Below are 72089 nucleotides of genomic sequence, written 5' to 3'. Positions count from 1 at the left end.
CCCTTCCACGCCCCTCGCCAGGAAAACCAAAAGTCTATACCCCTGTAATGAGCATATTCCACTTGCACACATTTGCGCGCGCACACACACATCCGAAATCTGTGAGGAAAAAAGTTAAAAACGTTTAGTCTACACATGTTGAGCATGCCAGACTCCACACACCAACGCTCAACAGCTGACCCAGCCCACTATAGAGGACGATAGAGATGCAGCTGGCATAGTGTGCTGCCCCTCTGGCCCCCTGTTTATTTTCCGCTTCCACTCCTAGGAGGGGAGAACGGAAAGGGCGGTCTCTCCAGGCCAACTGAAACCAACTTTTGGCCTGGGGGAAGAGGGGCTTTAAATGTCCCAGCCATGTCAGAGAGGGTATCTTCTTTGGCGGGCGGGACGTGACAACCAACCAGCCAACCACCCACCCCATGAAGTAGGCTGAAGTTTGGATGAGTTTGTGCATGTTCTGTATTAATGTTTCTCTTTGAATGTGGTATGTTTGTTACCTATTTTATATTAATGGTTTCCCTTTTTTGTTTTGTTTAAAGGAATTTAATTTATTTAGTACAGAAGTAAACAATTACAGTCTGAGTCTATATGAACTCTCAATTGTGTAACATAGCCTTAAGCTCATAGAATACATTTCATATATACAATTAAAAGAATACTAAAGCATAAATATAACATGAGATTCATTAACTTTGAAGACATCTTAACATTTTGTAGCTAAAATATACAACAGTATGAAAGTTTGTAGCATATGAGCTAGTTGCTCAGAACTGAGTAGTGAAGCCAAGGGTGGCGGGGGATATGGTAATATGAAAAGGGGAGAAAAAAACTGAAAAAAAATCCAGAAAGAAAAACCAGTCAGATTATTCAAACAGGATAATGGGAAATATCAATACAGTCGCAATGAGGACTAAACACTACATCAGTCAGATAAGTTAAGCACTTGTGTTATTTAAGTAATCAACGAACAGATGCCATCTTCTATCATGTTTGAGCGACATTGAGGGTGAATTAGCTATACATGTTTCCATTCTATGAACATCGCATTTATTATTCCACCAACCTTTTAAAGAGATTTTGTTGAAATCCTTCCAATTAGATGTAATTAAGCGTATTGCTAGAAGTATAAACAAGTCATATATTACCAGCAATGACTTAGTTCTGCCGTCATTAAGGGCTAAACTCCCCAGTAGGATATTGGTTAAATTCAAGGGAATAGATATCTTAAAGATCTGTTGAAGGGAAGTCCAAACATGGTTCCAAAACTTATTTCCCATAGGACAGTCTAGGAACACATGGCTAAAGGTTCCAGAAACTTGTTGACATGACCAACATAGGTTGTTTTCTGCCAATTTCGATAGGAATAGTTTCTTGGGAGTAATAAATACCATGCATAAAGAAGTAGAGGGTTTGGGTCACATTCGCTGAGGAATATATACTTTTAGTTTTGGACCAAGTTTTTTACCATAATTCATCGCCAAAATATGCTCCACAATCTTCTTCCCATTGCAATTAAGATTACCATAAATTATTAGCAGATCTAAGAGACCTTATGACTTTGTAGATATTGGATGCTTTGGTTTCTTCAGGGGAATCAATGATATGCATTCTAGGAATATCGACAAGTATTTGCTGGGAATCATTCCTACTGCTGGCGTCTAGGCATACATTCATTAAATTAAGGTAATGCCGGTAATGAGAATTTATTTTAAACTCTTGTGTGGAGAGGATGTTGCCTTCTGTAATTATCTGATCCATACATTTTACTCCTTTGTTAATCCAAACTTTTTGGAAAATATGCCTATCATTTATGGTTATATGTTTGTTACACCAGATAAAGGGGGAGAAGGCACTAGCAGGTTTAATAATATGCTGAAATAGAAAATCCTTCAAATAGGAACTAGTAAGACATATAGTTTTGGAGAAGCCCGACGTGGATCCATTGAAAAGATATATTGTGTCTTTAATGTCAAATGGTAAAACAAGAAATCTTTCGATAGTTAGCCAAATGGGTGGGTTAATGTTGTTATTATCGGCAAACCAATTTCTGGCTAGTTTGAGAACAAAGGCTCTATGATAATTTTTTTAATTAGGGAAACAAACACCACTGTTTAAATAAGGATATTTCAATTTTCTGGCAGCAATTCTTTTCTTTTTCTTAGAACCCCATAGAAAGTTGATAAGTATTTGTCGATAGACTTGAAAAAAGAGGATGGCAAAGGAAAGTGAAGCATTTGTAAATAATACAGAATGGCAAGTGTAAACATCATTTTGAAGGCCTCTAATCTTCCATACCAGGACAGGTATAAGGGAGACCATGTAGTTACGAAATCATTTAGTTTTTATTGTAATTTTTGTAGGTTGATTTTAACCATACCAATATAATCAATAGAAACAGGATTCCAACTAAAACCAAAGAGGGCAAAGTCTTCTTTAATACAGTAGATGTCAAGGGGAAGCATTTCTGATTTGTTCTTGCTCAACTTGTATCTCGAGAACTGAGAGAAAACATCAATTTTATCTAGTAAGTGTGGAGGTGCTGTGACTGGATTGTCAAGCGAGATCAGTCCGTCACCCGCATAGGCAGCTCATTTAAATTCAGAGCTCTCACATTTAATCCCAGTAATCTCTCTATTTGTATGTATCAATTCCAAAAGTGGTTCAAGGGCAAGTACAAAGAAAATAGGTGATAGGGGGAATCCTTGTCTGGTACCCCTATAGAGGGAGAATCTAGGAGACACTTGATTGTTGATAAAAAATTATGTTTTTGGCTCTGAGTATAATAGCTTAACTAATTTAATATAGCCATCCCCAAGGCCATGTCATTTAAGGGCTTGAAATAAAAAGTCCCATTCAACTCGGTCAAAGGTTTTTTCCGCATCTAGTGCAATTGCCATAAAGGGTTTTTGGGATGATTGTCCTTATGCATATAATATAAGAGGCTCATGAAAAGTTTAGAGTTGGCTGATATAATTCTACCTTTGACATATCCAACTTGATCTGGATTCATTAATTTGTACATATAAGATTGTATTCTATTGGCTAAGATCTTTGCAAAATGTGTACAGTCTGAGTTAATTAATGGTATTGGTCTGTAATTCTTGGGTAGTTTGTTATCTTTATTTTGTTTTGGAAATAAGATCAACAGAGCCTCTGTAAAGGTGCCTTGTGATTTGTCAACTTTGGAAAAGAAATTGTAGAGTGACTCAAGCTTAGGGGAGAGGGTAGAAGAAAAATGTGCAAACAAATCCATGGAAAACCTGTCCGGTCACAGGCGTCTCCTTTTTTAAGATATTTGATAACCCTATTGATTTCATTAAAATGAATAGGATTAGCTAGGCTACTAAAGTCAATATTAGTAGGGTGGTTACGTTTCAAGCGATCGAAAAACTCCTTGAAGTTAAGGCTAGTGTCAGTATGATCAGAAGACTATAGGTTTTCATAACATTTTGTAAAAACATCTAGAATATCCGCATCAGAAGTTACTGTTTTACCTACATCATTTTTGTTAGCATGTATCTTAGTTCTTTCTTTTAAGATATGAGGCTAGGGCTTTACCTGCTTTATTGGGTGACTGATAGATTTTGGATTTGAATTTCAGAAGCACCCCACATGCATGTTCCATGTATTTTTTGTTAATAGAGAACCAGAGAGTTAGGATTTGTTTTAGCAAGGCCTTGTTTGCTACAACATTATTCCCTTTCTCCAGAACTCGTAGCTCGCTATATAAGGCATCTAAGTCTTTGCTGGCCTCTTTCTTTCTTTGGGCTACATATGACATGATATGTCCCTTTAATGCTGCTTTCTAGGCATCCCAATTATTGGCGGTGGAGTTGTACTCATCTTTATTAATATGGAAAAAGGAGTGATGGAATTCAAGAAAGGATTTCTGGAAATGGTCATCCTGAAGGAGTGAGTTATTGAATCTCCATCTACTTATGTGATTGTTAGTACATCCCAATTCTATTTTAGTGATTACCAGAGAGTGATCATATATTAGTGAGCATTCAATAGAGGAATCAAATTATTTCACATACTAGGGATTTGGTTACACAAATATAATCAATACGTGATACCGAGTTGTGAGGAAAGGTGTGAAAGGTGAGGTTTAGGACAATTGGATGAACAAGCCTCCTTGAGTCAACAACACCAATTTCTGCCAAACATTTTATAAATTCAGTATGTGATTTACTGCATTTGAAGTGACATGGGTATTTCCTATCTAGCAAAGGGTCAATAACATTATTAAAATCTCCACAGATTATCAAATTCGGGAGATCTGCTTGCAGGATCACCTGCTTCATTTCGCTCCAAAACTTAGGATCGGGATTCGTGCAAAAAAACTTGAGAGTTGATTAATAATTTAGCTTAAACCCATCTACCCCATTTATCTGCGTCTTTAATGTAGAATCTGGTATTTGTTACCCTTCTTGATTAGGATAGCAACTCCATTATGTTAACCATCAGCCTGGCTAGCTAATACCTCGCCCACCCAAAACCTCTTCAATTTCATGGATTCTTGTAATGATAAATGGGTCTCCTGCAAGCATGCAATAGTTGGTTTGAATCTGTTGATATGAGCCTGTACCCTTTGCCTCTTAATTGGGCTATTGAGACCATTAACATTCCATGTCATGCATCTCAATGCCATAGTCTATGGGAGAGTAATAATAGTAACATTAATAAAAGATACACATTTGCAACCTGTCCATAATCTAAATGTTCCCTGTTTATCCAGAAATGTACAGATTCCAGAGGAAAGATAGGTTGCTATAAAATGGCAAAAATGGATATAAAAACAAAAAAGAGAATTAAAAATGTTTTAAAAAAACAACATTGCAATGTCTGATAATAGGGTGTTATCAAGTAGGAGTTTGTGGGTTGATGGTTTTTGAGATTCCCTCCCAATACGAATGACGAAATGAAATAGAGCAAAAATGAAAAGCTCAAAGATCACAGTCCCAATGGAAAGCGCCATAAGGGGGTGTAAGCGCATCCCATATAGGGCAAAACAGCAAGCAAAAGTCAGAGAAAAAGTCTGCTCCGAAAAGCCCTTAAATTGACAGTTCCAGAGGGATAGTTATTTCAAGAAACTTCCTTTTGAAGCGAAGCATAAGGTAGAAGCCGACGGGGGAGGGGGGTAAATCAAGTGTGACTGGCGTTGCCTGTATCAATCGCTTCCATCTTTTGGATACTTATGTAGTTCTTTAAATCTGCTGGGTCCTCCAATGAAGATGTTTTACCATTAATGGTGACTTTGAAAGTGCAAGGGTGGATCAGACCATATGTAGAATTGAATTGCTTAATCGCAGGACGATAAGAGAATAGGCCTTTCCTCCATAGAGCTGTCATTTTGGACACATCTTGTGAGATGAAAATCATGTGGGCATTCCATAGAAGGTGCTCCATTCCTTTAGCTTTCTGTAGAATCAATTGGAGTTGAGTATATTCATGGAGCAGAAACATTATTGTTCTTTGTGCAGTTTCTTATATGACTCTGCCCTTTTAGGTACAATTATATGTGCCCTTTGAATATTCAGGGCAATTGGAGGCTGTAGATTCAAAATGTTTGGAAGGGTTTTCTTAAGAAAGAGAGCTACATCATCCCCTTCCACTCCTTCTGGAAAGCCAAAGACGTGCAGATTGTTTCTGTGATTTCTATTTTCCAAGTCTTCATTTTGTTTCTGAAGGCTAAGTATGGATTGTTCCATGTGAGAAACTTTTGTGGCAACATCTTCAGCCACACTAACCCTCTTCTTGACCTCTTCAATTCTGTTCTCGAAGCTTATCCATCTTTTGTCTAATTGTTGAAGCTTGGTATTTGGGGTTTCCATAAAGGGCTTGAGTGCTCTTATTTCCATGAGAATAGTCTCCCTGTTTGATTCCAAAATGGTTTGATTAGGAGGAGTGGAGTCACTTTTTGGCCTTTTTAAGGTGGCCGTTGATGTTTCCTTATTTGTAGAGCCCTTTTCTTGATTTATTTGTGAGGCCATCTTGGGAAGTGGATAAGGGCTCCGCAAGAATGTGGTAGTGCATCAAAAATGAATAAGATTGTTTGTCTCAAGTTATATCCCAGTACTAAAGTTATTGCTTATGATTCATAACATTCAATAGGATACTAGTTATTTGTAAAAGACAGCTGTTGATGAGATGACAGCGGTGGTCACAAGTACAGCTCAGCCAAAGAAATAAACTGTTGCTTCTCTTATAAGAGTTTACTGGCAGAGATTTCATGTATTATTTATCTGATCATGTAACAATTGTGAGAGGGCACATATAGTTGGCACCAGCTTAAAAAAAAGATGCTGAAAGATGTTTATTAATTTTACTTCACTTAATGCCAGCTTTGAGGAGATCCTTACCTTAACTGAAGCACAAAAGGTTCACAGTACCTTAATGGCTGAGTTTATAGTGGAGGAGGGTGTTATTGGTGTATGCAGTCATTAATATAAATGAACATCTTCATGAAAGGGCTTCTAATACAGTGGAAGACGTCAGCATTCTCTAAGAAATCATATTTGCGCCCTGTGTTGTGGTAGAACGTCGTACCTCGGTGGAGAAACGGGCCGCGTCAAACTTTCAACCCGACCCGACGTGTCTGACAGGAAGCTCGGGGTTCCTCTTCCTCCTACTTGACGCTGCTGCATTGCCGCCTCCTGCCACTTCAGGTAAAATATCAGCCGGAATGCAGAAGAAAACTCATAGCGCTTAGCGTATTAGGTAAGTGAGGTTGTTTTTGGGGGAACAAATGTGAAGTAAGTGCCCCTCTGGTGACAAAGAATGATAGCGAAGCAGGAGCTCTGGATCAAGCCGCCATTTTGCAGTGCACGTAGCCACCCCCCCCCAATGGTTTCTCTTTTATTGTCACAGGTGCAGAGTTAAAGGGTGATCCTAGCTGAGGAGGAATGATGCTTCGGATGCTAGCCGCAAGCATTACCTGTTGGCTGCAGGAGCCAAGGAGGGTTCAATGGGTGCTTTCCCCTTACGGACAGTGGACTTCTCAAAAACTGCAGTTTCCTGGGTTTTTTCGCTCCAGGCAGGTGTGTGGGTGTAGTGATTCCTTGTAGAAAGGCTGCCAGAGGTGGATTTGACCCGGACACCGGAAGTGAAAGAGTTCACCCTGAAGGATAATAAACCGAAGTGAGGTTTTATCTGTTTGGTTGAAGCCCAGCAAAATGGCAAAGGGTCACCTGGAGAATGTGCTTAGGACCAGGTGATCGGTTTTCTTCCAAAATAGTCAAATTGTCTGTGAGAAAATTATTGAACAAATTGAATGAAATGTGTAGGGGGCCATATCGGGGATTAGCCACGCTGTGCCCGAATGCACCAATTCCCTAATGCAAAGTCGATCGCACCCAAAATGTAACCTTAACTCGTCCTATTCTGGTGTTGGTATTTATACTTCACACTGCTGCCCTTTGCATGACATCCAGGACTCTACCAGTAGTTTTCAACACTCACTTTAAATATGATGTGGCCCACATCAATGCTATAGTAAAAGGAGTCTTTTGAAGTTTTGGTGTACTGAGTTCTATGTTGTGACTTCGACTTCAATTTAAGTTTACATTTTGGTCGACTTGATTTAGTCAACCTATTCTGGGCCATTTTTTGTCTTTATTGTGGCATGTCGCCCCCATCGCCACAGAACCTCCCCTTAAACGCCACATCTCTTTACTCTCCTGCCCCATGAATACACATGTACATATATATATATATATATATATATATATATATGGGGTCGCCTCGATCAAAATGAGCCTACCAAATTGTAGACTTTTAAAAACAAGTTGATGTATTGTAGTTTGATGAATTTTGTTTGAATGAAGGAATTAGTTCATGTTGTCAACCTTTCGTTTATATGGATTTGTATTTGGAAAAAGGTTTTCTACCATTGATATGTATACTTCTTAATACACAAAACAACACAGAGTATTTACCCAGATAAAAGTGATCCAATCGACTTTCATCCGTTTTCGATTGAATCTTCTCAATACTAAAGAAATAATGTCAAAACATAGAAGTATCTCTGCAGACCCGGCTATTTGGAGGTTTCAACAATGGCTATAGTCTTACAGAACCTGCAAACACTGGGTGACAAACTGTTCGGAGCTTAACACCCTAATTAAACTTTATCTGGGTAAATGGACTACTTGCGAGGCTGACTTTAGTATGTGTGAACTATGGAACAGATGTGTGGTGGGTAGAACCACGTCAATTGGAATAACCTCTTTTATCAAGGCTGTGAATTTGAATCTAGATGAGTTTTGATAGAATGGAAAAAGTTCTAAATTCCTGAAGTTTGAATTTGAATGGATTCTTCTGATTCTTTTAATAATATAATCAATGTTTTTAATATTGTATAATGCTTGTTTTAACTTGTCCTTTTTCATATGCACTGATATTAATGACTTTTTAAAAAACATTTTACTGTGTGTTAATAATGTATGTATTATTAAAGGTTGAGTTTTTTCATAACCATATAAAAAACAATAAAACAAAAAAAAACAACACCAAGCCCAGAACTCTTAAAACTGAGGCAGTACCATTTGGCTATGCCGCTGGAGCTGTACGCTACACACTTCCCGCAGCACTTCACAGGCTGCAGCACTTCACAGTCAATCTGCTCCCAGAAAATCGGTCACTGCAAGCACCGAAAAAGTGACACAAGTGTTCACTCTCAATTTCAAATGGATTTATTTTTGGCTAAAAGAAATGAGTGCTTATGTAGTTCTTGAGTCTATCCTTGATCTCTTGGGATGCTGGGAAAGCTTGTTGCCTAGTAATGATCAGCGCTGAAGTACTTGCCAGTAGCACAATTGGCCCAGCATCTTACCTGGATCCAGATGCCACCTGCTGGACACCTAGTCCACCCCCATTCCTGCTTATTAATGTGTATGTTGCTCCAGGGGATATAAAATGGTTGTAGCGTTGTGATCTAAATATGTTTTATTTTTATTTTGTTGGGTTCATAAAGCAGCTTTAGTGGCTGCAAAAGTACATACCTCTCCACTACTGAAGTACAGGGTCATCGGCTCGACAGGGATGATTCAGAAATAAAAAATGGGAACCCATGAAAGTGCGCGACTGGCGCGGGCGAACAAGTATTCATTGCAATGAACTTCTTTACAGTCATGAATGGTCCCTGCCTGGTGCTGGAGGCGGAGCCTCAATGTGTGGTATCGAACACCTCTGCCTTATGGCATAGTGATTTCCATTACTGTAGAGAGGCCTGGGCGTTGGGGCGGATCCCTTCAGTGCAGTAGGGAGGCTCACGATTGGTTGTGGCGACCATGCCTGGCTGTCCTCTGTATATTATAGTTATAGTCATGGCGAGAGGACTGTGGGTCTCCTCAGCGTGAAAGGTCTTTGTAGGTTGTCCATGATGATATTTCTCCAACACTACAGAGGTCTGCACTTTGGTGCCTGTAATGTTTTATTTCACTTCTGAAAAAGCAAACATTTAGAATGATTACATATGGGGCTATGTTTTCTTTTCCAGAATCTGTTACTCTCTCCCCCTTTCTTCATTGTTTGAGTTTCCCCTCCTATTGGTTTCTCCATCATCACTACACCTATGCAGGCCAGCTCTTTGGCTTCAATTTCCTCCACAGCCCTTCTCCAACATCGCTAATCAGCCTGCCTAACCTCCATTAGCGATGCCTCAAGTTTTCGTTTGCTTGCAGCCTTACTAAATAGTTTTTGGGGAAACTACTTTGGCTAGGATCTTGAACTGAGCTGTGATGTTTGTTTCCCCCAAAGGCAGGTGGCTCAGGGGTGACACTCAGTCCTTCCCCACTACCATTCATGTTCTCCTTTACATCTGGGGGGGCTTGAGGAGCACGGAGACCAGGTGGGTGAGGTTTATTGGCCCAACCCTATCAGCAAATGCGGTAAACAATGCCCATTGTGAGCTCCGGCTACCCCTTCAAAAATGCCCTTGTAGTTGTAACGACTGGAATGTCCTGCCGCCATGGTGGGACTTAAGGTTGAGAATCCTCTCATGTCTAAATTGAGGGTTAAGGGTGCACTGCGAACCACATGTGGCCCTGGAAATGTTTTCCAAAGGGGCCCCAAATTGCATCATGTGAACAAACCCAACCCTCCTAAGTAGGCTTTGGGGTTGGTCCCACAAGAATATTTGGAAAAAAAGAGTACATTTGAAAGCAAAGTGTTTAAGAAGCAATTAAACATAACAAAAACGGACATATAGGAATGATATACCTTGTACAAAATTATTAACTTCAAAGGGATTTTGGAGATGAGGCGAGATGGAAGCATGGGGGGCAAGGGGCACAAGAGAAGAGGGTAAGCGGAGCAGAAAACAAGGTTACTGATTGGTACGTACAGGCCCATGGTACAGAGGTCCAACAGTAAATCTCCAGAGTTGCCTGTAGGCAGGTCCACCCCTGAGTGACAGGAACTGAGGACTGTGCAAAAAGAGCAAATTAATGAACACCTTGGGCCTCATTAAATGTTTGGTGGTTAATGCACCAAATTACTGCCCAAGTCTATTATCGTTACCTCCACTTTGTCCAATGGATTTACCATATGATTATGAGTGGTGCATGGGTGCGTGGCCAGCAGCCATCTGTGAGGTTGTAGCTACAACAAGCTCCCCCTGGATCCTACAATGATTAGCCTTTTATGGCAGCCAGACCGACACCAAAACCTTCAATTCGGTGGGCAAAACAGTGTGGAAGCAGGGGGAAGGACTGGCAGATGACACACTCAAGGGACAGCGTAGTATGGATTCTTTACCACTGGGTGAGGAGTATCAACAAAATGGCGGCTGCTCGTACCTTGGAAAAGGAGAGAGGGAGAACATCTGTGACCAAGACCAGAGCAGATGGTAGGCGAGGCAAAGCAGTCTGGTGAACGGACAACAGCACTCTGCTTAGCGGTGGTTCGTCCTGCCCCCTGGGACGCTGGTGAAGCAGGGGCAGTGCCTGTGGATGTGAGCACAGTAGACACGTGGCATTGGCCTTGCTGATTGGGAGGCGAAGCTGCCTGAAGCGGGTGCAGCTTTGAAACTGCTGAGAAAGCACCAGGAGTTGCCAGTAAGACACTGGATGGGAAAGAAATTGCCTATAGTGAGGGAGCACGGGCGGCTGCTGACCATAATTGCAGAGGTGCAGAGAGAAACGGCATGCACTTTGATGACCGGGGCAGCGTCATGCTGGGTGACTCGGCGCATGGTCTGAGACCCCACTCACAAGAGTAAAAATTACCTGCGAGACTGGCAGACTGATCACAGTGGTGATGAGGCCACAGCGCAGATATGCAGGAGCTAGGGGATCCCCTAGAGGAACACAACATGGGGTGCCCAGGCGAGCGGACAGTGCACATGTCGAGTAGGGGCAACAAAAATAAGTGCATGGAAACCAGGATGTATGCCTATACTTGCAAGAGGGACCACAAGCCTGAGCCTGCGATGGAAGAAGGGGCGGCGCAAGCACACACCACCGCGGAGAACAGGAAGGAGGAAGGTCAGGTACTGGCGGCCTCAGCCTCACTACAAGCATCCCTAGAGAGAAAGATTAATGATGTCAGATTGGATGTTGACCTCCTCAGACAGGACGTGCAAGCACTAGCCGACAGGATGGGCACAGTGGAGCAGCAGGTAGAAGAAAACAGGACAAACATCAAGACTGCACAGATAGACATACGGGAACTACTGACGAGGGTAAGGGTTCTGGAAAGGCAGGTGGAGGACGCATAGGGCAGAGCCAGAAGGAATAACATAAGAACACTGGGCCTGCCAGAAGGAGAGGAAGGAAGCAACCGTACAACCTATGTTGAAAACATGCTGTTGCAAGAAGTGGGCGCAGGCCCACTGACGCAGGGCTTCACGGTCGAACAAGCACATAAATCCTTGGTCAAGAAACCTCTGCCTGGGGCCACACAGAGACCAATTATTGCCAAGATTATGAGAGGGCAGTGCCTTCCAGAGATTGTCAGGAGGATTGGTTGGTGTATCCTGATTACACTTTGCAGGTTCAATTACAAAGAGCTCGGTTTGGACCCACTAAAAAGAGGCTAAGACAAGTGCTTATTTACCTGGTGCTGTACAAAGGTAAGGCGCACTCTTTTGATGGCATGGAAGAAGCTCAGAGACAAGCATGATAACAGAACGCAGAAGACATGAGAAATGGTTATTCGGAAGATATTTTATGGGTTATACTTTAAGAGGTGACAATGGAACACTCAAATGCGAGAGGATGCGACCTGGCTGTGAACAGGTGCCTTAACTCGAGTCTTGGTGACTGGCCGCACGTAGGGCTCTGGCACCCCTGTCAGAGCTACATTCAGGACACCGTTTTTTTTTTTTTTTTTTCTTTTCAGCGTCCAGCTGCTGCACACTACACAGGCGGACTGGGTGTTAGGGTGGGCGGGAGAAGCAGCAACACCTGAAAATGTTATGCACTATTGGGCTGTTATGTGTTTTTGATGTAATGTTTGGGTTATGGGGTTTGTTATGCTGTTTCACTGATATATTTTGGACTTCAATGGTAAGCGCGTTGTGGTTCATGAAAGATATACAGGAGATGACATAGATGGGTAGGAAAATGATGTGGATGGTTATTTTATGGAAGATTGTGATACATGGACGAATGGGACGTCTAACAGTGTGGCGGGTTCTAGAAGAGTATGGAGATGGCAGGGAACATGAGAATTGTATCCTGGAATGTCAGGGGGTTTAACAGTTTTATAAAAACTCAACAGGGTGCACATTTATCTGCGCAGAAAGGGGTTGAGGTAGCTTTGCTGCAGGAAACGCACCTCACATCAGACAGACAGAGCTTGATGGTAAAATAATGTGGTGGAATGGGATATGGCTCTACGTATTCACAATGTGCCAGAAGGGGGTGCACACATGGATTGCCCCAACAGTACCTTTCAACTTAATGGAAACAAAATGCGATGACGAAGGAAGGATGGTTATTGTTCATGGCTTTTTATAAAACAGAGAGGTGTGCATCATAAATGTATACACACCCAACCACGATACCACTGCCTTCTTTAAATCGTTATACCCTAGTCTGGTGCCATACAGGGGGAGCCATGTGGCTATGGGGTGCAGACTTGAATTGCACGATTGACCTAAAAATAGGTAGGTCCGATGCTAAACATAAGAAACCGGCTCTGATAAGATTCTGGGATCCTTACTTCTGAACCTCAGACTCAGGGATGTGTGGAGAACGATACATCGTGGCAACAGAGGTTACTCGCATTATCCGCATCCACTCGGTGTACACACACGTGTTGATTACATATTCATGGGGAGGAAAGGAGAATTCACTGATGCAGACTATGGGACGAAAATCCTCTTGGATCATGCCCTGCTGAGGATAGTGTGGCACAGGGAGATGCACAGACAGCCGATTCCTACCTGAAGGTTAAGAGCTGAAGCGCTTTTAGACGGGCCATTCAGGAACTACATGGGAGTGAAACTAGATACATTCTTTGAGCTAAACATGGGTAGCGTGAGCATAGTCAGAAGCATATGGGAGGCCTTTAAGGTGGTCATACGGGGGAGTCAATCAGCAAGATGGGAGGAATCAGGAAGGATCTGTTGGACAGCGTCAGAAATACAGAGGCGAAGATCCTACAGAATGAGAGAGCACAAGCGCAGAAAGGGAAAGGGGCAAGAGGCCCATGATATTGAGACAAGAATGTATTGCAGATTGGGTAGGCACCGTAAATGTTACTATGCCAAATATACAGGGACATTGCACGAGGAAGGGGACAAACCTGGCAGTATGTTGACATGGCTGTGCAGAGGAGACCCAAGAAGGGCAATGATCAATGCTATTATTGATGAATGCAGTGAAACTGAAAGGGCACAGAGTGCTATAAATGATGTATTTAGCAGATATTGTAAATTATTGTTTGGAACAGAAACGGAGGGAGATGTGCGGGATATAGAGGAGGCCCTGTCCCAGATTGCACTGCCCCAATTAGGGAGGGAGCAAGCAGAAACGCTGATGCCCGGAGAATGAGCTGAAGGCAACAGTTAAAACACTGGTGACGGATGGACTCCGGGCACAGTTTTACAAAGAATAATTTGCAGAACTGACACCCAGATTACTGGAGATGCAGGCAGATGCTTTTGAGTTGGGTAAGCTGCCCGATAGCATTAAGGGAATCCCTTAGTCTACCAACTATAAAACCAAACAAACCCCCACTAGACTGCGGCTCGTATAGGCCGCTCTCTATGGTGAATCGGGACTGTAAGATCCTGACTGCGGCACTCGCAAACATACTGAGAAATGTGGTGAGTACTCTGGTGCACACAGATCAAATTGGGTTTGTCCCAGGCAGAAATACATCATGAAACTAGCAGAGGCTAAATCACATAATAGACAGGACCAGAGCGAACAATTAGCAATAAGTGGTGGCCTCCCTGGATGCCATCAAGGCATTTGACTGAGTCCGATGGGATTGGCTATATGCGCCTTTGCGGCACTTTGGTATTGGGGAAGGTTTTTTGAGGTGGTTAGGTTAATATACACAGGGCCGGCAGCTAGGGTGAAGACTGCCAAACAAGTGTCAGAAGGATGGGAATTGAAAAAGGGGACTAAAAATGGATGCCCGCTCTCTCCCATCTTCATACTGGCTCTGGAGCCACTGAGAACAGAATATGCCGATGCAGGCATAACAGTGGATGGGAAGGCGCATCTAATCTCGCTACATGCGGACGGCATGCTGCTTTACGTGCAGAACCCAAAGGTAAACTCGCCATAGATACATGAGATCTTAGATAACTTTGCGAAGCTTTCGGGCATAACCATTAGCTGAGAAAAATCGTGCTTATTCCCATTGGCTGGGTTAGCGGCACTGGACCTTACACTTCTACCTAATAGGGAGTCATGATGGGTTACTGATATGTCCCGCTACCTCAGAGTGGATGTGTGGCACGACTTTAGAATTTCACATAAGAAGAACACATTGGAAGCATACAAATGGGTCGTAAAGTCAATGACTTCTGGTCAAGATTGCCTTTGTCAGTAACGGGGAGGGTGACTCTACTTAAAATTATGGTGCACCGTTGCCTGTTTTGTTACTTTACAAATATACCCTTTGAGGTACCTGGGAGGTTTTATCGCAAGTTGGATTCGTGTGGGTTGGTAAGAGAAACAGGACAGCGTTGCAAAGATTATAAAAACAGAGGTATTAAACTACCACATTTCTAATCCTATTACCTGGCAGGGTAACTGCAGTTCATAATACAATGGCTAGCGGATGAAGCATCGTTAGATACCATTCTCATGCAGACATCAGCTTGACCATATTACTTGAAAGAAATATTGTGGGTAAAGGAAGTTAGGACCAATCAGACATCTCACTTGCTAGTGCTGGGTAGAAGGCTTTGGAACAGACAATTGAACTCACTGGGCGTTGAGGAGCCCTATTCCACAGATATATCGCTAGCCACAGTATGCAGGCAACACCACAAGGATGTAAGCATGATCTGAAAGTTCCGGGAGAGTACAGTGATGATTACGCTGTGTGATGTACTCACAGAGGGCACAATGGAGGAATTATCGGTACTGGTGACTGAACATGATATACACAGATGCCAATTCTTGAAATACAGGCACATAGTTAAGGCAATCGAAGCGAGGTGGCCGGGATGTCACGAGGGCGTAGAAACAGACCCCTGGCTGGAACTAATGTACTGCGTGACTGAAGGGGAACACGTGGTATCCAGGCTATATACTCAATGTTTCTGCGCAATGTTTATACCCTCAGATATAATGCCCCCCCGGAAATGGGCATTGGAGTGGGGCATCATTGGGAGGAGCCCGCAGTGTGGAATGAGTTGAGGAAAATGGACTACAGAGATGCAGGGGAGTTACGCGGTTCAGTAGAAGCAACAAGAAACAGCATAAGTGCTGTTATGAAGGTTTAATTTATTTGTGTTATTGTAAAGACACCTGATGCAAATATGTCTAATAAGCATACATAAAGATTGTTTTGTTTTGTAATGTGGCCTAACTTTGTTGTAATGAAATGGAAATAACAATGGTTAAAAGATTAGGAGTGGTGGCAAGACGGTGCTAATTCTATGTTTGGGGTCCATAGAACTCCATATGGATTTTGGTGGAATTACCTCCACTTTAAGATCAAACTCTGAATTTGTCATTGCGGTAAAAATGTTAAATTCTGCTGCCGCCAAAAGAAGTGGTGGTAATGGAACTACCGCCACTTTTTAATTTCACCACCTAACTTGCAATAAGGCCTCTTTGCTGCTGTCATTTTAGGCCATCTGCTATTTCCTCCGACTAGTGATCTAGGTGGTGCCAGAGATGGTCAGAGAGACAATGTTACTCTGTTTCCACATGGTGGTCTTTTCTTTTACACTTATTAAATGTTAAATGTTAAAGGTATTTGTACCGCACACCGTCACCAACGGAGTTAAGGTGGGATGGGTTAGTAAGGTGAAGAGGGAGTAGGATAGTGAGCGGATTGGTGTTCTGTTGGCAGCTTCAACTCGGTATACACCGGGTGCTGAGCTTTGGTGCGGGTATTGGATCGGTGTCAGTCCGCGTGTGCTGTTGGTGTGGCTTATGTGTTGTTGCAGTGTTGTGAAGTGCGTGCGGCTTGTTGTGCGAGAGATGGTTGAGTTTTTTGAGTGAGATAAGTATTGTCTGGTAGCTTCTCTGGTTGGTGGACTGCACGTTTAAAGGGAAGGCAGATGGGGAGCAGGTGCAAGTGGATCTAGGTCCCCTGGCCTAAGCCCCGCCCACCTGGTGCCTTCCTGCTTGCTGCCCTGTTTCCCTACTTAAGGAGACCTTCAGCCTCTTTTCCTTTGCAGATGGGGAGCAGGTCCAAGTGGATCTAGGTCACCTGCTTTGAGCACCACCCTCCTTCTTAGCCCTGCCTCTTCTTTCCTGATCTTAACTATTAGATCAAGGGCGTCTCTCGCCCAGGCATCTGCATTGAAGGGCAGACGAAGAAAAGGGCAATTCCTGTTTGGACCTGTGCGGACCAGGAGGACCCAGGGCCCGACCCCCCTGCTCAGACAGCAGGAAAGCATGCACCAACATGTGCTACCCCCTCTGTCCCCACAGGCCATCCCCACCCCCTCTGATCCCCCTCTGATGTTCCCTTGTGCCCCTCCTCCCTTCTTGCACACAGGTGTTGCATGTTTTGCTTGATTCTTCTACCCTGCTCCCCCTCAACCTCCTCCAACCTATTTCTGCAGGAGTCTGTCCTGATACGTTCTGGTTTCACCATCACCGTCTTGTGGCCAATGCTGGATTTGACTTTTATGGACTTCATTCACAGTGTATCACTCTTTCTCAACTCTCATGCTGGACTTCCTTTGCATCTTGTACTCATGGTGGCCCTGAATTATGCTGTTCCCATCTTCATCTTGTATCCTGGCTTGCAACATTATGTGTTACTGCTGACTTCTGCAATTGTATTCGCTCTCCACTCTTGCTTCTCTACTCTTTTTGACTACTTACTCTCTGTTCTCTCCTCCTTTCCCTTCTCCTTTTTCCTATCTCCTCCCCTTACTTTCTTCTATGCACTTACTTTATCAGAATTGTCCCTGGACCTAATATGATAGCAATCTCGTCTGTTTCCTCCACCCTCCCATTACTGTTTTTTTCCTCCCCCCCCCCCCCCCAAGACTATCTGAAATGTTGTCAGGCCAGTGTCTAGTCAAAGGATCAAATCAAAAGGGTCGACAGGACAAAGGATGAACACCAAAGGGTCGACAGGACAAAGGATCGAATTTTTTTTTTAATTATATCTTTTTTTTTTAGGTTTTCGTTTTGGAAAAAAAAGTTTTTTAGCAAAAAAACGGGGTTTTGTGAAAAAAAAAACCCAAAAAATTCGATCCTTTGGTATCGATCCTTTGACCTGTCGACCCTTTCACTGTCGATCCTTTGACTGGCAACCCGTCAGGCCTAGTATGATAGTCGCTTGTTTTGTTCCTCCCCTCCATTTCTGCACCCCTCTCCCCCACATTTTGTTTTTCTCCGGCTCTACCAGAAATGTCGTCAGGCCTAGTATGGAAGTCGCCTGTCCGTTTCCATTTCCTTCCCACTCTCCCCCTCCCTTCCTTATCTATGTCTTAGCTCTTGCACTATCTGAAATGTCGTCAGGCCGAGTACGATAGTTAATTTCACATCCTTACTGTTCTTGGCCTGTAAGAATGTCATTGTATTTTTCCTTGTTCCCTCCCTTGCCTTGAAGCGCTTTGAAACACATTGTGTATAGGCGCTATATAAATAAACTATCATAAACTGTCATATCATATCATATTAAGGGGGCTTATTGACTAAAGCCATTGTGATGAGTCCCTTGCATGGAAGCCGTGTAGGCTCCTTTAAGAGAGAGCACACCTTTCAGGGCTTTGACCTGCAGGGAGGGGGGCTGCAGTGGTACAAAATGGCAGCAGCCTCTGGGGAATGCCTTGGGGGTGGAGCCTGTCCCTTCGAATAGTCTGTATGCCTTTAAATGTGGAGGATCTTCGTTGCTGGAAGTGTTCAGGGCGTGAGTAATCTGTTTTGCAGGATTAATCGCAAGGAGGTTTAAAATAAGCCCCTTTGAGCAAGTCTTCCATCCGTCGTGCTGACCGCACAGGAGAACCCTCTGTGAAGGGCGACTGTATTATATACGCCCTCAGCAGCTGTGCCCACGCCGAATGCCCATGCCAGTAGATGTCACCAGAGCCCCCCTGCATCCTGTAATTTCCATGGGCAGATCTTTGGGTCTTGCACAGGGAGAATCCCTCGCAGGCCTGCACTCCCAGGCACGCCCCTGGCAGAGATGTTACTATGATGCTCCCCTCTCTGTAACTAAAGACATCTCCCCAAAAGCAGTACCCACAGAGGTTGCCCGTGCCTGGGGCAGTTTGTTTCAGGTAGCCCCTTAGTGGGCCTCGAACCCAGGAGTCAAGATGCTGGTGACTCTTCTCTCGTTCCTCACCCTGGCCAGCGTGCTAGCCGACGAGGAATATACAGGTGAGTGTGGAGGCTGCGTGGGCAACCACTAAGGGAAGGGGGGCAGCGGAGGCTGCAAAACCTGCAGTCTGCTCCAAAGCGCTTTGAAGCCCAGAGACGTTCGGGGCTGATTGCTATTGGCGCGTGAGATTAATGGGAGGTTTGAGTTCATGGCGTGCCTGGTGGTGGGGGCTGTGCTGATAACATCTACGATTATTATTACGGTATTTATTTAGTGTGGACCTGGCTTCAAGTAGCCACGGAGCGCTTTCCAGAGTTATCCAACAGTACAGATGCATAACGGAGCACTTTACAGAGGTATCCAACAGTACAGATGCATAACAGAGCGCTTTACAGAGGTATCCAACAGTACAGATGCATAACAGAGCGCTTTACAGAGGTATACAGAACGCTTTACAGAGGTATCTAACAGTACAGGTGCATAACAAAGCGCTTTACAGAGGTATCCAACAGTACAGATGCATAACAGAGCGCTTTACAGAGGTATCCAACAGTACAGATGCATAACAGAGCGCTTTACAGAGGTATCCAACAGTACAGATGCATAACAGAGCGCTTTACAGAGGTATACAGAACGCTTTACAGAGGTATCTAACAGTACAGGTGCATAACAGAGCGCTTTACAGAGGTATCCAACAGTACAGATGCATAACAGACAGCTTTACAGAAGTATACAGAACGCTTTACAGAGGTATCCAACCGTACAGGTGCATAACAGCGCGCTTTACAGAGGTATCCAACAGTACAGATGCATAACAGAGCGCTTTACAGAAGTATACAGAACGCTTTACAGAGGTATCCAACAGTACAGGTGCATAACAGAGCGCTTTACAGAGGTATCCAACAGTACAGATGCATAACAGAGCGCTTTACAGAAGAATACAGAACCCTTTACAGAGGTATCCAACAGTACAGGTGCATAACAGAGCGCTTTACAGAGTTATCCAACAGTACAGATGCATATCAGAGCGCTTTACAGAAGTATACAGAACGCTTTACATAGGTATCTTACAGTACAGGTGCATAACAGAGCGCTTTACAGAGGTATCCAACAGTACAGATGCATAACCGAGCGCTTTACAGAAGTATACAGAATGCTTTACAGAGGTATCCAACAGTACAGATGCATAACAGAGCGCTTTACAGAGGTATCCAACAGTACAGATGCATAACAGAGTGCTTTACAGAGGTATACAGAACGCTTTACAGAGGTATCTAACAGTACAGATGCATAACAGAGCGCTTTACAGAGGTATCCAAAAGTACAGATGCATAACAGAACACTTTCCAGAGCTATCCAACAGTACAGATGCATAGCAGAGTGCTTTACAGAGGTATACAGAATGCTTTCCAGAGGTATCAAACAGTACAGATGCATAACAGAGTTCTTTACGGTGGTATACACAGCGCTTTCCAGAGGTATCCAACAGTACAGATGCATAACAGAGCGCTTTACAGAGGTATACAGAACGCTTTCCAGGGGTATCAAACAGTAAATATGCATAACAGAGCACTTTACAGAGGTATAGAGAACGCTTTTCAGAGGTATCCAACTGTACAGATGCATAACAGGGCTCTTTACAGAGCTATCCAACAGTACAGATGCATAACAGAGCACTTTACGGAGCTATCCAACAGTACAGATGCATAACAGAGTGCTTTACAGAGGTATACAGAATGCTTTCCAGAGGTATCCAACAGTAAAGATGCATAACAGAGCTCTTTACGGTGGTATACACAGCGCTTTCCAGAGGTATCCAACAGTACAGATGCATATCAGAGCACTTTCCAGGGGTATCCAACAGTACATATGCATAACAGAGCGCTTTACAGAGGTATACAGAACGCTTTTCAGAGGTATCCAACAGTACGGATGCATAACAGAGCGCTTTACAGAGCTATCCAACAGTACAGATGCATAACAGAGCGCTTTGCGGAGGTAGACAGAACGCTTTCCAGAGGTATCCAACAGTACAGATGCATAACAGAGCTCTTTACGGTGGTATACACAGTGCTTTCCAGAGGTATCCAACAATACAGATGCATAACAGAGCGCTTTAACGAGGTCTACAGAGCACTTTCCAGGGGTATCCAACAGTACAGATGCATAACAGAGCACTTTACAGAGGTATACAGAGTGCTTTACAGAGGCATCCAACAGTGCAGATGCATAACAGAGCGCTTTACAGAATGAAGTATACAGAGCGCTTTACAGAGGTATCCAACAGTACAGATGCATAACAACGCTTTACAGAGGTATACAGAGTGCTTTACAGAGGTATCCAACAGTACAGATGCATAACAGAGCGATTTACAGAGGTATACAGAATGCTTTACAGAGGTATCCAACAGTACAGATGTATAACAGAGCGCTTTACAGAAGTATACAGAGCACTTTACAGCGGTATCTAACAGTACTGATGCATAACAAAGTTCTTTACAGAGGTATACAGAACGCTTTCCAGATGTATCCAACATTACAGATGCATAACAGAGCTCTTTATGGTGGTATACACAGCGCTTTCCAGAGGTATCCAACAGTACAGATGCATAACAGAGCACTTTACAGAGGTATACCGAGCACTTTCCAGGGGTATCCAACAGTATACATGCATAACAGAGCTCTTTACAGAGGTATACAGAGCGCTTTACAGAGGTATCCAACAGTACAGATGCATAACAGAGCGCTTTACAGAGGTATACAGAGTGCTTTACAGAGGCATCCAACAGTGCAGATGCATGACAGAGCACTTTACAGAAGTATACAGAGCGCTGTACAGAGGTACCCAACAGTACAGATGCATAACAGAGCAATTTACAGAGGTATACAGAATGCTTTACAGAGGTATCCAACAGTACAGATGCATAACAGAGCGCTTTACAGAAGAATACAGTGCTTTACAGCGGTACCAACAGTACTGATGCATAACAAAGTGCTTTACAGAGGTATAACAAACGCTTTACAGAGGTATCCAACAGTACAGATGCATAACAGAGCTCTTTACGGTGGTATACACAGCGCTTTCCAGAGGTATCCAACAGTACAGATGCATAACAGAGCGCTTTACAGAGGTATACAGAGCGCTTTCCAGGGGTATCCAACAGTACACATGCATAACAGAGCACTTTACAGAGGTATACAGAGCGCTTTCCAGGGGTATCCAACAGTACAGATGCATAACAGAGCGCTTTACAGAGGTATACAGAGTGCTTTACAGAGGTACCCAACAGTACAGATGCATAAACAGAGTGCTTTACGGTGGTATACACAGCGCTTTCCAGAGGTATCCAACAGTACAGATGCATAACAGAGCGCTTTCCAGGGGTATCCAACAGTATAGATGCATAACAGAGCGCTTTACAGAGGCATACAGAGCGCTTTCCAGGGGTATCCAACAGTACAGATGCATAACAGAGCGCTTTACAGAGGTACCCAACAGTACAGATGCATAACAGAGAGCTTTTCAGAAGTATACAGAGCGCTTTATAGAGGTACCCAACAGTACAGATACATAACATAGCACTTTACAGAGGTATACAGAGTGCTTTTCAGAGGCATCCAACAGTGCAGATGCATAACAGAGCGTTTTACAGAAGTATACAGAACGCTTTACAGAGCTACCCAACAGTACAGATGCATAACAGAGTTCTTTACGGTGGTATACACAGCGCTTTCCAGAGGTATCCAACAGTACAGATGCATAACAAAGCGCTTTACAGAGGTATACAGAACGCTTTCCAGGGGTATCCAACAGTACATATGCATAACAGAGCGCTTTACAGAGCTATCCAACAGTACAGATGCATAACAGAGCACTTTACGGAGCTATCCAATAGTACAGATGCATAACAGAGTGCTTTACAGAGGTATACAGAACGCTTTCCAGAGGTATCCAACAGTAAAGATGCATAACAGAGCTCTTTACAGTGGTATACACAGCGCTTTGCAGAGGTATCCAACAGTACAGATGCATATCAGAGCGCTTTCCAGGGATATCCAACAGTACATATGCATAACAGAGCGCTTTACAGAGGTATACAGAACGCTTTTCTGAGGTATCCAACAGTACGGATGCATAACAGAGCGCTTTACAGAGCTATCCAACAGTACAGATGCACAACAGAGCGCTTTGCAGAGGTAGACAGAACGCTTTCCAGAGGTATCCAACAGTACAGATGCATAACAGAGCTCTTTACGGTGGTATACACAGTGCTTTCTAGAGGTATCCAACAATACAGATGCATAACAGAGCGCTTTAAAGAGGTCTACAGAGCACTTTCCAGGGGTATCCAACAGTACAGATGCATAACAGAGCGCTTTACAAAGGTATAAAGAGTGCTTTACAGAGGCATCCAACAGTGCAGATGCATAACAGAGCGCTCTACAGAATGAAGTATACAGTGCGCTTTACAGAGGTATCCAACAGTACAGATGCATAACAACGCTTTACAGAGGTATACAGAGTGCTTTACAGAGGTATCCAACAGTACAGATGCATAACAGAGCGATTTACAGAGGTATACAGAATGCTTTACAGTCGTATCCAACAGTACAGATGTATAACAGAGCGCTTTACAGAAGTATACAGAGCACTTTACAGCGGTACCTAACAGTACTGATGCATAAATAAGTGCTTTACAGAGGTATACAGAACGCTTTCCAGAGGTATCCAACGGTACAGATGCATAACAGTGCACTTTACAGAGGTATACAGAGCGCTTTACAGAGATATCCAACAGTACAGATGCATAACAGAGCGCTTTACAGAAGTATACAGAGTGCTTTACAGAGGCATCCAACAGTGCAGATGCATGACAGAGCACTTTACAGAAGTATACAGAGCGCTGTACAGAGGTACCCAACAGTACAGATGCATAACAGAGCGATTTACAGAGGTATACAGAATGCTTTACAGAGGTATCCAACAGTACATATGCATAACAGAGCGCTTTACAGAAGAATACAGAGCGCTTTACAGTGGTACCAACAGTACTGATGCATAACAAAGTGCTTTACAGAGGTATACAGAATGCTTTCCAGAGGTATCCAACAGTACAGATGCATAACAGAGCGCTTTACAGAGGTATACAGAGTGCTTTACAGAGGCATCCAACAGTGCAGATGCATGACAGAGCACTTTACAGAAGTATACAGAGCGCTGTACAGAGGACCCCAACAGTACAGATGCATAACAGAGCGATTTACAGAGGTATACAGAATGCTTTACAGAGATATCCAACAGTACATATGCATAACAGAGCGCTTTACAGAAGAATACAGAGCGCTTTACAGCGGTACCAACAGTACTGATGCATAACAAAGTGCTTTACAGAGGTATACAGAGCGCTTTACAGAGATATCCAACAGTACAGATGCATAACAGAGCGCTTTACAGAGGTATACAGAGTGCTTTACAGAGGCATCCAACAGTGCAGATGCATGACAGAGCACTTTACAGAAGTATACAGAGCGCTGTACAGAGGTACCCAACAGTACAGATGCATAACAGAGCGATTTACAGAGGTATACAGAATGCTTTACAGAGGTATCCAACAGTACATATGCATAACAGAGCGCTTTACAGAAGAATACAGAGCGCTTTACAGCGGTACCAACAGTACTGATGCATAACAAAGTGCTTTACAGAGGTATACAGAATGCTTTCCAGAGGTATCCAACAGTACAGATGCATAACAGAGCTCTTTACGGTGGTATACACAGCGCTTTCCAGAGGTATCCAAAAGTACAGATGCATAACAGAGCGCTTTCCAGAGGTACCGAACAGTACAGATGCATAACAGAGCGATTTACAGAGGTATACAGAATGCTTTACAGAGGTATCCAACAGTACATATGCATAACAGAGCGCTTTACAGAAGAATACAGAGCGCTTTACAGCGGTACCAACAGTACTGATGCATAGCAAAGTGCTTTACAGAGGTATACAGAATGCTTTCCAGAGGTATCCAACAGTACAGATGCATAACAGAGCTCTTTACAGTGGTATACACAGCGCTTTCCAGAGGTATCCAACAGTACAGATGCATAACAGAGCGCTTTCCAGCGGTATCCAACAGTACACATGCATAACAGAGCACTTTACAGAGGTATACAGAGCGCTTTCCAGGGGTATCCTATAGTACAGATGCATAACAGAGCGCTTTACAGAGGTATACAGAGTGCTTTACAGTGGTACCCAACAGTACAGATGCATAAACAGAGTGCTTTACGGTGGTATACACAGCGCTTTCCCGAGGTATCCAACATTACAGATGCATAACAGAGCGCTTTCCAGGGGTATCCAACAGTATAGATGCATAACAGAGCGCTTTACAGAGGCATACAGAGCGCTTTCCAGGGGTATCCAACAGTACAGATGCATAACAGAGCGCTTTACAGAGGTACCCAACAGTACAGATGCATAACAGAGAGCTTTACAGAAGTATACAGAGCGCTTTATAGAGGTACCCAACAGTACAGATACATAACATAGCACTTTACAGAGGTATACAGATTGCTTTTCAGAGGCATCCAACAGTGCAGATGCATAACAGAGCGCTTTACAGAAGTATACAGAACGCTTTACAGAGCTACCCAACAGTACAGATGCATAACAGAATGCTTTACAGAGGTATACAGAACGCTTTACAGAGGTACCCAACAGTACAGGTGCATAACAGAGCGCTTTACAGAGGTATCTAACAGTACAGATGCATAACAGAACGCTTTACCGAGCTATCCAACAGTACAGATACATAACAGAGTGCTTTACAGAGGTATACAGAACACTTTCCAGAGGTATCCAACAGTACAGATGCATAACAGAGCTCTTTACAGTGGTATACACAGCGCTTTCCAGAGGTATCCAACAGTACAGATGCATAACAGAGCGCTTTCCAGAGGTATACAGAGCGCTTTCCAGGGGTATCCAACAGTACATATGCATAACAGAGCGCTTTACAGACCTATCCAACAGTACAGATGCATAACAGAGTGCTTTACGGAGGTATACAGAACGCTTTTCAGAGGTATCCAACAGTACAGATGCATAACAGAGCTCTTTATGGTGGTATACACAGTGCTTTCCAGAGGTATCCAACAGTACAGATGCATAACAGAGCGCTTTACAGAGCTATCCAACAGTACAGATGCATAACAGAGCGCTTTACAGAGGTATACAGAGCGCTTTCCAGGGGTATCCAACAGTACAGATGCATAACAGAGCGCTTTACAGAATTGTACAGAGTGCTTTACAGAGGTACCCAACAGTACTCATGCATAACAGAGCACTTTACAGAGGTATACAGAGCGCTTTCCAGCGGTATCCAACAGTACATATGCATAACAGAGCGCTTTACAGACCTATCCAACAGTACAGATGCATAACAGAGTGCTTTACGGAGGTATACAGAATGCTTTTCAGAGGTATCCAACAGTACAGATGCATAACAGAGCTCTTTATGGTGGTATACACAGTGCTTTCCAGAGGTATCCAACAGTACAGATGCATAACAGAGCGCTTTACAGAGGTATACAGAGCGCTTTCCAGGGGTATCCAACAGTACACATGCATAACAGAGCGCTTTACAGAATTATACAGAGTGCTTTACAGAGGTACCCAACAGTACAGATGCATAACAGAGCTCTTTACAGAGGTATACAGAGGGCTTTCCAGATTTATCCAACAGTACAGATGCATAACAGAGCGCTTTACAGAAGTATACAGAGCGCTTTATAGAGGTACCCAACAGTACAGATGCATAACAGAGAGCTTTACAGAGGTATACAGAGTGCTTTACAGAGGCATCCAACAGTGCAGATGCATAACAGAGCGCTTTACAGAAGTATACAGGGCGCTTTACAGAGGTACCCAACAGTACAGATGCATAACAGAGCGATTACAGAGGTATACAGAATGCTTTACAGAGGTATCCAACAATACAGATGCATAACAGAGCGCTTTACAGAAGTATACAGAGCGCTTTACAGCGGTACTAACAGTACTGATGCGTAACAAAGTGCTTTACAGAGGTATACAGAATGCTTTCCAGAGGTATCCAACAGTACAGATGCATAACAGAACTCTTTACGGTGGTATACACAGCGCTTTCCAGAGGTATCCAACAGTACAGATGCATAACAGAGCGCTTTACAGAGGTATACAGAGCGCTTTCCAGGGGTATCCAACAGTACACATGCATAACAGAGCACTTTACAGAGGTATACAGAGCGCTTTCCAGGGGTATCCAACAGTACAGATGCATAAAAGAGCGCTTTACAGAGGTATACAGAGTGCTTTACAGAGGTACCCAGCAGTACAGATGCTTAAACAGAGCGCTTTTACGGTGGTATACACAGCGCTTTCCAGAGGTATCCAACAGTACAGATGCATAACAGAGCGCTTTACAGAGGTATACAGAGCGCTTTCCAGGGGTAGCCAACAGTACGGATGCATAACAGAGTGCTTTACAGAGGTATACAGAGCGCTTTCCAGGGGTATCCAACAGTAAATATGCATAACAGAGCGCTTTACAGAGGTATAGAGAGCGCTTTACAGAGGTACCCAACAGTACAGATGCATAACAGAGAGATTTACAGAAGTATACAGAGCGCTTTATAGAGGTACCCAACAGTACAGATGCATAACATAGCACTTTACAGAGGTATACAGAGTGCTTTACAGAGGCATCCAACAGTGCAGATGCATAACAGAGCGCTTTACAGAAGTATACAGAACGCTTTACAGAGGTACCCAACAGTACAGATGCATAACAGAACGCTTTACAGAGGTATACAGAACACTTTACAGAGGTACCCAACAGTACAGGTGCATAACAGAGCGGTTTACAGAGGTATCTAACAGTACAGATGCATAACAGAATGCTTTCCATAGCTATCCAACAGTAGAGATGCATAACAGAGTGCTTTACAGAGGTATACAGAACGCTTTCCAGCAGTATCCAACAGTACAGATGCATAACAGAGCTCTTTACGGTGGTATACACAGCGCTTTCCAGAGGTATCCAACAGTACAGATGCATAACATAGCACTTTACAGAGGTATACAGAGCGCTTTCCAGGGGTATCCAACAGTACATATGCATAACAGAGCGCTTTACAGAGGTATACAGAACACTTTTCAGAGGTATACAACAGTACAGATGCATAACAGAGCGCTTTACAGAGCTATCCAACAGTACAGATGCATAACAGAGAGCTTTACGGAGGTATACAGAACGCTTTCCAGAGGTATCCAACAGTACAGATGCATAACAGAGCTATTTACGGTGGTATACACAGTGCTTTCCAGAGGTATCCAACAATACAGATCCATAACAGAGTGCTTTACAGAGGTATACAGAGCGCTTTCCAGGGGTATCCAACAGTACAGATGCATAACAGAGCGCTTTACAGAGGTATCCAACAATACAGATGCATAACAGAGCGCTTTACAGAGGTATACAGAGCGCTTTACAGAGGTACCCAACAGTACAGATGCATAACAGAGCACTTTACAGAGGTATACAGAGTGCTTTACAGAGGTATCGAACAGTATAGATGCATAACAGAGCGCTTTACAGAAGTATACAGAGCGCTTTATAGAGGTACCCAACAGCACAGATGCATAACAGAGAGCTTTACAGAGGTATACAGAGTGCTTTACAGAGGCATCCAACAGTGCAGATGCATAACAGAGCGCTTTACAGAAGTATACAGAGCGCTTTACAGAGGTACCCAACAGTACAGATGCATAACAGAGCAATTACAGAGGTATACAGAATGCTTTACAGAGGTATCCAACAATACAGATGCATAACAGAGCGCTTTACAGAAGTATACAGAGCGCTTTACAGCGGTACCAACAGTACTGATGCATAAATAAGTGCTTTACAGAGGTATACAGAATGCTTTCCAGAGGTATCCAACAGTACAGATGCATAACAGAGCTCTTTATGGTGGTATACACAGCGCTTTCCAGAGGTATCCAACAGTACAGATGCATAACAGAGCGCTTTACAGGGGTATCCAACAGTATAGATGCATAACAGAGCGCTTTACAGAGGCATACAGAGCGCTTTCCAGGGGTATCCAACAGTACAGATGCATAACAGAGCGCTTTACAGAGGTACCCAACAGTACAGATGCATAACAGAGAGCTTTACAGAAGTATACAGAGCGCTTTATAGAGGTACCCAACAGTACAGATACATAACATAGCACTTTACAGAGGTATACAGATTGCTTTTCAGAGGCATCCAACAGTGCAGATGCATAACAGAGCGCTTTACAGAAGTATACAGAACGCTTTACAGAGCTACCCAACAGTACAGATGCATAACAGAATGCTTTACAGAGGTATACAGAACGCTTTACAGAGGTACCCAACAGTACAGGTGCATAACAGAGCGCTTTACAGAGGTATCTAACAGTACAGATGCATAACAGAACGCTTTACCGAGCTATCCAACAGTACAGATACATAACAGAGTGCTTTACAGAGGTATACAGAACACTTTCCAGAGGTATCCAACAGTACAGATGCATAACAGAGCTCTTTACAGTGGTATACACAGCGCTTTCCAGAGGTATCCAACAGTACAGATGCATAACAGAGCGCTTTCCAGAGGTATACAGAGCGCTTTCCAGGGGTATCCAACAGTACATATGCATAACAGAGCGCTTTACAGACCTATCCAACAGTACAGATGCATAACAGAGTGCTTTACGGAGGTATACAGAACGCTTTTCAGAGGTATCCAACAGTACAGATGCATAACAGAGCTCTTTATGGTGGTATACACAGTGCTTTCCAGAGGTATCCAACAGTACAGATGCATAACAGAGCGCTTTACAGAGCTATCCAACAGTACAGATGCATAACAGAGCGCTTTACAGAGGTATACAGAGCGCTTTCCAGGGGTATCCAACAGTACAGATGCATAACAGAGCGCTTTACAGAATTGTACAGAGTGCTTTACAGAGGTACCCAACAGTACTCATGCATAACAGAGCACTTTACAGAGGTATACAGAGCGCTTTCCAGCGGTATCCAACAGTACATATGCATAACAGAGCGCTTTACAGACCTATCCAACAGTACAGATGCATAACAGAGTGCTTTACGGAGGTATACAGAATGCTTTTCAGAGGTATCCAACAGTACAGATGCATAACAGAGCTCTTTATGGTGGTATACACAGTGCTTTCCAGAGGTATCCAACAGTACAGATGCATAACAGAGCGCTTTACAGAGGTATACAGAGCGCTTTCCAGGGGTATCCAACAGTACACATGCATAACAGAGCGCTTTACAGAATTATACAGAGTGCTTTACAGAGGTACCCAACAGTACAGATGCATAACAGAGCTCTTTACAGAGGTATACAGAGGGCTTTCCAGATTTATCCAACAGTACAGATGCATAACAGAGCGCTTTACAGAAGTATACAGAGCGCTTTATAGAGGTACCCAACAGTACAGATGCATAACAGAGAGCTTTACAGAGGTATACAGAGTGCTTTACAGAGGCATCCAACAGTGCAGATGCATAACAGAGCGCTTTACAGAAGTATACAGGGCGCTTTACAGAGGTACCCAACAGTACAGATGCATAACAGAGCGATTACAGAGGTATACAGAATGCTTTACAGAGGTATCCAACAATACAGATGCATAACAGAGCGCTTTACAGAAGTATACAGAGCGCTTTACAGCGGTACTAACAGTACTGATGCGTAACAAAGTGCTTTACAGAGGTATACAGAATGCTTTCCAGAGGTATCCAACAGTACAGATGCATAACAGAACTCTTTACGGTGGTATACACAGCGCTTTCCAGAGGTATCCAACAGTACAGATGCATAACAGAGCGCTTTACAGAGGTATACAGAGCGCTTTCCAGGGGTATCCAACAGTACACATGCATAACAGAGCACTTTACAGAGGTATACAGAGCGCTTTCCAGGGGTATCCAACAGTACAGATGCATAAAAGAGCGCTTTACAGAGGTATACAGAGTGCTTTACAGAGGTACCCAGCAGTACAGATGCTTAAACAGAGCGCTTTTACGGTGGTATACACAGCGCTTTCCAGAGGTATCCAACAGTACAGATGCATAACAGAGCGCTTTACAGAGGTATACAGAGCGCTTTCCAGGGGTAGCCAACAGTACGGATGCATAACAGAGTGCTTTACAGAGGTATACAGAGCGCTTTCCAGGGGTATCCAACAGTAAATATGCATAACAGAGCGCTTTACAGAGGTATAGAGAGCGCTTTACAGAGGTACCCAACAGTACAGATGCATAACAGAGAGATTTACAGAAGTATACAGAGCGCTTTATAGAGGTACCCAACAGTACAGATGCATAACATAGCACTTTACAGAGGTATACAGAGTGCTTTACAGAGGCATCCAACAGTGCAGATGCATAACAGAGCGCTTTACAGAAGTATACAGAACGCTTTACAGAGGTACCCAACAGTACAGATGCATAACAGAACGCTTTACAGAGGTATACAGAACACTTTACAGAGGTACCCAACAGTACAGGTGCATAACAGAGCGGTTTACAGAGGTATCTAACAGTACAGATGCATAACAGAATGCTTTCCATAGCTATCCAACAGTAGAGATGCATAACAGAGTGCTTTACAGAGGTATACAGAACGCTTTCCAGCAGTATCCAACAGTACAGATGCATAACAGAGCTCTTTACGGTGGTATACACAGCGCTTTCCAGAGGTATCCAACAGTACAGATGCATAACATAGCACTTTACAGAGGTATACAGAGCGCTTTCCAGGGGTATCCAACAGTACATATGCATAACAGAGCGCTTTACAGAGGTATACAGAACACTTTTCAGAGGTATACAACAGTACAGATGCATAACAGAGCGCTTTACAGAGCTATCCAACAGTACAGATGCATAACAGAGAGCTTTACGGAGGTATACAGAACGCTTTCCAGAGGTATCCAACAGTACAGATGCATAACAGAGCTATTTACGGTGGTATACACAGTGCTTTCCAGAGGTATCCAACAATACAGATCCATAACAGAGTGCTTTACAGAGGTATACAGAGCGCTTTCCAGGGGTATCCAACAGTACAGATGCATAACAGAGCGCTTTACAGAGGTATCCAACAATACAGATGCATAACAGAGCGCTTTACAGAGGTATACAGAGCGCTTTACAGAGGTACCCAACAGTACAGATGCATAACAGAGCACTTTACAGAGGTATACAGAGTGCTTTACAGAGGTATCGAACAGTATAGATGCATAACAGAGCGCTTTACAGAAGTATACAGAGCGCTTTATAGAGGTACCCAACAGCACAGATGCATAACAGAGAGCTTTACAGAGGTATACAGAGTGCTTTACAGAGGCATCCAACAGTGCAGATGCATAACAGAGCGCTTTACAGAAGTATACAGAGCGCTTTACAGAGGTACCCAACAGTACAGATGCATAACAGAGCAATTACAGAGGTATACAGAATGCTTTACAGAGGTATCCAACAATACAGATGCATAACAGAGCGCTTTACAGAAGTATACAGAGCGCTTTACAGCGGTACCAACAGTACTGATGCATAAATAAGTGCTTTACAGAGGTATACAGAATGCTTTCCAGAGGTATCCAACAGTACAGATGCATAACAGAGCTCTTTATGGTGGTATACACAGCGCTTTCCAGAGGTATCCAACAGTACAGATGCATAACAGAGCGCTTTACAGAGGTATACAGAGCGCTTTCCAGGGGTATCCAATAGTACACATGCATAACAGAGCACTTTACAGAGGTATACAGAGCGCTTTCCAGGGGTATCCAACAGTACAGATGCATAACAGAGCGCTTTACAGAGGTATACAGATTGCTTTACATAGGTACCCAACAGTACAGATGCTTAAACAGAGCGCTTTTACGGTGGTATACACAGCGCTTTCCAGAGGTATCCAACAGTACAGATGCATAACAGAGCGCTTTACAGAGGTATACAGAGCGCTTTCCAGGGGTATCCAACAGTACGGATGCATAACAGAGTGCTTTACAGAGGTATACAGAGCGCTTTCCAGGGGTATCCAACAGTACATATGCATAACAGAGCGCTTTACAGAGATATACAGAGCGCTTTACAGAGGTACCCAACAGTACAGATGCATAACAGAGAGCTTTACAGAAGTATACAGAGCGCTTTATAGAGGTACCCAACAGTACAGATGCATAACAGAGCGCTTTACAGAGGTATACAGAGCGCTTTCCAGGGGTATCCAACAGTACACATGCATAACAGAGCACTTTACAGAGGTATACAGAGCGCTTTCCAGGGGTATCCAACAGTACAGATGCATAACAGAGCGCTTTACAGAGGTATACAGATTGCTTTACATAGGTACCCAACAGTACAGATGCTTAAACAGAGCGCTTTTACGGTGGCATACACAGCGCTTTCCAGAGGTATCCAACAGTACAGGTGCATAACAGAGCGCTTTACAGAGGTATACAGAGCGCTTTCCAGGGGTATCCAACAGTACGGATGCATAACAGAGTGCTTTACAGAGGTATACAGAGTGCTTTCCAGGGGTATCCAACAGTACATATGCAAAACAGAGCGCTTTACAGAGATATACAGAGCGCTTTACAGAGGTACCCAACAGTACAGATGCATAACAGAGAGCTTTACAGAAGTATACAGAGCGCTTTATAGAGGTACCCAACAGTACAGATGCATAACAGCACTTTATAGAGGTATACAGAGTGCTTTACAGAGGCATCCAACAGTGCAGATGCATAACAGAGCGCTTTACAGAAGTATACAGAACGCTTTACAGAGGTACCCAACAGTACAGATGCATAACAGAATGCTTTACAGAGGTATACAGAACACTTTACAGAGGTACCCAACAGTACAGGTGCATAACAGAGCGGTTTACAGAGGTATCTAACAGTACAGATGCATAACAGAATGCTTTCCAGAGCTATCCAACAGTAGAGATGCATAACAGAGTGCTTTACAGAGGTATACAGAACGCTTTCCAGCAGTATCCAACAGTACAGATGCATAACAGAGCTCTTTACGGTGGTATACACAGTGCTTTCCAGAGGTATCCAACAGTACAGATGCATAACATAGCGCTTTACAGAGGTATACAGAGCGCTTTCCAGGGGTATCCAACAGTACATATGCATAACAGAGCGCTTTACAGAGGTATACAGAACACTTTTCAGAGGTATCCAACAGTACAGATGCATAACAGAGCGCTTTACAGAGCTATCCAACAGTACAGATGCATAACAGAGCGCTTTACGGAGGTATACAGAACGCTTTCTAGAGGTATCCAACAGTACAGATGCATAACAGAGTGCTTTACAGAGGTATACAGAGCGCTTTCCAGGGGTATCCAACAGTACAGATGCATAACAGAGCGCTTTACAGAGGTATACAGAGTGCTTTACAGAGGTATCCAACAATACAGATGCATAACAGAGCGCTTTACAGAGGTATATAGAGTGCTTTACAGAGGTACCCAACAGTACAGATGCATAACAGAGTGCTTTACAGAAGTATACAGAGCACTTTACAGAGGTACCCAACAGTACAGATGCATAACAGAGGGATTTACAGATGTATACAGAATGCTTTACAGCGGTACCCAACAGTACTGAGGCATAACAAAGTGCTTTACAGAGGTGTACAGAACGCTTTCCAGTGGTATCTAACAGTACAGATGCATAACAGAGCTCTTTATGGTGGTATACACAGCGCTTTCCAGAGGTATCCAACAGTACAGATGCATAACAGAGCGCTTTACAGAGGTATACAGAGCGCTTTCCAGGGATATCCATCAGTACACATGCATAACAGAGCACTTTACAGAGGTATACAGAGCGCTTTCCAGGGGTATCCAACAGTACGGATGCATAACAGAGCGCTTTACTGAGGTATACAGAGTGCTTACATAGGTACCCAACAGTACATATGCATAACAGAGCACTTTACGGTGGTATACACAGTGCTTTCCAGAGGTATCCAACAGTACAGATGCATAACAGAGCGCTTTACAGAGGTATACAGAGCGCTTTACAGAGGTACCCAACAGCACAGATGCATAACAGAGAGCTATACACAAGTATACTGAGCGCTTTACAGAGGTACCCAACAGTACAGATGCATAACAGAGCTCTTTACGGTGGTATACACAGCACTTTCCAGAGGTATCCAACAGTACAGATACATAACAGAGCGCTTTACAGAGGTATACAGAGCACTCTCCAGGGGTATCCAACAGTACATATGCATAACAGAGCGCTTTACAGAGGTATACAGAACGCTTTTCAGAGGTATCCAACAGTACAGATGCATAACAGAGCGCTTTACAGAGGTATCGAACAGTACAGATGCATAACAGAGCGTTTTACAGAGCTATTCAACAGTACAGATGCATAACAGAGCGCTTTACAGAGGTATACAGAACGCTTTCCAGAGGTATCCAACAGTACAGATGCATAACAGAGCGCTTTACAGAGGTATACAGAGCGCTTTCCAGGGGTATCCAACAGTACATATGCATTACAGAGCGCTTTACAGAGGTATACAGAGCGCTTTACAGAGGTACACAACAGTACAGATGCATAACAGAGCGCTTTACAGAAGTATACAGAGCGCTTTATAGAGGTACCCAACAGTACAGCTGCATAACAGAGCGCTTTACAGAGGCATAAAGAGTGCTTTACAGAGGCATCCAACAGTACAGATGCATAACAGAGCGCTTTACAGAAGTATACAGCGCATTTTACAGAGGTACCCAACAGTACAGATGCATAACAGAGTGCTTTACAGAGGCACCCAACAGTACAGATGCATAACAGAGCGCTTACGTATCAAACAGTACAGATGCATGGCACTTTACAGAGGTATACAGAACGGTTTCCAGAGGTATCCAACAGTACAGATGCATAACAGAGCTCTTTACGTTGGTATACAGAGCGCTTTACAGAGGTACCCAACAGTACAGATGCATAACAGAGTGCTTTAAAGAGGTACCCAACAGTACAGATGCATAACAGAGCGCTTAGGTATCAAACAGTACAGATGCATAACAGGGCGCTTTACAGAGGTATACAGAACGGTTTCCAGAGTTATCCAACAGTACATATGCATAACAGAGCTCTTTACGTTGGTATACAGAGCGCTTTACATAGGTACCCAACAGTACAGATGCATAACAGAGTGCTTTACAGAGGTAATCACAGAACAGATATACATGGGAGGGAAGTAGGATACAGAGGGGCACAGAGGAGGGGTACAGCTTAAATGTAGGCCTGTGGTATATCAGACCCAGTGCTAAATGTAGCTGTTTAATTATACAAGCTGTTTGGTAAATGGGTTAGTGTATAAGAGCCCCGTGCTTCTTGGTATTAGTCGCAGTGTATTATTAAGCCACGTTCCTCTTTTACTAGCGGTTGTTCGTAAACCATCCCCCTATCACACTAGAGATGGAAATTTAAAATGTTTTTAAAATCAGAGCTTACCACTGGAGTGGTATCTATGGAATATCACCCTGAATAGGGGAGACTTGCAGAACTCTCAACAGCAGAGGTCGTATTGATCAGTGGGGATATTTCAGCTAAAAAGTACACCAACTCCCAGTGAGACCCAATGTGTCCCAAAAAATTGAGAGGACCACAGAAAACGGGCCTCATTACAACTCAGGCGTTAAGGGTTAACGCCACCGTTAACCCTTAACACCTGATTCTGATTTTAACGCCTGCTTTTAGCAGGCGTTAAAATCCATGGCGCTAACCTGCCATGGTGCTAATTACGCCGCCGTAATTTACGGCGGCGTAATTAGCGCCTTCCCCACTCCCATTATGCCCTATGGGGCAAAAATGGGAATGGGGAAGGGAAAATGGGAAATGGGGATTTACCGCAACACTCACCTTGGAATGGGGCGGTAAATCCGCCATCCACCATGGTGTAAACGGAGTTTACACCATGGTGGTAAAGTTGGTGCACTTAGCACCAAGGTTGTAATGAGGCCCAACGTCTGTTAGGCGTGTTATAAAAGATTACTTAATTAAATGTGACTGGCAAGTGGCTGCTCCAGTCCCACATGTCTCTGCTGGCACTCAGCTGTGGCACAGCACAACACGCAAGCCTGTCATGGCTGGGAAGGCAGGAGGAAGATGAGATGTGAGGAGGGACACACAGCCTGTAGGGGTTTAGTTATCTACCCAGCCATTGACTGCACGTGGTTCATTTACTTCCTGGTTCTGTTCGCACCACACTACCTGCCCAAAACACACCCCTGGGGGATCTTTGAGGCTAGCACTGTGCTTGCTGAGCAGCCGAAAGGTAATGGGCCTCATTCCAAGTTTGCCGGTACAGTAACAACGGTACCAGTAAGCTTGTTACCGTAGCAGCAAACTACGAGTTCGGCTTGTTGGTGCCTTCCCGTCCGCCAGGACTGGCCTGCCGGGTGACTGGTACCCGCGAGCAGAGCATGCCGGATGCACCGGCACCATTCTGAATGGTGCCCCGGCCTCCCCATTCCCATTGAGCCTTCTGGGGCTGTAGTGGGAATGGGGAGCATTTTTTTCCAGCGCCCAGGAATGGGCAATTACCGGGTCCGGCAGGGCCCATATGACCCGGTAATTGCCCACTCCTGGGCGCCAGATTAAAAATGATACTGGCGGCAGTCGTACGTGTTATACCGGCATGGCTACCGTTGGTATTGTAATGTCTTAATTGCAGCTACAAATCCTCGCCTGACGTAATAAATTGGTCTTAACCAGGTCTGCCTTCAGCTACTTGCTTTATAGGCAGTATGGGTGTCCCTGCACTGAATTCGTGTTAAAAACAAACATTGACAAATCCAACGGCTTTGGCTCTTGCATAGGAATTATATTCTGATTTGACAGCTAGTACCATTATGGCTGTGCCTGGAAAATGTGGACCCCATGCCTACACAACAGCCCAAACTATTGTCTTTGCCGGCGCTTGTGTTTTTATTGGTTATATTTTCACCAGTCATTGCATTGTTTGCCTTTCTATATTTTGCCTTTATCCTTTTAGGCTGTTTTCTTTTTAGTCCAGTTGTGTTCCTAGACTATCTGAGGAGGTGCCACATCGTGTTCTCTGTTGGAGACAATGGGCCTCATTACACGGTAGGTGGTAAGGGTTTACCGGTACCGGCAAGGGCACCGGTACCGGTAAACCCTTACCACCTTACTACGAGGTCCCTTTGCGGGACCCAACCTTAACGGCTGGTGTAGACCAGCCGTTAAAGTTGGGACCCGCAAAGGGACCTTGGTGCTAATTACGGTACCGCAATTTGCAGTACCGTAATTAGCTCCTTCCCCATTCCCATTGAGCCCTATGGGGCAAAAATGGGAACGGGGAAAGGCCATGGAGAAAGGGGGAATTACCACCCCGCCAACCTTGGAATGGGGTGGTAATTCCCCTTTCCTCCATGGTGGAACCGGTATGGTACCGGCGGCAACCATGGTGCTAATAGCACCATGGTTTACCGCCTTCCGTGTAATGAGGCCCACTATCTCTTCAATGTGCTGTCAGCAGGGACCAGATGAAAGTGATTCAGGGGCCCGATAAATCCTGTTGGCCAGATGCTTCACACCCCTGTACTAAGGGATTAAAAAGGGGTTCATTTGCAGTGCAACCTCACAAGGAGGCATTGTAGTGTAAAAATAATACAGAGGCATAGATTACAAATAGGGGACAAGATGGGTAAATTACAGTACAACAGGCTAAGATAGCAGGTCTGTTTGTTGACACATCTTCTCCCTCTAAAATCCCGGGAATGCTCTTTGCAGGGGATTTCATTCTTATGGGCCATGACCTACAGGAGAACCTCCGGTGGGAGTTCCAACTCCAGGCCTCTAGGGCCGGATCCATGTCAGGTTTTCAGGATACCCCTCATTAATATTCATGAGATACATTGGAATATGCATCCTTGCAGCTGCACCCCTTTCCTGTACTGCTTAGCACTTGAAGATTGTAGTCTTTTGCAAGGCTAACTTGCAGAGATTTTGAGTCTTCTTTTACTCCTGCATAGGCCCTGAAGTGCTATTATTGTAAAGCATTGTTCTCATTGATTGGGAGGGGGCGTTTAGGGGGTGCAGGAGATTGTTGGTTTATGATATCACCATTTCCCCTCCACCTTGAAATCCTTTTCTATGTGTCCTTTGATGCCCCAGGCAAACAATGGAGACACTGTATGCTGAGCGGATTGGCCAGATCCTGAGTCTGCCCCTTGCACATAGGGTGCCTACAAGCGAAAGGAAAGAGTCGCTACAGCCTGACTCAGACCAACGTTATACAGAGATTGTCCAAAAAAGCAGTGATGCAACATTCTTCCAAAAAGTTGAACTTTCGCCCTGCAGTCTGTAGAACCAAGGTGGAGTGCGGGGGGGGGTGGCAGCACCACTATCCACCCTATCCATCATTCATACTAGGAATCAAGTGCGTGTGCACACGTATGTTGTGATGAACCTTAAAAGGTTGAATGTGCAGGTATCTGTGCCTTGAACGTGACCTTTGTCCTTGAGGAGTGAGTGTAAAGAATCTCTCAGCTGAGGGTGATTGTATTGTTATGGTCAAGTGCTTTGTCCGTCTCAGTCATTGGGGCAATTATCTTTGGCGGGATTGGATATGGCAGTCACTGGTGGCCAGGTGTCTGGCCGGTGAGGCTAATTGGCATGTTGGGCAACTGGACCCATCCTCACCAATAATCTCTTCTAGGATTCTCAGATACCTACTGGGCCGGGACGGTTCCAATCTGTTTGGGCCGGTGCCGAGGGAGAGACCGGGAGCTGCAGAAAGATCGGTGTGGGGGAGGCAGCTGCTGCCTGATTGGATACAAGGCCTTTTGCAGAGGTATGGTCAATGTCCGGGGCATAGAGCTGCGGAAATGGACATTAGCTGCCGAAAAAGCCCTATGGATGTTCCATGACACACATGTTTGCTTCCATGTAGCCTCTATGCCTTCTACCTTGCTTCCAGACAGCTTTACTCTGCATCTTCAGTGCCCATCCTTCACACCGACTGATCATCCCAGCCCAACTCCCTGCCGATCCCTGATATCTTTGCTTCATCTAATCGTGTTTACCCGCAAGAATCCTAGCCCATCTACTACGTTGTCAAGTCTTTCGGTTCCATAAATGTTAGGTCCTCCTTACTTGCTCACCATTGCTGCACCTTCACCATGACTCTTGGCACGTGCTGGTTCTCCCCTGGATCCCAGCCATCTCTGCCTTGACTCCCCCCCCCCCCGAAGACCTCTGAGCTTCATGCACCATATCATTATGACGTTCACTCCATCCCTTCCCCACATGCGATCACTCATGATGAGTCACGCTGCGGCACCTTCCAGACCAGGGCTACTTCTCCAGGCGTGTCCTTAATCTTGTGCACTGCGTGCCCCGGATGCCAGCACCAATTGCCCAACTCCAACACTCGCCGGGTTTTCAGGATATCCCTCATTAATATTCATGAGCAAAAATGTGCATACATTTAGAATCATTGTATGCAAATCTATCTCATGACTATTAATGAGATGTATCGTGAAAATCTGACATGGATCCGGCCCTCGAGGCCTGGAGTTGGACGACCTTTTTCTCATGGGCTTACACTGAACACTGGGGCTTCCAGTTAAGGGTGAAACCACATTGTGTTAGAGAAGAGGTTCTGTAATATGACAATGGTGTGTTTTTTTTCTTCTTTGCAGTGAACTGTGGCCAGCCAGAGGCCGACTTCAACTCTGTGGTGCACGGCAGTGAGTGGTGGGTCGGGTCCGTAGTGAGGTACGAGTGCCGTCCTGGCTTCTTGCTGATGGGGGATCCTGTGAGCAGGTGCCAGGCTGATGGCAGCTGGTCCCCCAAACCCTCCTGCTTGAGTGAGTATTGAAACTGGGCCACCCCTCGCCATACTTTCTTCTCAGTGCTTTTAGGGTTGATCATTGTGCTCCTCGTTACAATTATACATCAGTACCACAGGCTTTGCAAACTACCAACAAAGCTTTTTACAGGACAGGACATTTGTGTTGTATTCATAATCCTGCATCTCCGGCCATTTGGCGGGCAGCCCTGAGGCACTGCTCCCAACATGTTTCAGTTTTTGGCCTTTTGACTTAACTTTTATATGTTCCTGAGATCAAGGGCAAAAGGATTGTGTGATCCCCGCAATGCTGCTGGTGTGTCTGCATCCACACTTTGTTGTAGGACTGCTCATTTGACCCCAGAAAAGATACCGTCAAAAATAGGGTTCTTCAGAGTGCCATCCACAGGTAACAAAATCCTTTCTTTTACCATGAACTAAGATAGAGTTCTGCAGCCTTTGCCTCTCCAAATGTGTTGGACTGCAACTCCCATAAGCCTTAGCTAGTATAGTCCATGATTAGGACTAAATGGGAGCCATAGTCCCAAACATCTGGAGAGCTGCTGGTAGCCGACTCCTGATCTAAGAGGTGGAAGGGCGGCCATACAGACCTTCTCCAAGATCTATGCTCACGGGCCTTCCAAGCACTGTTACTCATCCTTTTGCTCTGCTTCTGTATTAGACACACCTAAAGGAACTGTCTCTTTGCATGGGATTTAAGAGATGGCCTGGGAAAGGAGAGACCCCCGAAGTGACCAAAACTGGGATCTCAGGTGACTTCACTAGATGGGCTGGGTGTGGTGGTTGGTAGAATGGATGGATCACAATGACCGCGAGCAGGACCATGAAGGCGACCGCGGGGAAAGACTGGGGCCCAGGTTATGTACCATAGAGGGAGAGAAGACCAAGCTTGCGTCAATGCGCTACATATCAGCGAAATTCATCCTTTTTACCTGGGTCGATTTTGGTTGGCGCATTATTGTGTTTTTTCTCAATTTCCACTGCCAACCCCCTCAGCCACCCCCCTTCAACTCTGTCCTTACTAAAAGCTGGGCCCTGAATGCTTCCAGTTAAAATACTACTTTTTGGGCAATAGCTTTGTGAATTTGGAAGGTTTCTCACTGTTCGCTTGAGTGACAACTGGTAGATACGCTTTTTGGGTGTTAGATTAACACTTGTAGCGTGTCGCTTTCTTCTAGAAATTCTGTACTCTTATAGTGCAAAACTCTCGGGGTGGAAGCTTCTGCCCACGGTTGTAATGCTGACTATTAGAAATAATTCAAGACTATGAGCTTTCTAAGATTTCCATGTTTAATAAGAAAGGAGCACAGTTTTGAACTTCCCAGGATTTTTTATATGTTCTTATTGGCATGTGTGGTTGTGCATACTGATTCCATGGGTATGGCTAAATCTAACCTTAACCTTCCCTTAAAACTAATCCTAGTTACTGTCTCATGTGCATGTGACATCCTTAGGAGACCACTATGATTTAGCTTCCTTTGTGAACTTAATGGGCTACTGGAAAGTAGACTGAGGTTGTAATGATGGAGGAGTTGGGATCCCTGCGGAAGTTATACTCCACAGCTCTCCACTCCCTTATGCACTAGATACGTCTGTTGTGAATCCCAAAACCTGTACACGTTGGGTTCCTCCTAATGAGTCTGCTCACCTGGGGAATTTACAGAAAGGTCTGTTTAGGCGCTGCAAAGCTGCCATGCTCGCATGCTTACTCATACCATGCCTTTCCTGATGTTTGGACTACAAATCTCATGATCCTTCACCATTGACTATGCAGGCTAGGGAGTCTGGGAATTGAAGTCCAAAACACCAGGCAGGATAAATCATGGTGAACCATACAAATCTCAGGGACTAATTTAATCTCTCAGGAGAGCGGACATTTTGTAAATGTCACATAGAGGACAGGCATGCCTTGACCACCTGATCGTAGAAAAAGATAGGTGACCTATACGAACAAGCAGAGGGAAAGCACAAGCTTGAGAGAAACGACTGAATCTCTGGTTTAACCCCTTAAGTGCCAAGGACTAGTATGCTCGTCCTTTTTGCATAGACTTGCATAATAGCCTGGCACTTTTTGGCCAGTGCAAACTGTTCTGTATATGGCTGAAGCCCTCTTCTAGCCACAGAGCTCTCCTGCCTCCAAAAAATAATCCCTATCACAAAGTATAGCCGGAACAGAAAAGCCAAATATGCACAGTCATAAACTGCTCGCCAAGAGACGCAAAATGCGTCCATGCAGGTCAAAACTGCATCACCACCAACTTGCATCCATCCCAGGAAGCCTCTGGCCCCAGAATCCCGCAATGGGGGCTGCTGCCGGATTCAAAGCAGCAGACCATATGCCCCCCATCCATTTCCAGACTCCATCACTTTTTAAAGAATAATAGTTTTTCGTGATTTGCTACGCAGATCGGTTCTTTTGGACTTTACATTTGAATTTCACCACTGAAAAAAACCTGACAAACATTTTCACTGAGCATTTTTTCGGCAAATGTGTGCCCTCAAAAACATCGTTTTACATTTTTTTGTATTTAAACAATAAAAATTGTAAAAACTAAAATAAGAATTCTTGAGTAAAATATCACAAAGGAAACCTTTTGAAGGGAAATTATTGCAGAGACTTGGCCATTGAGTCTGCGTTCATCTTGTGGCGTCCCTTTTTTAATATATCTTCCTTCTACGTCCAGTTTTCCGCCAAGTCCGGATTTTCTTCGGGAGGATAGCTCAGGGGCAACGTGGTCACCTTGGAATCAAGACGACACGGAGCAACACAGGTTCGGTTAAAAACCTCTAGGTATTAAGCGCGTTATAAATAACCTATCATATCATTTGTGAGAAGTCCTTAGCCATGGTACAGGGACCAGAGCTTCTTTCTGCAGGTTGACCACAAAAGTGATGGGTGGAAGGTTTCGAATGAATCTAAACCACTGGCAATTGTTCTGGGCAACCTTTCACACCACCGTTTTTTAGCCCGTCTGCGCCATTGCAAAAGGGGACCAGCCGTGTGCAAATCAGTCAGCAGCTGCCGCCACCGAAGGTAGCAGCCCAGCCCGAACTGCTAGGCCAGGTCCCCTCTGCACAGAAAACCAAGCAACCCCAGACATGTTTCGGTCTTGTTGGACCTCCACAGTGAGGTGCAGCCTGGTTCGCTGTGGCGCAGCGAGCAAGGGACCCACGTCTGGGCATATCCTCTCTCATAAGGAGAAACAAACTGACCACAAAAGTGATGGGTGGAAGGTTTTCGAATGAATCTAAACCACTGGCAATTGCTCTGGGCAACTTTCCACACCACCGTTTTTTAGCCTGTCTGCGCCATTGCAAAAGGGGACCAGCCGTGTGCAAATCAGTCAGCAGCTGCCGCCACCTTTCTGCAGGTGGCATAGAAATATGGCAGAATAAAAGGAGAGTTCGGTGTGCACATGTGTAGCTCCGCCCCTCTATTTCCTACGCATCAGCTACTACGTCATTGCTTTTTCTCCACACGTAGGCGGTGGACATGTTCTGCCGCTCTGTGTTTTTGCTCTCACACAGAGGTTTGTATTCCAAAGTCTTTGGACCGGGCTTGGTGTTGGGTTCTTCTGACGGTCTGACGGTTCTTGGTCTTCCAGTGAACTCCTAGTGTTTCTGGGCTTAATTGCTGCAACTGCTACTGGATGGTCCACTGGATCTGCTGCACCGCCAGTGCTTCTTACCCCGTATGACTCTTTTGTGCATCGTGCAGTTCCCTTTTATTGCCCCTCCGCCTCTCTAGAGGGAGCTCCACAGGGGTGGACTGGCAACTAAAAGAGGCCCTGGAAATAATTACCGGGGACCAAAGAGGCCCTGGAAATAAAGTTCAAAGTGGGCCCATAGTACACATTTTCAGCAAGCCCACTGCTTTTCCTATGAGAAAATTTGGAAATACCACACAAAGGAGGCCCAGGGTTTAGAGGCCCACAGGGAAATCTCCAGAGTTCCCTATAGGCCATGTCACCCCTGGGGCTCCACTAATATGCAGAGGCCCTTTTAGTTTAAGAATTGTATGATGCAGGATTAAGAGGGGGGCCAGGGGGAGCGGGTGGGGTTCTCCGCCTCTCTTCACTCATGCTAGAATAGATATTGCCTATGACTTTATGGGCTTCATTTTGAGTTGGAGCTGAAAAATATGGTGGTTGAAGAATTACCTCCAGTTATTTTCAGTCCTCCAGATTATGAGTTGCAAACCTATCAAGAGATAATACATGGAAGTATTGCCTCCAAGGAAACTGAGGAATTCCCTCCATGGAATCACCTCTGGAGAGAACTCCTCAATTTCTTGATGAAGTCCTACAGGGGACTAACCACCGCTCGTGATTGGGTGGAAATACAACGATTCCTGGTGGTGGCAACTATAAATCCATTTGGAGGATTGACCAATACTAACACTCCCAATCTCATAATGAGTTCTGTTGTTCCTTTTGTTGTGAAAACAACTGAGGGTTGTACAAATGTGTCCCAGAGATCACAATTCTATACTGTAATATATGATTTGCTAAATTCCCTGAGTCTGAGTAAACGGAGATCAGTTCTCCTCGCGGTGTTTGCTCTTTCAATACGAGGCGAGGAGAACTGATCTCTGTTTACTCAGGCACGGGGAATTTACTCAACCATATATCACAGCATAAGAATATACTATGCAAACGTGAAGATACCCTATCTTGCTTACTAATTGGTACATATCCGGTTTTGAAGAAGGCCAAAGGCCGAAACACGTGTCACAGTAACAGATGAATCTCATGAATAAAATGTTTACAAATGGCACAATTTGTGTGGTGGCATTGAATTATGTAATGCGACAGAGTAACTGATCACGAATACCATCACTTTAAACTGAACTACTGATCCTTGTCACAGCAGGAACCCCCCACGGAAACCTGCACGATCTAATAACATTTCCATACTGTTACTGAGCAGCCTGTAGGCCTTCTGATCCCAGGCCTCTATACCAAAGCTCTTGCATGGATTGGATGTGACACCATACGGACAGTTGCGTCCGAGGCCAGTCTCCAGACGAAGTATTGTTTGAGATCGTCCTGCCGAGGCTGTGGTCTGTAGGTGGTTAAACCCCTTAAATACAGGAACTCCAGTTAGGGTTCATGGGTCCCATCAAGGCCTTTTCCATTCTCTACTGTGACCCATCTGTCAGCTGTGAGCTTGATGCTCCTGCAGATGCATGGTCTGGGAAGGCCTCCTTTGGGGCTAGACCTAAGAGCTCAAGTTTCACTGGACCGCTGGTTCTGGTATCGAGGTATCGCTTAGGTCAAATAGTGACCATTCTTTTGCTCCATTCGCAAAGAACCGGTCTCATATGTCGCATTAGGCCGAGGGGCAGCAAGACGCTTCTCTGCCTTGGGGTCTAGGGGTGTATTACCAAGGTTTTCCATGCACTCTCCATAGTGTCTTGGTATGACTGAGGCCATACAGACAGAGTCTAGCCTGGAGACCTGAAAGCATTTACCAAATCTGGTGGGCCTTGCTCGAGGAAGGTGCCCCAGCCTCCTTCTTTGATGCATTGGTCTGCAATGTTTGCCACTACAGATGTGCTGGACTACAACTTCCGGTTTATAGTGACTTTTTTGAATCCTTATTTTCGAAATGCCATTTTGTCGGCACAAAATTGCCGAAAACATTTTTTTGCATTTTTTTAATTTTATTTTTGAAATTGGGGGGTTCCCCCAGCCCCCTTTTTTATTGACACTTTTTTTACTTATGAGACAAAAAAACATAAAATAAAAAAGAATACATTCTAAGAAAAAAAAAATCAGCTAATTGTTTTCAACGAAATGGTATTTCGAAAATATGTTTTCGAAAATATAACCGGATACCCAACTTCCATCAGCCCTAGCCCTCGTTTGCTATGGTGAGAGAACATGTGAGTCATAGTTCAAAACATCTGGAAAGCCAAAGGTTGTAGACACCTGCTTTTAAGGGGGTGATTGTGGTGCTCCCTTGCGTGATGATGTCACAGTTCCCCTGCAGTGTGAGGGTGCAGTTTTGCCTTATTGGTCTGGCATCAGAGGACTCTGATGGCAGTGTGATATGGTCATCTAGTCCATTTTCACGCAACTTGTAAGGGCATGGCTCTACTACGATGGTCACGTCTCTGGTCTGTGAGTCCACTCCTGGCTCCCCATCCACATCAGTGGGGAGGGGTCAGGACCTTGCTTGCCCTGGATCCTTCGGTTACAGTGCTTTTCACAGGGCCCCTGTTTGTAACCCTGTTGATTCAGCATAATCCCAATGGAGGTTTCTGCCATAGGACCTTCGCGTATAAGTGGAAGCCTTCTAGGTAGACTTGGGCATCTCAAGTGCAGAGTATATCGGGCTGGTCAGGCGGTGACCTTTGTTCTTGTGTTAGACAGATTTGCCGCAGGTAGAGGGACGATAGGATGTTTCTGAGGCCCAGCTAATAGGAGTGAACATATTCACGTGGATGGGAGGAAAATGCGGGAAAGCAGGGACATCTGGCCACAGATTAAGAAGATTAAGATCAGTGGAGGGTGTGTGGCCAACACCGATCTTCTCAACTCCTGCAGAACTATAATAACTTGTGTTTTATATAGCCCTTTTATCCAGAGCAATTTAAATAGAACATATTTACATGCATTATTATTAGCAAATCGGAATAGATACTCACTTTATCGACCTCGGAAGGATGAAAAGCAGAGTCGACCTTGTTTGGATTTGAACCTGTGACCTGCATATCAAAGACAGAACACAGCAATGAGTGCTCAACCCGCTGAGCTATCTTGCCAGCTCTGCCAGTATGTGTCAGGATGTTGTGTTGCTCTTGTGAGCCCTCCCTGAGGGAGCTGGCCTCTAGAAACTTGGAGACTACATTGGACTCTGGTTCCTCCATCTCTTGTAGACCACCTCCATCCAAGTTGATTTTTCAATGGTCTCTTCCAGCTCATCCTGTTCTCTCACACTCTGTATTCTCTTCTCTACCGACCCTCAAATCCATAACCTCAGCAGTTATTGTTCCAGTGGCTCCTTCACCGACAGGTCCTCTGGTACACCCAGCCCCAGCTCTTTTGACTCAACCTGTTCCTGCCCCTTAGCCACCAAAACTCCCCTCAAGCTCCTGAGATATTCCTGCAAGCACATCTCAACCTTCCTCAACCTGCATGCATAGGTGGGATTGGGCAAAGGGGTATTCCCTTACAGGCGGACAGACTTAAACGGATTCAGAAATGATGGGAGAAGCCTTATTCCATCCCAGCCATAGTCAAGAGGCTGGGAAATTAATACAGGCCGCCCTATTGAGGTGGTTCGATTGGTCTCTCAACCTCCTTCTCAGTCTGCGGTAGTTGTGATGCCTCTCACAAGGGAAAGCATTGCCAGGCTCCTCAGTGGCTATCACTGGTAAGGAAAAAAACATGATTGACAATTATGGCAAAACAACATATGAGAACAGTACATCACATAATGCCGACTTATTTGGAAGCCATTATGGCTGTCTTTAATTTACATTTGTTAAAAGATATCGGGGCTTTGCATTGTTGAGCAGATGTCTTTTTGCGTGTTGGAGTCGGCGGCCAAACAAGGTAAAACCACTTGTACAGGTGTGTGCGTTGGCCTGGAGATGTGCAGGGTGGTATAGACAGAGGCGCCACCCAGAGCTGGTCAAGGGGGACCACAGCCACCCTTAAAAATAACGCTGCTCCCCACCCCCACCGGGGGAAATTCAGTTGTTTGTTTTGGTGTGACACCCCAGGATTTAAATCAGGCCCCCCTATGAAAAATGTCTGGGGGTGCCACTGGGTATAGATACCTCACACAATGCTCCTCTTTGACATCCAGGATAAGGTACTCAATCTCCTCTTTGACAAAGAATGCTTTTCTCCTTCTGCCACAGATAAGGCCAACGCGAAGGCAAAACATTAACTCTTAAGCATCTCAATCATTGGTAGCCATCTCACATCCATACCCTTAAATCCTTCAGCTTTCTACAACTAAAGGACTTGGTTGCACACTATCGGGCCTTTCCTTGTTTATAGTCAAGAAAGCAGGGTAGAGAACAAAAAGTGTCCTCTGAGCTCTCATCTTCAGGTGCAGACCCTTCGCTCAAGTTCTGACTAGGCATTAGTACACGTTCATCTCACTCCAGTGAGTTGTGTTGGTATATCTTCCTTTCTGGAGGCATGAATGCCATCTTGGCGGAGCCCTGGCATATTTCAGGGACAATGTCTTCCTAGTCTCAATTCCCTCGTTGCCTCCACCTCCCATCTCTTTCGCAGAACGTCTTTCTTGAACTTCAAAACTTACTGGAGATCAGTGCAGTTGAGAAAGTATCTTTCTTGGAAGCCAACAAGGTTTTTTACTCCTGTTAATTTTCCATTTGGAAAAAGTACAATGCAGGTTTTTATACATTCCTGGGCCTATCCCAGTTCAATCTTAATCTTTTCTGATTCAGACAAAACAAAAGAGGTGAGGGCTGGAAGGTTTAGAATTAATCTTGACCGCAGACATTGCTTTGGGCAACCCTTCAGACCTTTGTTTTTCAGCCTGCCAAGCCATTGCTGAAGGGGAAAGACCATATGAAAATCAGGCTTGGCCCCACCCCAAAAGGAGCATTCCAGCCTGAACTGCTTGGTCACATCCCTTCTGCACGAGACCTTTCTGTAAGGGCTTGACCAGCTGAAGAAGGAAAGTCTGGTATATTGCCCAGAGGATTGGCAGAGGTTTAGCAGCTAGAGCCCACTGATGACACCCAATGAGGCCGAAACATGTCGGTTGCTTGCAACCTTGTGCAGAAGAGCGATTATTTCTTCCCTCAACGCTGGAGGACATTACATATGGGGGCGGGTGCTGGGTCCTGTGACAGAGGGTTACAAATACAGATTGAAAACAAGCTAAAAAGCCTTTAAGCAGTGTAATGGAGTGTTCTCCCACCCTCCAACCCACTGGAAGATTAACAGAAAAGGTTGTGACTGATCCTGCAAAAGCTTGAAATCTGTATGTGGTTAGATCTACATTTGAGCAATAAAATCACGAGGAATTTGGTTTAGGGAAGGAAAGTGATTCCAAAAAAACAAGAAAAACTAAATGATGAAAAGAATGTTGGTTGGATAAAATTAGTGAATTAGTAGGACTTGAAAGACCGGTGTTCAATTAGACAGATTCTTGCACCCATTTCAAAATATCTGGTTAGGTTTAATAGCTCTGCACTGCCAAGGAGCTCTATTTTGATGATCTCATTAACTGTAGTTTGTGTTCCCTGGGGTTGGTTGTGGAGTCATCTGTTACCAACTTCTGATACCTTGTTTGTTTCTCTTGGTTCTCTTTCTACTCTACACTCCCTCTAGATGTCTTGGTGTAATTTATATGTGCTTTTGAGCTGTTTCGGCTCCGTATTTTCGTATGTAAAATCATAAACAATTTACTAATTTCTCTGTTTTGTTTGCTCTAATAATTTTATTTAAGAAATAGAATGGAAAGATTCAAATTCTCGTTCCCTGCGTGCACTAACCACCTTTCAGCATCTGTATGGGATGTGGTACACCAAACATTGCTGTATAATTGAAATTGATGTAAATCATAGTATTTAGCCCTGATAAATCACATTAGTGTATAGATTCTGAGCAGTTTAGAATCCTTATGTTTAGGAATGTATAATTGGTGTACTTTGGGTGATGAGAAATAAGGTGATTTCCTTCCAGCAGATAAAGTGCTGCTTTTCTGAAGTCACAAGTGTCTCATTTCACAACCGCTGGCAAATGTAACACTATTGCAGAGTTGTGTATACTGTCAGCAGGTAGCCGAGTTTAAATGTACAGAATACTGTTTAACATCAAGTAAAATGCATGTGGCTGAAATTATTTGCTGTAAAAGATAATATATATTTATTTGCTATAATAAATCAAATAAGACCTTGTCAAACTTTAAGTATCTTTCCTGAAGCAAACATCCAAATCCATGCCATATTAATGCTGGAAAAGGTAAACATTACTTACCCGTAACACTAGTTTTGCAACTTGCTGTCTGAGATGTTCACTGGTGAATCTACCAAATTCTTCCTGCAAGGGGAAACAGAAGGCGGGCTGTTTACTGAGATCTGTCCTGGGAAAATAATTTGAAGATTGTGTTTAATTCAGGGGCTTTGTGGGCTGCATTATCTTAAAATAAGTCTGATTACAGAAATCCCCTCAGGTCAAGGCGAGGGCTTGGGTTCTTCATGGAGGAATAACAGTGTTTGAGCAGAATTTCATACTGAACCACTAGATGGCATGACAATGTAAAGCACAATTAGTATCTAACTGGAATTAGGCTGGAAAATAATGGTGCTAGGTAAGGAACCTATTACTTCCGTATTCATACTCTGAAGAGTATAGGATAACTTTTGAGGGAACTCATTTTATTTTAAAGATTTCTTCAAGGCTAAGAGATTCTTTTAATCACAGGGATCTGTCTCCGGGGCCGGATGGAAATCAATGAGCGTGACTTTGGAGTGGCATGTACCGCCAATTGCACAAACAAATCCTACGTGGGGGACCCCTTGGGTGATGGATGCCTGAGAATTGACAGCTGCGTGACTGCCGAGTCCGACTGGACAAGATGGTTTGTGCAGTGCGAGGTTTGCAAGTGCAACTGCTACGCCCCTTGTGGTAAGTCTTCTAGGGAGTCTCCAGGGGTGAATGTCGCAACCGCTGCAGCGAGTTACACTTAGCCTCCTACTGAAAGAGACAGCTTCTGTGAGGAGTACAGTTGAGCACTTTGCAGTGAGTGATACCCTCTTCCCAACACAGTTTCCAGAGGAGAATCATGTCTCAACCCCTGCTGTGGTGAGTACTCCTTAAAGATCCTTTAAGTATTGCATCACTCTGTGGAAAGGTACCCGGCAGAGTCATGCCATCTATTATAAGGAACTCTTCAAATGGATCTGTGGTGGTTACAGCCCTTGGCACCACCTGCATTGAATACCACCCAAAATCCCCTTCAGCGAATGCTCCCTCTTTCTCCCCCAAGCCTTCTCAATCTCCCCAGAATTCCACTTACGGATCCTTACAGGTTTTCACCCATGGACTGTCCCCTCCTCCTGCACGCCCTCCTCTCTCCCCACACATTTATCTTGGTACCTCATGTGGTAAATGTCCCTTTCAGAGCGGTCATGGAGGCTTATCTCTGCCTCCTGCTATAAACGTCCCTTTCAGAAAGGTCCTGGAGTGTCTTCTATTTGCCATGACAGGGAGTATCATTTCTGAGACCTTTGGTAAATGCCCCTTTCAGTGAGGTCAGGGAGTCTTCTATGGCATTAGCAGGTGGGAGGTCATGAAGTATCTTGCTGCATTAGCAAAAAGGTCACAGTCCTACAGAAGCATGAATTGGGTACTGAGCCTCCAGCAGCCTTGGCAAACAGATTTCTGATCTCCTACGCCATTGGAAAGGAGGTCACTGGGCATGCTGCATCGTTCACCTTGGGCAGTCACCCAGTGTCCTCTGGCGATCACCTGAGGGGCAGGGGGAGTCACTGAGTGTCCTGTGGCCTCCACCCTTGATGGTCACTGAGTGTACTGAGGCGTTCTCCTCGGTCAGCCACTGAGCATCCTGAGGCGTTCCCCTTGGGTGGTCATAGAGCATCCTGAGGCGTTCCCCTTGGGTGGTCATAGAGCATCCTGAGGCGTTCCCCTTGGGTGGTCATAGAGCATACCTGCAGTGTTTGCACTGGAAGGTCAATGAGCCTTCTGCAGAGTGCACCTTGTGGGGTCACTGGTGCTCAGAGTGGTAGTCATGAAGCTTCCCGCAACATTATTAGTGGGTGGCCAACAATGGTGCTGCTGCCTTAGAAGATATCTAAGTAAGCGGCATGCTGCCACGCGTGCGCTGCCAGGTGGTTGGGACTTGTAGGATTAGAAGTGTGCAATTACTTAGTGTCGTGTAACATTAGGAAGAGGGAGCCACTAAATAATGTAGAACATTACATGTTGTCAAGGTTGTCAATCCAATTTATTGTCTAATAACCTTTTCTTATGTCCTCAGCTTCTGTGGGATAACACATGGCATCTGTGTGCTGCCAGTTCCCTGAGTGAGAGTAAGATCTGCTGAGAATGCATTCTCAGGGCATATCTGTTGCCTGAAGACTCTCCTTAGACCCTTGGGCCAAACCCGTGAAAACACGCCACTGACCTGCATCCTGAGTGAACTGCTTTGGACAAAGTAACTCGGAAGTTGGTGCCTCCCCGCTGCGCACACAACCCTTGCCACCTTTCCGCACTTTTCTGTCTCCAGTACTAAACAAGACCACAGCGTGACATGACCGAGTCAACCTCTACTACCTGATGCTTAAACCCCAAACCTGAACGCACCACTAACAGAGAAGAGCAACCTCTGGTTGCGTCCTAAAGGACTGTGGCCAACTGGCATTTGCACCACTTCTCAGAACTTAAAGATTCCGCAATTCCTGGCTCTTGCTCCTCTGGCTTCTGAAACTCTACACTGCCATAATCCTGCAGAGAAGGTTCTAACTTTCTCAATCCACATTCCTGGTCCGGGGCCTCTGCACCTTCAGGTCCTGCCACTGTACCAAATGTCTGTTGGGGAATTCAGGAAAGCCCACAGGCATTGGACCCACCCTGAAAACGAGAATGATAGACTGGTTTAGGATGCTAGGTTCTCAATACATCTCTTTTTCAGGATGCTTTGCAAGGCCTTGCTTAACCTACAAAGACAGTTATCTGGGTACATTTTTTAATTTGAAGGCAGGTTTCTTGCTAGGGGAGCCCTGCTGGATTTCTGGTACCTCTAAAAATGGCTCTCTGCACCAGGGCTTGTTTCAAACTAAATGAAACAGTCTCACTGAACTGAATGCATAAAAGGAATTGGGGTAAAGCTGGTTGACCTCTATTGCAAAGCAAGTTTCTTTTATTGCAGAGGCTGAATGGACCAGGGAGAGTGGGACTGTGGATTTCTGGACTCCTCAAATGAACAATACACAGACACACTCTCACTCTCTCCCACACTCACTCCTTCTGACTTTGGTACACTCCCAAAAGAGGTACCCAACCTAAAGCACTCATGAATATATTAAGTTGAGAACTAAGAATGAAGCTGTCTGGGTGGTGATGTGAATTTGTTGCTTAGAAAGAGACTAGTTTAAACAATAAATACATCAATTGTAAAATGTAAGCTTTAAATATGTATGATGGCAAAAACCAATTATAATAAACTAGTGAGAACAAATAATGCATTGAAGCTGGGGATTGGACTGCTCGGACCCCTCCCGTTTTATTCTTAGTCTACATGGTAAAGCGCCACAGCCGTGGTTAAGGAATGTTTGATCCCTTGGGAGGTGTTTTTTCAAGCATCACCCCAAACCTTTCACTTGGACCTACTCTAAGTTAATCAAAATCAAGAGTAGTTGGGAGAAGCATATAAGAATAGCTCACGTTACCCAGAAATGCTGGCACTTCGGTGTGGTGTCAGGATTTGGACCGCTTCAACATTGCCTCCACATGAACATCCGTTGCTTTGCAGAGCCCTGTGGGTGGGAGACCCTGGCTCTCACCGGGTTAAAGTGGCACGTGAGCTGTAAAGACCAGATCTCTTGATTTCGCCTCACGTTCATGCTTATTTTATTGCTTATTACGTGAGCATAACCCGAAGCAGCTGAGTGGTATATATACCATTACGTTGAGATTAACATGGCAACCATCCACCCATGACTATGGACAGGCTCCGTGCCCCTTAAGGAATGATGTTAACTTGGCAGCAGTTAGAATAAGCGCCTCTTGTTTTGGGTGGGGGAGGTGGGTTAATACTACCAGGCTAAATCTGGAGCTGCGGGAGGGGTAAGGTGACACTCAGGTCTAATTTTGTCTTAATCTCTCCACAAATATCTGCCTTGGCACCATGCTGGTACCCTGTATGGTCCCAACAGGATCCTTACATCTAAAGAATTCTCTTTTCATGGCACATGTGGGCATGTCGATGGGGCGGCAACCCGAGTTTTTATTTTCATCGAGGCAGACACAATCCCCAATCCTACGCAACCTCCCTACTGAATAAGCAGGCTTCCAAGGAGGGTAGTTTCAAAGCAAACTTGACTTGTTTGGGTTCTCTGTGGTTTCCTCTCCACAATTTTTAAAGTGGACTCGTTGGATGTAGCAGGATCAACGTTGCCATATAATTGTTCCCTATTCCCTCTTTGCCCCTGACTTGCCCACCCCCCTCTCCCACCTAGGTCTCACCTATGCGTCTCCCCCCATCTAGCGATCAATCGATCTTCTGTTGTGGTAATCAAATTGTCACGCCCAAAATAGTGACGATGAAACCACTTCAGACCCTGGTTTGTTCAAGTGACGATAACCATACTTCTAGGTGCTTTGCTTAGTTGGTGGACGGAGCGCCAGCTTAGATTTCAAACTAAAATACTTTTTTCCCAACTGGAAAACTGAATCCCTGCCCCCTCTAAAAAATGCAGAGGTGTAGGGACTAGAAGGATAGAAGATGCCAAAGTTGTATTATTTTCTTTCCAATTTTCTTGAGGCAAATGGCCCCATTTCTGTTTGTCAAAAACCCTTTTCTTTAATCATCCAAAAACCGCTGTTGTTTTCTAGGAATAAAGATCCCAGGCTCTCTGTGGAATGCAAATACCACAACTGACTATGTGAGAGGCCCAACTGGCTTAAGACATGTTGTATGGCAGAGTACTTGCTGCATGCAGCCAGGTGAATCGAGTACTCTTACAATGGCCTACCTGTGTACATCTTTCAGCTATCCACAAAGAACCTTGTATTGAGGTGATATTAACCGAGGCGGTGAGCGGACCCTGTCTCGCGAGGATCCCTTAACGAGGGCGGCGGTGCCATTACCGACAAGGTCGTCCCACCCGCCACCTAAGTTAATATCGCCATTAGCACCCGTGTAGTTTCCCTACACAGGTGTTAAGGTTTTAAGGTTTTTTTTTTATTAAAAGGAAGAAACTTACCTTTGTGGTGCGGCTCGGCTCTGTCCGTGCTGCTGCTCAGGGAAATCCCTTTTCCATGTTGATGACTATGATGTCATCAACATGGACAACAGATTTCCTGAAGAGCAGCTAGCTATGTGTGGTACCAGGCCACGCAACAAAAGCAACGTTTTTTGTTCGTTTTTATTTTTAAATGGACACCATTAGCACGGGTGATAAATGATGAAGGGGGAGCGGGAAGGGAATAGAAGCGCCCAAAACCAATGAAAATGCTCAGAACGTTGGTAGTGAATACAGCCCGCGTTCCAAGCATTCTAATAGGTTGACAGCGACTCCCAGGGTACTAATGTTCCTTCAGCCACCTCGGTCCCATTGTTCTTCTAGGACAGAAGGGCCAATGACTTGGGGACGGCGTCTCAATGAAAGAAATTGGGAAGAGCCGCCTAGGTGAATGCATCTTGTAGTGTTACCAGCCAGCTTAAAACGGACTCTGTTACGTAGCCCCTAGACTATGTTGCACACAGGAGAGGATGGTGAAAACTAAAGATGGGAATGTTCATGTTTTCTCCAATGTGGCAGACCCAGTGTTCTTCATACTAAGGGGCTTTTCCCCAACCTGATTGCTTCGAGTGAATTGAAAGAAATGATTGAAAGAGATAAAGTGTTGAAGAGGAGCGAATCATGCCATTAATAAACCAATAGCTATTAATTTATGAATCTTTTATAACGTGCTTAATACCGGAGACCAGTCTCTAAGCGTGGGACCGGGATTCTAACCTGCGTTGCTCTACGTTGTTTGGCTTCCAAGACAAACACATTGCCCCTGAGCATCCTCCCGGCCTATAACGAAGTCAGAACATTGTAATGAGTCTCTCATCTCAGTGTACCCGGCAGCTATGACCGAGTAAAATAGTACATTTAAAAAGCTGCAACCATCTGGAATTTGACCATGTAGTCTTCATGCTCACCCCTCCTCTTAACTACCTCTGCCAGGGTTTTCGTAGCAACCAACAAGAGATGTTCTTGCCTTGGAAGCAAGACGACACAGTGCAACACAGGTTCGATCCCCGGATCATGCTTAAAAAACTCTGGGTATTAAGCGTGTTCTAAATAACCTATCATATCATACCATACCAATGGCTTTTGAACACATATCTTTTCCTGCATTTTCGTGCCTTCTATGAGGATGGACCCCATACAGGGATCTGCATCCTTTGGCTCTCCAGACGTTTTGAACTACAACTCCCATCAGCCCTAGCCAGCATAGTCAATGATGATTGTGATGGGAGTCATAGTCCAAAACATCTAGAGATCCACAGATTGCAGATTGTACAATGCTTGCGCAGTGAGCTCTGTGGCGTCTAGGCGCATCCCGCCCATTGAAGATTCTCCGAGGGTCCAGGCACTGAAGAGCGATCGAGGCCTAGTTAATGAAGAAGGTTTTAATGGACTTTTAGAAGGAGAGCTGCGATAGGGGGGCTTTCATGGAGACGGGTTGCTGGTGCCACAGATTTGAGGTCATTAATGGAGACTAGGGCTCACCCCCAACCACTCTAAAAAAAAAAAAAAAAACTAGAAGTGAGGAGGGAAAGTAGCTGGTGGTTGAAGGCTTTCAGGTTCCTGGTGGGAATGCTTGAGATGTGGAGGACTCTAAGTAAGCTGGGACAGAGGGATCTTGAGCATATGTGCACATGTCATAGCCTTTCAACATTTTATCTGCAGTGGAAGAGGTACTTGCTTAGTAAAGACCCATTTTTGTTTGTCGACTTGGGCTTACTAGGTGTTCCAGTTTGAAAATGACATAAAGCCATTCTTCGAAGTTACAATCTTTCAACTTTGTTTAAAGGGCACATTTATCCAAGGCCTTGCCCATCAGGATAACAGTCTCTTCTCAGGCTGATAAAAGCGCAGAGCGTCAGAAAGGTGAGGTTTCATGACTTTGGAACCTGACGACCTACAGGTATACGCGTCCATCAATCATTTTAGAATGGGTCTGAGGAACAGTGCCTCCATAAGTCCATACCTGCGCCTGAGCCTCCACCCGCCAGAGGGCAGTATTTCTGGTGTCAAGGCATGCATGCTCCAAGGAACCCACGTGGTCTCGTGCAATCAAGGCGTGCATGCTCCAAGGTGCCCACATGGTCTCGTGCTATCAAGGCGTGCATGCTTGAAGGAACCCACGTGGTCTTGTGCTATCAAGGCATGCATGCTCCAAGGAACCCACGTGGTCTCGTGCTATCAAGGCATGCATGCTCCAAGCAACCCACATGGTCTCGTGCTATCAAAGCGTGCATGCTCCAAGGACCCCACATGGTCTCGTGCTATCCCAAGCTGCCCACATGGTCTCGTGCTATCAAGGCATGCATGCTCCAAGGAACCCACGTGGTCTCGTGCTATCAAGGCGTGCATGCTCCAAGGAACCCACGTGGTCTGGTGCTATCAAGGCGTGTATGCTCCAAGGAACCCATGTGGTCTCGTGCTTTCAAAGCATGCATGCTCCAAGGAACCCACATAGTCTCGTGCTATCATGGCGTGCATGCTCCAAGGAACCCACATGGTCTTGTGCTACCAAGGCGTGCATGCTCCAAGGAACCCACATGGTCTCGTGCTATCAAGGCGTGCCTGCTCCAAGGAACCCACATGGTCTCGTGCTATCAAGGCATGCATGCTCCAAGGAGCTCACATGGGCTCGTGCTATCAAGGTGTGCATGCTCCAAGGAACCCACATGGTCTCGTGCTATCAAGGCATGTGTGATATCGAGGAACCCACAGGGTCTCATGCTAGCAAGGCGTGCATGCTCCAAGGAACCCACATAGTCACGTGCTACCAAGGCATGCATGCTCTAAGGAACCCACATGGTCTCGTGCAATGGTCTTGTGCTATCAAGGCATGTGTGATATCAAGGAACCCACAGGGTCTCGTGCTAGCAAGGCATGCATGCTCCAAGGATCCCACATGGTCTCATGCTATCAAGGCGTGCATGCTCCAAGGAACTCATATGGTCTCGTGTTATCAAGGTGTGCATGCTCCAAGGAACCCACATGGCCTTGTGTTATCAAGGCATGCATGCTCCAAGGAACCCGCATGATCTCGTGCTATCAAGGCGTGCATGCTCCAAGGAACTCACATGGTCTCGTGTTATCAAGGTGTGCATGCTCCAAGGATTCCACATGGTCTTGTGCTATCAAGGCATGCACGCTCGAAGGAACCCACATGGTCTCGTGCTATCAAGGCATGCATGCTCCAAGGAATCCAAATGGTCTTGTGCTAGCAAGGCACAGGGTCTCGTGCTAGCAAGGCATGCATGCTCCAAGGATCCCACATGGTCTCCTGCTATCAAGGCATGCATGCTCCAAGGATACCACATGGTCTCCTGATACCAAGGCGTGCCTGCTCCAAGGAACCCACATGGTCTCGTGCTATCAAGGCATGCATGCTCCAAGGATCCCACATGGTGTCGTGCTAGCAAGGAACCCACATGGTCTCGTGCTATCAAGGCGTGCAAGCTCCAAGGAACCCATATGGTCTCGTGCTACCAAAGCATGCATGCTCCAAGGAACCCACATGGTCTCGTGCTAGCAAGGAACCCACATGGTCTCGTGCTAGCAAGGCATGCATGCTCCAAGGAACCCACATGGTCTTGTGCTAGCAAGGAACCCACATGGTCTCGTGCTATCAAGGCATGCATGCTCCAAGAAACCCACATGGTCTCATGCAATGGTCTTGTACTATCAAGGCATGCGTGATATCAAGGAACCCACAGGGTCTCGTGCTAGCAAGGCATGCATGCTCCAAGGATCCCACATGGTCTCGTGCTATCAAGGCTTGCATGCTGCAGGGAGCCCACATGGCCTTGTGTTATCAAGGCATGCATGCTCCAAGGAACCCACATGGTCTCGTACTATCAAGGCATGCATGCTCCAATGAGCCCACATGGTCTCATGCTATCAAGGCATGCAAGCTCCAAGGAAGCCAAATGGTCTTGTGCTAGCAAGGCACAGGGTCTCGTGCTAGCAAGGCATGCATGCTCCACGGATCCCACATGGTCTCGTGCTATCAAGGCATGTATGCTCCAAGGAATCCACATGGTCTTGTGCTATCAAGGCGTGCATTCTCCAAGGAGCCTACATGGTCTCGTGCTAGCAAGATGTGCATGCTCCAAGGAACCCACGTGGTCTCGTGCTATCAAGGCATGCCTGCTCCAAGGAACCCACGTGGTCTCGTGCTATCAAGGCATGCCTGCTCCAAGGAACCCACATGGTCTTGTGCTATCAAGGTGTGCATGCTCCAAGGAACCCACAGGGTCTCGTGCTAGCAAGGTGTGCATGCTCCAAGGAACCCACATGGGCTTGTGCTATCAAGGCATGCATGCTCCAAGGAACCCATATGGTCTCGTGCTACCAAGGCATGCATGCTCCAAGGAACCCACATGGTCTCGTGCAATGGTCTTTTACTATCAAGGCATGTGTGATATCATGGAACCCACAGGGTCTTGTGTTAGCAAGGCATGCATGCTCCAAAGATCCCACTTGGTCTCGTGCTATCAAGGCATGCATGCTCCAAGGAACCCACATGGCCTTGTGTTATCAAGGCATGCATGCTCCAAGGAACCTGCATGGTCTTGTGCTATCAAGGCGTGCATGCTACAAGGAACGCACATGGTCTTGTGTTAGCAAGGCATGCATGCTCCAAGGAACCCACATGGTCTTGTGCTATCAAGGCGTGCCTGTTCCAAGGAGCCCACATGGGCTTGTGCTATCAAGGCGTGCATGCTCCAAGGAACCCACATTGTCTCGTGCTATCAAGGCATGTGTGATATCGAGGAACCCACAGGGTCTCATGCTAAAGGCGTGCATGCTCCAAGGAACCCACATAGTCTCGTGCTACCAAGGCATGCATGCTCCAAGGAACCCACATGGTCTCGTGCAATGGTCTTGTGCTATCAAGGCATGTGTGATATCAAGGAACCCACAGGGTCTCGTGCTAGCAAGGCATGCATGCTCCAAGAATACCACATGGTCTCGTGCTATCAAGGCATGCATGCTCCAAGGAACCCAGGTGGCCTTGTGTTATCAAGGCATGCATGCTCCAAGGAACCCGCATGGTCTCGTGCTATCAAGGCGTGCATGCTCCAAGGAACCCACATGGTCTCGTGCTACCAAGGCATGCATGCTCCAAGGAACCCACATGGTCTCGTGCAATGGTCTTGTGCTATCAAGGCATGTGTGATAGCAAGGAACCCACATGGTCTCGTGCTAGCAAGGCATGCATGCTCCAAGGATACCACATGGTCTCGTGCTATCAAGGCATGCATGCTCCAAGGAACCCACATGGTCTTGTGCTATCAAGGCATGCATGCTCCAAGGAACCCACATGGCCTTGTGTTATCAAGGCATGCATGCTCCAAGGAACCTGCATGGTCTCGTGCTATCAAGGCGTGCATGCTACAAGGAACCCATATGGTCTCGTGTTAGCAAGGCATGCATACTCCAAGGATCCCACATGGTCTCGTGCTATCAAGGCTTGCATGCTCCAAGGAGCCCACATGGCCTTGTGTTATCAAGGCATGCATGCTCCAAGGAACCCACATAGTCTCGTACTATCAAGGCATGCATGCTCCAAGGAGCCTACATGGTCTCATGCTATCAAGGCATGCAAGCTCCAAGGAATCCAAATGGTCTTGTGCTAGCAAGGCACAGGGTCTCGTGCTAGCAAGGCATGCATGCTCCACGGATCCCACATGGTCTCGTGCTACCAAGGCATGCATGCTCCAAGGAACCTGCATGGTCTCGTGCTATCAAGGCGTGCATGCTACAAGGAACCCACATGGTCTCGTGCAATGGTCTTGTGCTATCAAGGCATGTGTAATATCAAGGAACCCACAGGGTCTCGTGCTAGCAAAGCATGCATGCTCCAAGGAACCTGCATGGTCTCGTGCTAGCAAGGCATGCATGCTCCAAGGAACCCACATGGCCTTGTGTTATCAAGACATGCATGCTCCAAGGAACCTGCATGGTCTCGTGCTATCAAGGCGTGCATGCTACAAGGAACCCACATGGTCTCGTGTTAGCAAGGCATGCATGCTCCAAGGATCCGACATGGTCTCGTGCTATCAAGGCATGCATGCTCCAAGGAACCCACATGGTCTCGTGCTATCAAGGCATGCATGCTTCAAGGAGCCTACATGGTCTCATGCTATCAAGGCATGCATGCTCCAAGGAATCCACATGGTCTTGTGCTAGCAAGGCACAGGGTCTCGTGCTAGCAAGGCAAGCATGCTCCATGGATCCCACATTGTCTCGTGCTAGCAAGGCAGGCATGCTCCAAGGAACCCACATGGTCTCCTGGTATCAAGGCGTGCATGCTCCAAGGAATCCACATGGTCTTGTGCTATCAAGGCATGCATACTCCAAGGATCCCACATGGTCTCGTGCTAGCAAGGCATGCATGCTCCAAGGAACCCACTTGGACCTTGTGCTAGCAAGGAACCCACATGGTCTCGTGCTATCAAGGCATGCATGCTCCAAGGAACCCACATGGTCTCCTGCTATCAAGGCGTACATGCTCCAAGAATCCCACATGGTCTTGTGCTATCAAAGCATGCATGCTCCAAGGAATCCACATGGTCTTGTGCTATCAAGGCGTGCATGCTCCAAGGAGCCTACATGGTCTCGTGCTAGCAAGGCAGGCATGCTCCAAGGACCCCACATGGTCTCGTGCTATCAAGGCGTGCATGCTCCAAGAAGCCGACATGGTCTCGTGCTAGCAAGGTAGGCATGCTCCAAGGAACCCATGTGGTCTCATGCTATCAAGGCAGGCATGCTCCAAGGAACCCACATGATTTCGTGCTATCAAGGCGTGCATGATCCACGGAACCCCCATGGTCTCGTGCTATCAAGACATGCATGCTCCAAGGAACCCACATGGTCTCATGCTATCAAGGTATGCATGCTCCAAGGAACCCACATGGTCTTGTGCTATCAAGGCGTGCCTGTTCCAAGGAGCCCACATGGGCTCATGCTAGCAAGGCGTGCATGCTCCAAGGAGCCCACATGGCCTTGTGTTATCAAGGCATGCATGCTCCAAGGAACCCGCATGGTCTCGTGCTATCAAGGCGTGCATGCTACAAGGAACCCATATGATCTCGTGTTAGCAAGGCATGCATGCTCCAAGGATCACACATGGTCTCATGCTATCAAGGCATGCATGCTCCAAGGAATCCACATGGCCTTGTGTTATCAAGGCATGCATGCTCCAAGGAACCCGCATGGTCTTGTGCTATCAAGGAGTGCATGCTACAAGGAACCCACATGGTCTCGTGCAATGGTCTTGTACTATCAAGGCATGTGTGATATCAAGGAACTCACAGGGTCTTGTGCTACCAAGGCATGCATGCTCCAAGGAACCCACATGGCCTTGTGTTATCAAGGCATGTATGCTCCAAGGAACCTGCATGGTCTCGTGCTATCAAGGCATGCATGCTACAAGGAACCCACATGGTCTCGTGTTAGCAAGGCATGCATGCTCCAAGGATCCCACATGGTCTCGTGCTATCAGGGCAGGCATGCTCCAAGGAACCCACATGGTCTCGTGCTATCAAGGCATGCATGCTCCAAGGAGCCTACATGGTCTCATGCTATCAAGGCATGCATGCTCCAAGGAATCCAAATGGTCTTGTGCTAGCAAGGCACAGGGTCTCGTGCTAGCAAGGCATGCATGCTCAAAGGGTCCCATATGGTCTCGTGCTATCAAGGCATGCATGCTCCAAGGAACCCACATGGTCTCCTGCTATCAAGGCGTGCATGCTCCAAGGAACATACATGGTCTCCTGCTATCAAGGCATGCATGCTCCAAGGAACCCACATGGTCTCCTGCTATCAAGGCGTGCATACTCCAAGGATCCCACATGGTCTCGTGCTAGCAAGGCATGCAAGCTCCAAGGAACCCACATGGACCTCGTGCTAGCAAGGAACCCACATGGTCTCATGCTATCAAGGCATGCATGCTCCAAGGAACCCACATGGTCTCCTGCTATCAAGGTGTACATGCTCCAAGAATCCCACACGGTCTCGTGCTATCAAAGCATGCATGCTCCAAGGATCCCACATGGTCTCGTGCTATCAAGGCATGCATGCTCCAAGGAATCCACATGGTCTTGTGCTATCAAGGCGTGCATGCTCCAAGGAGCCTACTTGGTCTCGTGCTAGCAAGGCAGGCATGCTCCAAGGAACCCATATGGTCTCGTGCTATCATGGCGTGCATGCTCCAAGAAGCCTACATGGTCTCGTGCTAGCAAGGTAGGCATGCTCCAAGGAACCCATGTGGTCTCATGCTTTCAAGGCAGGCATGCTCCAAGGAACCCACATGGTCTCGTGCTATCAAGGCGTGCATGCTCCATGGAACCCCCATGGTCTCGTGCTATCAAGACATGCATGCTCCAAGGAACCCACATGGTCTCATGCTATCAAGGTATGCATGCTCCAAGGAACCCACATGGTCTTGTGCTATCAAGGCGTGCCTGCTCCAAGTAACCCACATGGGCTCGTGCTAGCAAGGCGTGCATGCTCCAAGGAGCCCACATGGGCTCGTGCTATCAAGGCGTGCATGCTCCAAGGATCCCACATGGTCTTGTGCTAGCAAGGCATGCATGCTCCAAGGGACCCATATGGTCTCGTGTTATTAAGGCATGCATGCTCCAAGGAACCCACATGGTCTGGTGCTATCAAAGCGTGCATGCTCCAAGGATCCCACATGGTCTCGTGCTATCAAGGCATGCATGCTTCAAGGAATCCACATGGTCTTGTGCTATCAAGGCATGCATGCTCCAAGGAGCCTACATGGTCTCGTGCTAGCAAGGCAGGCATGCTCCAAGGAACCCACATGGTCTTGTGCTATCAAGGCGTGCATGCTCCAAGGAGCCTACATGGTCTTATGCTATCAAGGAATGCCTGCTCCAAGGAACCCACGTGGTCTCGTGCTATCAAGGCATGCCTGCTCCAAGGAACCCACATGGTCTCGTGCTATCAAGGTGTGCATGCTCCAAGGAACCCACAGGGTCTCGTGCTAGCAAGGTGTGCATGCTCCAAGGAACCCACATGGGCTTGTGCTATCAAGGCATGCATGCTCCAAGGAACCCATATGGTCTCGTGCTACCAAGGCATGCATGCTCCAAGGAACCCACATGGTCTCGTGCAATGGTCTTGTACTATCAAGGCATGTGTGATATCAAGGAACCCACAGGGTCTTGTGTTAGCAAGGCATGCATGCTCCAAAGATCCCACTTGGTCTCGTGCTATCAAGGCATGCATGCTCCAAGGAACCCACATGGCCTTGTGTTATCAAGGCATGCATGCTCCAAGGAACCTGCATGGTCTTGTGCTATCAAGGCGTGCATGCTACAAGGAACGCACATGGTCTTGTGTTAGCAAGGCATGCATGCTCCAAGGAACCCACATGGTCTTGTGCTATCAAGGCGTGCCTGTTCCAAGGAGCCCACATGGGCTTGTGCTATCAAGGCGTGCATGCTCCAAGGAACCCACATTGTCTCGTGCTATCAAGGCATGTGTGATATCGAGGAACCCACAGGGTCTCATGCTAAAGGCGTGCATGCTCCAAGGAACCCACATAGTCTCGTGCTACCAAGGCATGCATGCTCCAAGGAACCCACATGGTCTCGTGCAATGGTCTTGTGCTATCAAGGCATGTGTGATATCAAGGAACCCACAGGGTCTCGTGCTAGCAAGGCATGCATGCTCCAAGAATACCACATGGTCTCGTGCTATCAAGGCATGCATGCTCCAAGGAACCCACATGGCCTTGTGTTATCAAGGCATGCATGCTCCAAGGAACCCGCATGGTCTCGTGCTATCAAGGCGTGCATGCTCCAAGGAACCCACATGGTCTCGTGCTACCAAGGCATGCATGCTCCAAGGAACCCACATGGTCTCGTGCAATGGTCTTGTGCTATCAAGGCATGTGTGATAGCAAGGAACCCACATGGTCTCGTGCTAGCAAGGCATGCATGCTCCAAGGATACCACATGGTCTCGTGCTATCAAGGCATGCATGCTCCAAGGAACCCACATGGTCTTGTGCTATCAAGGCATGCATGCTCCAAGGAACCCACATGGCCTTGTGTTATCAAGGCATGCATGCTCCAAGGAACCTGCATGGTCTCGTGCTATCAAGGCGTGCATGCTACAAGGAACCCATATGGTCTTGTGTTAGCAAGGCATGCATACTCCAAGGATCCCACATGGTCTCGTGCTATCAAGGCTTGCATGCTCCAAGGAGCCCACATGGCCTTGTGTTATCAAGGCATGCATGCTCCAAGGAACCCACATGGTCTCGTACTATCAAGGCATGCATGCTCCAAGGAGCCTACATGGTCTCATGCTATCAAGGCATGCAAGCTCCAAGGAATCCAAATGGTCTTGTGCTAGCAAGGCACAGGGTCTCGTGCTAGCAAGGCATGCATGCTCCACGGATCCCACATGGTCTCGTGCTACCAAGGCATGCATGCTCCAAGGAACCTGCATGGTCTTGTGCTATCAAGGCGTGCATGCTACAAGGAACCCACATGGTCTCGTGCAATGGTCTTGTGCTATCAAGGCATGTGTAATATCAAGGAACCCACAGGGTCTCGTGCTAGCAAGGCGTGCATGCTCCAAGGAACCTGCATGGTCTCGTGCTAGCAAGGCATGCATGCTCCAAGGAACCCACATGGCCTTGTGTTATCAAGACATGCATGCTCCAAGGAACCTGCATGGTCTCGTGCTATCAAGGCGTGCATGCTACAAGGAACCCACATGGTCTCGTGTTAGCAAGGCATGCATGCTCCAAGGATCCGACATGGTCTCGTGCTATCAAGGCATGCATGCTCCAAGGAACCCACATGGTCTCGTGCTATCAAGGCATGCATGCTTCAAGGAGCCTACATGGTCTCATGCTATCAAGGCATGCATGCTCCAAGGAATCCACATGGTCTTGTGCTAGCAAGGCACAGGGTCTCGTGCTAGCAAGGCAAGCATGCTCCATGGATCCCACATTGTCTCGTGCTAGCAAGGCAGGCATGCTCCAAGGAACCCACATGGTCTCCTGGTATCAAGGCGTGCATGCTCCAAGGAATCCACATGGTCTTGTGCTATCAAGGCATGCATACTCCAAGGATCCCACATGGTCTCGTGCTAGCAAGGCATGCATGCTCCAAGGAACCCACTTGGACCTTGTGCTAGCAAGGAACCCACATGGTCTCGTGCTATCAAGGCATGCATGCTCCAAGGAACCCACATGGTCTCCTGCTATCAAGGCGTACATGCTCCAAGAATCCCACATGGTCTTGTGCTATCAAAGCATGCATGCTCCAAGGAATCCACATGGTCTTGTGCTATCAAGGCGTGCATGCTCCAAGGAGCCTACATGGTCTCGTGCTAGCAAGGCAGGCATGCTCCAAGGACCCCACATGGTCTCGTGCTATCAAGGCGTGCATGCTCCAAGAAGCCGACATGGTCTCGTGCTAGCAAGGTAGGCATGCTCCAAGGAACCCATGTGGTCTCATGCTATCAAGGCAGGCATGCTCCAAGGAACCCACATGATTTCGTGCTATCAAGGCGTGCATGATCCACGGAACCCCCATGGTCTCGTGCTATCAAGACATGCATGCTCCAAGGAACCCACATGGTCTCATGCTATCAAGGTATGCATGCTCCAAGGAACCCACATGGTCTTGTGCTATCAAGGCGTGCCTGTTCCAAGGAGCCCACATGGGCTCATGCTAGCAAGGCGTGCATGCTCCAAGGAGCCCACATGGCCTTGTGTTATCAAGGCATGAATGCTCCAAGGAACCCGCATGGTCTCGTGCTATCAAGGCGTGCATGCTACAAGGAACCCATATGATCTCGTGTTAGCAAGGCATGCATGCTCCAAGGATCCCACATGGTCTCATGCTATCAAGGCATGCATGCTCCAAGGAATCCACATGGCCTTGTGTTATCAAGGCATGCATGCTCCAAGGAACCCGCATGGTCTTGTGCTATCAAGGAGTGCATGCTACAAGGAACCCACATGGTCTCGTGCAATGGTCTTGTACTATCAAGGCATGTGTGATATCAAGGAACTCACAGGGTCTTGTGCTACCAAGGCATGCATGCTCCAAGGAACCCACATGGCCTTGTGTTATCAAGGCATGTATGCTCCAAGGAACCTGCATGGTCTCGTGCTATCAAGGCATGCATGCTACAAGGAACCCACATGGTCTCGTGTTAGCAAGGCATGCATGCTCCAAGGATCCCACATGGTCTCGTGCTATCAGGGCAGGCATGCTCCAAGGAACCCACATGGTCTCGTGCTATCAAGGCATGCATGCTCCAAGGAGCCTACATGGTCTCATGCTATCAAGGCATGCATGCTCCAAGGAATCCAAATGGTCTTGTGCTAGCAAGGCACAGGGTCTCGTGCTAGCAAGGCATGCATGCTCAAAGGGTCCCATATGGTCTCGTGCTATCAAGGCATGCATGCTCCAAGGAACCCACATGGTCTCCTGCTATCAAGGCGTGCATGCTCCAAGGAACATACATGGTCTCCTGCTATCAAGGCATGCATGCTCCAAGGAACCCACATGGTCTCCTGCTATCAAGGCGTGCATACTCCAAGGATCCCACATGGTCTCGTGCTAGCAAGGCATGCAAGCTCCAAGGAACCCACATGGACCTCGTGCTAGCAAGGAACCCACATGGTCTCATGCTATCAAGGCATGCATGCTCCAAGGAACCCACATGGTCTCCTGCTATCAAGGTGTACATGCTCCAAGAATCCCACACGGTCTTGTGCTATCAAAGCATGCATGCTCCAAGGATCCCACATGGTCTCGTGCTATCAAGGCATGCATGCTCCAAGGATCCCACATGGTCTCGTGCTATCAAGGCATGCATGCTCCAAGGAATCCACATGGTCTTGTGCTATCAAGGCGTGCATGCTCCAAGGAGCCTACTTGGTCTCGTGCTAGCAAGGCAGGCATGCTCCAAGGAACCCATATGGTCTCGTGCTATCATGGCGTGCATGCTCCAAGAAGCCTACATGGTCTCGTGCTAGCAAGGTAGGCATGCTCCAAGGAACCCATGTGGTCTCATGCTTTCAAGGCAGGCATGCTCCAAGGAACCCACATGGTCTCGTGCTATCAAGGCGTGCATGCTCGATGGAACCCCCATGGTCTCGTGCTATCAAGACATGCATGCTCCAAGGAACCCACATGGTCTCTTGCTATCAAGGTATGCATGCTCCAAGGAACCCACATGGTCTTGTGCTATCAAGGCGTGCCTGCTCCAAGTAACCCACATGGGCTCGTGCTAGCAAGGCGTGCATGCTCCAAGGAGCCCACATGGGCTCGTGCTATCAAGGCGTGCATGCTCCAAGGATCCCACATGGTCTTGTGCTAGCAAGGCATGCATGCTCCAAGGGACCCATATGGTCTCGTGTTATTAAGGCATGCATGCTCCAAGGAACCCACATGGTCTGGTGCTATCAAAGCGTGCATGCTCCAAGGATCCCACATGGTCTCGTGCTATCAAGGCATGCATGCTTCAAGGAATCCACATGGTCTTGTGCTATCAAGGCGTGCATGCTCCAAGGAGCCTACATGGTCTCGTGCTAGCAAGGCAGACATGCTCCAAGGAACCCACATGGTCTTGTGCTATCAAGGCGTGCATGCTCCAAGGAGCCTACATGGTCTTATGCTATCAAGGCATGCATGCTCCAAGGAATCCAAATGGTCTTGTGCTAGCAAGGCACAGGGTCTCGTGCTAGCAAGGCATGCATGCTCCATGGATCCCACATGGTCTCGTGCTAGCAAGGCAGGCATGCTCCAAGGAACCCACATGGTCTCCTGGTATCAAGGCGTGCATGCTCCAAGGAATCCACATGGTCTTGTGCTATCAAGGCATGCATACTCCAAGGATCCCACATGGTCTCGTGCTAGCAAGGCATGCATGCTCCAAGGAACCCACATGGACCTGGTGCTAGCAAGGAACCCACATGGTCTCGTGCTATCAAGGCATGCATGCTCCAAGGAACCCACATGGTCTCCTGCTATCAAGGCGTACATGCTCCAAGAATCCCACATGGTCTTGTGCTATCAAAGCATGCATGCTCCAAGGAATCCACATGGTCTTGTGCTATCAAGGCGTGCATGCTCCAAGGAGCCTACATGGTCTCGTGCTAGCAAGGCAGGCATGCTCCAAGGACCCCACATGGTCTCGTGCTATCAAGGCGTGCATGCTGCAAGAAGCCTACATGGTCTCGTGCTAGCAAGGTAGGCATACTCCAAGGAACCCATGTGGTCTTGTGCTATCAAGGCGTGCATGCTCCACAGAACCCCCATGGTCTCGTGCTATCAAGACATGCATGCTCCAAGGAACCCACATGCTTTCATGCTATCAAGGTATGCATGCTCCAAGGAACCCACATGGTCTTGTGCTATCAAGGCGTGCCTGTTCCAAGGAGCCCACATGGGCTCATGCTAGCAAGGCATGCATGCTACAAGGAACCCACATGGCCTTATGTTATCAAGGCGTGCATGCTACAAGGAACCCACATGGTCTCGTGCTATGGTCTTGTACTATCAAGGCATGTGTGATATCATGGAACCCACAGGGTCTTGTGCTACCAAGGCATGCATGCTTCAACGAACCCACATGGCCTTGTGTTATCAAGGCATGTATGCTCCAAGGAACCCGCATGGTCTCGTGCTATCAAGGCATGCATGCTACAAGGAACCCACATGGTCTTGTGTTAGCAAGGCATGCATGCTCCAAGGATCCCACATGGTCTCGTGCTATCAAGGCATGCATGCTCAAAGGATCCCACATGGTCTCATGCTATCAAGGCATGCATGCTCCAAGGAACCCACATGGTCTCCTGCTATCAAGGCATGCATGCTCCAAGGAACCCACATGGTCTCCTGCTATCAAGGCGTGCATGCTCGATGGAACCCCCATGGTCTCGTGCTATCAAGACATGCATGCTCCAAGGAACCCACATGGTCTCATGCTATCAAGGTATGCATGCTCCAAGGAACCCACATGGTCTTGTGCTATCAAGGCGTGCCTGCTCCAAGTAACCCACATGGGCTCGTGCTAGCAAGGCGTGCATGCTCCAAGGAGCCCACATGGGCTCGTGCTATCAAGGCGTGCATGCTCCAAGGATCCCACATGGTCTTGTGCTAGCAAGGCATGCATGCTCCAAGGGACCCATATGGTCTCGTGTTATTAAGGCATGCATGCTCCAAGGAACCCACATGGTCTGGTGCTATCAAAGCGTGCATGCTCCAAGGATCCCACATGGTCTCGTGCTATCAAGGCATGCATGCTTCAAGGAATCCACATGGTCTTGTGCTATCAAGGCGTGCATGCTCCAAGGAGCCTACATGGTCTCGTGCTAGCAAGGCAGACATGCTCCAAGGAACCCACATGGTCTTGTGCTATCAAGGCGTGCATGCTCCAAGGAGCCTACATGGTCTTATGCTATCAAGGCATGCATGCTCCAAGGAATCCAAATGGTCTTGTGCTAGCAAGGCACAGGGTCTCGTGCTAGCAAGGCATGCATGCTCCATGGATCCCACATGGTCTCGTGCTAGCAAGGCAGGCATGCTCCAAGGAACCCACATGGTCTCCTGGTATCAAGGCGTGCATGCTCCAAGGAATCCACATGGTCTTGTGCTATCAAGGCATGCATACTCCAAGGATCCCACATGGTCTCGTGCTAGCAAGGCATGCATGCTCCAAGGAACCCACATGGACCTGGTGCTAGCAAGGAACCCACATGGTCTCGTGCTATCAAGGCATGCATGCTCCAAGGAACCCACATGGTCTCCTGCTATCAAGGCGTACATGCTCCAAGAATCCCACATGGTCTTGTGCTATCAAAGCATGCATGCTCCAAGGAATCCACATGGTCTTGTGCTATCAAGGCGTGCATGCTCCAAGGAGCCTACATGGTCTCGTGCTAGCAAGGCAGGCATGCTCCAAGGACCCCACATGGTCTCGTGCTATCAAGGCGTGCATGCTGCAAGAAGCCTACATGGTCTCGTGCTAGCAAGGTAGGCATACTCCAAGGAACCCATGTGGTCTTGTGCTATCAAGGCGTGCATGCTCCACAGAACCCCCATGGTCTCGTGCTATCAAGACAGGCATGCTCCAAGGAACCCACATGCTTTCATGCTATCAAGGTATGCATGCTCCAAGGAACCCACATGGTCTTGTGCTATCAAGG

At 46.2% G+C, this 72089-nt stretch overlaps 1 protein-coding gene across 1 annotated transcript; it reads left to right on the top strand.

Moving 5' to 3' along the window:
• Positions 1-18558: 18558 nt before the first annotated feature.
• Positions 18559-54103, top strand: LOC138487805 (complement receptor type 1-like). The gene is made up of 5 exons (XM_069614378.1): positions 18559-18980; positions 39752-39886; positions 40737-40904; positions 51325-51528; positions 52901-54103. Exons 1-5 carry the CDS (start codon positions 18917-18919, stop codon positions 52912-52914), a joined length of 585 nt encoding a protein of 194 aa, XP_069470479.1. The 5' UTR covers positions 18559-18916; the 3' UTR covers positions 52915-54103.
• Positions 54104-72089: the final 17986 nt, after the last annotated feature.

Source organism: Ambystoma mexicanum, chromosome 9 (genome assembly GCF_040938575.1).
Source record: "Ambystoma mexicanum isolate Mex_15411 chromosome 9, UKY_AmexF1_1, whole genome shotgun sequence".
Classification (NCBI taxonomy): Eukaryota; Metazoa; Chordata; class Amphibia; order Caudata; family Ambystomatidae; genus Ambystoma; species Ambystoma mexicanum.
This window is presented reverse-complemented; position numbering and strand designations above follow the sequence as displayed.

What these genes read in the sequence shown, in the direction of transcription:
- LOC138487805 (XM_069614378.1), top strand. Translation starts at nt 18,917, where the DNA reads ATGCTGGTGACTCTTCTCTCGTTCCTCACCCTGGCCAGCGTGCTAGCC. An exon ending in AGCCGACGAGGAATATACAG is followed by an intron (nt 18,981 to 39,751) that starts GTGAGTGTGGAG and finishes AATCTCTTCTAG; the next exon opens with GATTCTCAGATACCTACTGG. An exon ending in ATACAAGGCCTTTTGCAGAG is followed by an intron (nt 39,887 to 40,736) that starts GTATGGTCAATG and finishes TCTTCTTTGCAG; the next exon opens with TGAACTGTGGCCAGCCAGAG.